The sequence below is a fragment of the Acomys minous genome (assembly GCF_964271855.1).
Source record: "Acomys minous genome assembly, chromosome: 6".
NCBI classification, from domain to species: Eukaryota; Metazoa; Chordata; class Mammalia; order Rodentia; family Muridae; genus Acomys; species Acomys minous.
The window spans coordinates 8,592,232-8,664,320 of record NC_140487.1 but is presented as its reverse complement, the minus strand read 5'-3'; the positions used below and the strand labels follow the sequence as shown (position 1 = coordinate 8,664,320).

The following is a 72,089-nucleotide window of genomic DNA, read 5'->3' as shown; positions in this document are numbered from 1 at the left end:
GGAGCAATGAATGTTGAAATGAGTATTAATATTTAATATTGATTTATAATTTTAATAATTCAATGGTTACCCCTTAGCCAGCTGTATGCCCAAGTAACCACACAAGAGATTAGAATCTATTTAAGTAACCTATATCAAAATGTTGTACAGTAATTACTCCATCCTAAACCTCCAACCTGTATTGCTCCCTCTCATTCTGATTTCGGACTTTATACTTGGTTTTTACTCATATCTTAGTCTGGATCATTCACCCTGGTGCTTTCCCATGTGCATCCATCCCTCGAGTCCTTGCTCTCTCTCTCTCCTCCCCTTGCTCACCAGGACATCCTGCTCTACTCTCTATTATTGGTCAGCATTGGCTGGTTGGTTCTTATTGGCAATACAAATGGTGACATGCTTCCACAAACTTGAGACAGGAGATACTTAGAATAAACATCGCAATGCAGTACCCAGACTGAAACCAGAGAGTGGGGTGGAGAAATCACCATTTGAATGAAAAAGGGTAAACCTTACACAGCCCACAAGAGCATTATGACAACAAATGAACATGGCTGAGCAAGTCCTTGTGGTAGGATGGAATGCCCTTTAAGCATATGCCTAAAAGTGGTATAGAAGAATTTTGAGGTAGATAGAGTCCCAATTTCTGAGAACCACCATACTGATTTTCTCAGTGATTGTAAAAGCTTTCACTCCCCCCAGCAGTGGCTGAGTGTTCCCCTTACTTTCCATCCTTGCTCCTAGTGTTATTGGTCTTAGCCATTCTGGCAGATATATAAGTAATATCAAATTAATTTTGATTTGCAATGCTAAATCATTTCTTTAAATGCTAAGCATTTCTTTAAATGATTCTCAGGCATTAGAGCTTCCTCTTTTGAGAATTGGTACCTCATTTTTTAAAATTGGGTTAATTTTATTGATAGCTACTTTTTGAGTTCTTTATATATTTTGGATATTGGCCCTTTTTCTGATGTGTAGTTGTTAAAAATCTTTTCCTGTTCTCTAGGTTGCTGCTTTTCTAGTTGATGCTGCCCTTTGCTCTGCAGAAGCTTCTAAATTTCCTGAGGTCCCATTTATTAATTCTTATTTTTGGTGTCTATAAGAATAATGTTCATGTCGGGTGGTGCTGGCGCAAGCCTTTAATCCCAGCACTCGGGAGGCAGAGGCAGGCAGATCGCTGTGAGTTCGAGGCCAGCCTGGCCTACAAAGGGAGTCCAGGACAGCCAGGAATGCACAAGAAAAACTGTTTTGAAAAAAAAAAAAGAGCTGGAGAGAGGTTCAGAGGTTAAGAGCACCAGCTGCTGGCCTTCTAGAGGTCCTGAGTTCAATTCCCAGCAATCACAAGGTGGCTCACAACCATCTGTATGTAATCTAGTGCCCTCTTCTGGCCTGCAGGTGTACATGCAAATGGAGCACTCATGCATAAAATAAATAAATAAAATCTTAAAAAAAAAAAAGACCTCCCTTCTCTGAGAAGGAGAGGAGGGGATGGGATGGGAGTAGATGAGGGCAAAGGGCTGGGGCTGGGATCAAGCTATGTAGTAGTTAAATAAATAAGTATGTAAGGAGGAAAATAAAAGCAATTTACTTCTATAGTCTGAATAGGAAATGCAGAAAAATACAATGAAGAAAATTAAAATTTTATATAACTCTCAACATTGGAAATAATCGCTAATATTTTTCCTGAAAATGAACACGTGCATGAAGAAATATTCACATCTATGAACACAATCAATACAGTCTGGGAAAATTAAGGTTGAATAAAAAAAGAAATAAAGAAATCACAAATTAGTTGACTTGAGAAAATTTTCAGACAACAGTAGTGACTGGGTTTCTTGGAAGTTTCTAACAATGTTAGCTGCTTCCTCCTTTTACTCTGCTTTTCTTCTTCTCCCCATGCCCTTCCCACCATCCTCTTCTTCCTCCTCTTCTGTCTGAGCTCTTGATTTTTTTCTGTTTTTCCAGGATGGCAATTTAAGAGGCCATTTGAGGGTTTAGCATTTTGCTATCTAGAGGTGGAATACCATAGTTCAGTAACTCTTGAGCTGTTTTAAGACAAGTTATCTCTGTAACACCTGTGGTTGTTTGTTTGTTTCTAGAATGAAGGGTATTTAGGCTCCTAACCGAAACTGTGAACTGTTTATGAGTCTATCCACTGTTATGAGCTTGCATGTCAACAATTTCTCTCATAGTCTTATGATTTGGGGTAAGTTTTCACTTATCTGAATCTAAATACATCTTCAGAAAACTCAGGGAGAAAACAGTAATGAAATTTTTGCTGAGACTGCTGTAGTTTTTCTTCTCTGCAGGGACTTGAACTTTCTAGTTGATGCCTTACAGCTCCAGTTGATTGCTCCTGGCAAATGCTCAGATAGCATCATTTGCTGCAAGTTAGTACATAAGTGGGAATAGAAATTTCAGACATCCCTTTATATGTTCCTATGTAAATATAAACTTCTACATTGTAGAATTCTAAATTTGCCTTTAGTTTCATGAATAACATATCTCTTTTAAATAGCATATGCCTATCCATTAAAAAAATCTAACCTCTAAAAGGAAAAAAAAACCAGAATAACTAATGAGACCTTAGATATTCTAAAAAGAGGATTGAAATGTCTATTATTATCAAAAATATTTTGTGACAAAGAATTTTATTATAAATTAATATACTCAATAATGATCAAATAATTACTATGTCAAGGATAAGTAATCACCCTGGTATGTATGCACATAAAATGTGAAACAAAAGATGATCTTCAATGATTAATAAACAAACCCATAGTATTTGAAATAGAAATCTACAGGGCCATAACCCCCAATGCATCACTAGGTCTATGTAAACCGTACTTCAGTAAGTCTCACTAAAATTGTATTTGCCAATTTGTAATGTGTTGAAAAAGATATTCTAATTATGCATTCATGGATATATTGGTGTGGATTTTTTGATATTTTACTTAAATAATCTGTACTTCACTCTTTTTCTGATTATAAAGTTTAATTATGAGTAATTAATGAAACATTCTCTTTGTTGAGGTATAAAACTGAACATAGTGTTTCCTGCCATAAATCTCTTGTCCATATGGTAAAGGTACAATATTGGCACTGAAGCCCGGTGTCCATCTGGACAGAAATATATTTACTACATGAGGCAAAACTTTCAAAATCAACCATCTGTTTCTATGCAGAATTTGCAAAAACTTGTAAATAAAGTAATATGAACACAAAACAACAGTGGTCACAAATATAATGGGTCATTTACTAGTTATAATTAAAGCCTTTTCAAAAATACATACTGAGTATTGCCAAATGTAATATTCTTATGACTTTGAAAGTATAAATGCTACTTATTGTCCTGACAGTAATTGTTAATGAGTAAACCCTCAAAATCATCATACAAAAGTGCATTTATATTTTTTAATTAGTCATCCCCAATTTATACCAACCCAGCTTTTTTGTTTATTTAAAGTATTCACAGTGTAATTTGTGTGTGTACTTTTCCCTGAATATTTGTAGATGCTGAGATAAGTTTATAAAGTTCATTGCTCATGAGAAATTCATATCATAGAATTAAATGATATATTCACAAGCAATAATGTTAATTAATGTACAGTCAAAATTTGAAATCACCTATTTGGCAAATTCTGTTATTTGTGTCACCTTAAAATAGTCACCATTTTGTCCCTTAATGTTCACTCTTTTTGCCCTGTGAGCATAATATAAATTAGCAGTCTGTAATGTGGAAACAGGATACTGGCCCTGAATCCAGCCATGCAGACATCTTGTGCCTGCAACTCCAGACTCCTTAATTATTTCATGTAGTTTTAAGCTACCTAGCTATTTTTTTAAAACCCAGCTTATTAGGACTTTCTCACAATTAATTTAATCTCCATGGCAATCCAGAAGCTGAGATTATTAGGCTTCCTTCAGAGATGGAAAATCATTATTTGTCATAGGATGTTTTATTATTTTTGAATTTACCTTAAAGTATTTGTTTCCCATAAAGCCTTTGTAAATGTTTTTATTTCTTCAGATGAGGGGGAAAGGAGATGAAAGCCTTACCCAAGCTTAAAGCATACATGGCTTGCGCTGAACCCAGAGAATTTCTATCTAAATATCCCTAGGCTTAGGTCTGGAAGCTTCTAGCATTCATACAATCTAATTTTTTGCAAGCCTGGATCTTGAAAGCTTCAGCTTCCAGCCTTCATCTGCTAACATAGGCCTAGAATGTCTTCAGCCTTCATGATTTACTGTCAAATAAGTTCACCATTTCTAGTTCTTTTTGAATTCTGGCTGGCTGGTTCAACTCAGTTGTTGTGGGTCAAAACCCCTCTCCAAGCCAACTGATTGAAACTGGCTGCTCACAGCCTCTTACTGAATTGCTCTGCTTGGAAAAGATGCCTTTGAACTCCATGAGCTGAACTGAATGAACTCGGTTGTACTCAATTGAACTGTACCAAACTGCACTGAAGGATACTGTACTCCAAACACACTGTACTGTATACAGAAGTTCTCTTGCATTTCTGTACTCTCCTCTCCTCACACTGTACTGTCCGTCTCCAAGAACTATCTCTCATTCTCACCCTGAGCTGCTCTTAACTAGCTTCTCTTTCCTGTCTGCTCCTGAGGACTGTCATATCCTATGTTTGACTCATTCTGTCAAATCTTTCTCTGATTCCTCTCTTTGTCTACCCTTCAATTAGATGTCACTATTTGGGATTAAAGGTATGCATTAAATTCTAGCCAGAAGGAATAAAGTTGTGTTATGTCTATATTCCAGCTAGAGTGAATGGTGTACAATCCAGCCAGACAAGTTAAAGATGCATACTAAGGGCTTGTCTGTGTTCCTGCTGGATCACACAGCCCTAGGTCTTTTTTATGTGATCCATTGCCAGAGCAACCACATTACTGGATTAAAATTCCTCTACAAGCCTTAGTGGATACTGAATGTTAAGCAAGGCAAATTTTGTGATTGCTAATCTAATAATGCCAACAAAGCTTTTTATCCATAGCTCTTGAGGGAAACAACTACCTCAAGCACCATTTAATGCATTATGCTTTGCCTTTTCTTCTGCCTAACATGTAGTCTTCACAAAGAGCAGTGTCTTGGCTTTGCATATCTTCCATAGTTGTTGAATTCAGTGTGCTCCGAGATTACATTGGAAGTCACCCAGGTCACCTTAGCACAGCTGGACATGAAGTTCCTTCCTGTCTCATCAGAGCATCTGCTGCCAATTCCTATTGTGAGAGAGGATGTGATTGAGTGCTGGACATTTTGTAGAACATGCAAGCACTGAAATGCATCAGACTTAGTGATGTGGACTTAATCTATAATTGACAAAGCAGGAAGAATTGACTCTACAGAGGTTATGAACTCAGTTGGAAAAGAACAACAATTTTAAAGTAAAGAATCACTCAAGAACACCAGGGAGAAAACTGGATATTAATCATGGGAGACTGAAGTTTCATTTCCTTGCCTAGACAAGTCACATCTATTCTCCTAGCTTGTCTGCACATGAACCACTGGGATTTTCAATTTATGAAATAAATAAATGAATTTATGTTTTGTAGTCAGATCCTTCAAATGTGAGTTATACAAAAAAAAAAAAAAAACAAAAAAAAAACAAAAAAAACAACTTTCCAATGCCTCTGCTGACAAATTTCCAAAAATTTTCAGATTTATAGTATGAACCATGTACTACTAGTTCACTACTGCCACCACAAAGAAAAAGAAACCCTACAATAAATAGATGTGTCTTGTTATGATGAACTGTTTCATGATACATTTTGTGGGGCAGAGTGTCAGAAAGAAGAAACACTTCTTGGTTTACATGTCTTTTAATGCACTATCAAGATATATGCTTTATGATAAAAGCTTTTAATATCCAGTCTGCTAATATTTTGGAATATAGAATAAGTAATTCTTTTTACAGGTTGTATACAAAGCATAAATTCCTGCATAAAACTTCATTTACTTTATCAGCTTCTGCCCTTTCTTCATCCTATTCTTTCCTTCTAGAGCCAAATGTAACAAATATCCTTTCTATTGTTCACTTTTAAAGTTTGATTTTTTTTAATTCCAAATATAAGTAACATTTTATAGTGTTTATTTTTCTTTCCCTGGCAGATTTCAGTCACAGTTGTGTCCTGCAGGATCATCCATGTTCTTGCAAAAGTTGAGGTGTTCTTCTTTAAAAAGTAATTTACTGTTTACTATGTGTTTTTATTCCTTTCTCTTATATCACTGACCACTGAAATAGTTGAATTCATTGCCTGTTTTGACTCCCATTCCCGTGCAACGGAAATGGCAATGGAGCCATCCCTTGGCAAACTGTCTTTTACTCTATCTGAAACTGACAAAGATGAAACACTGCTGCCTCACTTTACAGTTATATAATTAACTTCATAATGAACCTGGGCTGTGACTCCTGACTCCCAGCCTCACCTGTAGTACTGCCTTTTCCCCACATCCTCTTGTACCCTGTTATATTTTGTCCCTTGACACTACTAGTTCTGATGATTATGAAGTTGATCATGCAGCTTTAATATCTCTCTCCATTATGATTAGTGATGCTAATTAGTTTCCCTCTGCTTGTTTGCCATGTGTATGCCTTCTTTGGAGAAACTACTGCTTAAGTCCTTTGCCTTTTAAAGTAAGATAGTTTACCTCATTTCATAGAATTTTTACATATATACCTTGGATATAAACACCTTGTCAGACGCAAGGTTTGTAAATATTTCTCTAACTACTTAGGTTGTCTTTTCATTCTGCTTTCTCCCATTTTTATACAGACACATTTGAATTTATGTAATTCTATTAGTTTTTCATTTTCTGTTTTCCTGTATTTTAGTGATTTTCCAAGAAATAACTGTCTCAAACTAAAGTCTTCGAGCAGCCCACATTTTCTTTATGTCAAATGTTAGTAAAATCTTATATTCATAAAATTATATTGTTTCCTTGTGTTATACTGATTTTCATTAAAAGGTAACATTACTATTATATGAAGCTGATAGCATATTTAATTCATTTGCATTTTATGACCTTGCTAAAAATAGTCTGTATTTTTACAGCGAGTGTAGAGCAACTATACCAAACCATCATCTATACAAAAGTTATTTGATTAGTCACATCTAAATTTCCACTGTGATAGTAATCTTAGAGATTACTAAACCATATCCCTAATTATAAAGCAGAAGCACTTTTCTGTTACTGCTGATTGAGATCTTCCTGGGAAGATAGTGTGAAATCGTCTTCCTTTTTGCCTTATGGCTACCCTATGAGAGAGAATGTGTCTTTATAAAACAGTTGTATTGTTCTTGCTGAATGTTTGTACTTTTCAAAATCTTCATAAGATGAAAATTATTTCACTCTAGTGTATTATGAATACTAATTGCACAGTATGCAATGATGTCACTTGGACCCTCTCGTGTCTTTTATCCAAAGAAAGTAATGTCTGTGGTTCTGACATTAACTTGTTTTCATTATGCATTCATCTGTTGAAGGACAAGTAAAATGAAACTTGCAGGTAAATGGATGGATCTAGAAAAGTCTACATTGTGTAAGGTACCCCAAACCTAGAAAGGCAAATGCTGCATATTCTTTCCCATTTCAAGGTTGGTCCCCAACTCTAACCTGCAGGATCACAACTGTGATCATCCATGTTCTTGCAAAAGTTGAGGTATTCTTCTTTAAAAAGTAATTTACTGTTTACTATGTGTTTTTATTCCTTTCTCTTACATCACTGACCACTGAAATAGTTGAATTCTCAAAGTAAGAATTGGAATAACTGGGCCTTTTTCAGTCTTCTCAGTTATTCTAACTCTTACTGCAGAGCCACCTGTAATCCTTTTTTTATTTAAATTTATTCTTATGCACTAGGAAATCCTTATTCTTTTTATTTTGTTTTCCTCATTTTTTATTACTTTGAGAATTATGTGTCCTCTTTTAAAATTTCTAATCCGTGTAACATGGGTGACTACTTCAAAGCTGCAAACATGGAGTCCTCCATGAACTCACAGGAAGGTCTATAATATCTTTTCTTTCTTTCTTTTCTTTCTTTCTTCTTTGTACTGAAAATAGAGTCTTGTCTCAAACCGTACACCTAGACCTCAATTTCCCACTCCCTACACTCCTCCCATATGGCTGGCCTTATCCACTGCCCCTCAGTTTCTTTCAGAAAAGTACAGCCTTCAAGATGCAACCAAACAAGACAAAACAATATAATAAAGCCCTCCTATGAAGGTTTGAAAGGCAACACAACAGGAGGAAAAGAATCCCAAAAGCAAGCCAAACAGTCAGGGAAACACCTGCTCCCACTGTTGAGAATCCTAACAAAAACACCAATAGCCACAGTATATAAGGAAATGACCTGGTGGGACCAATGCAGGCCCCATGCTTACTTTGTCTGCTTCAGTCTCTACGAGCCCACATGAGCGCTGCTGTATTGATTCAGTGGGCCACGTCCTCCTGCTGTCCCTAATCCCTTCTGACTCCTACAATTTTTGCTCCCCATCTTCAGGGATTTCCCACCTCCAAGGGTAGGAACTGATGGAGACCTCCAGTTTAGACTGTCTTTGTGTATATCTGCTATGGGTCTCTGCACTCTCGTCTGCTGCCAGAGGAAGCCTCTCTGATAATGATTGGATAGGGCGCCAGCCTATGAGTATGGCAGAATAACATTAGGAATCCTTTCTTCCTTCTTTCTTTCTTCTTTCTTCCTTCCTTCTTTCTTTCTTTCTTTCTTCTTTCTTTCTTTCTTTCTCTCTTTCTCTCTTTCTTCTCTTTTCCCCCAGTCATATTTGCTTCTACCCTAGATTTTTGGGCAGTCTAGTTTCTGGTTCCTGGTCATTTAGGCGCTGTACCTCAAGTTAAAACAGACATTTGTTGGTCTGTGCCACCGTTTCCTTAGCAGATCTTTTTAAAAAATATTTTATTAATTTATTCATATTACATCTCAATTGTTAGCCCATCTCTTGTATCCTCCACTTCCTCCCTCTCTCCCGCTTTCCCCCTACTCCCCTCCCCTATATCTGTGACTGAGGGGGACTTTCTCCCCCTGTATATGCTCATAGGGTATCAAGTCTCTTCTTGGTAACCTGCTGTTCTTCCTCTGACTGCCACCAGGCCTCCCCATCCAGGGGACGAGGAAAGGTATAGATCTAAGACTTTGTGTTAGAGTTGGTCTCCAGGTTTCTTTTTCAGTAGCCTGCAGCATAAGTATGCAGTTTCTCTAGGCAGACTCCCCACTCTGAGCAGTTGCTTACTCTTTTTATTAAGTGCTGGGTGGGACCCCTCATGACACTTCCAAGTTCCTGTTCTCCTTGGCACCTTACCTTTGTTTACTTCCTGAGGTTCTTAAACACCTGTTAAAAAAAAAGTTTCAACTTGGAGACAATATTGCAATTCTGAGGAAGCAGCCACACAACACCTTGAATTCACTTAATTGTAAGTTGTTGAGTTTTTTGTAGATATATAGTCTCTCTATCAAATGTTTGAAAATTTCAGACAGTACATTTTCATATATTCATGCTCAGTAAGTGGTTCTGGTGATGAAACCAATTCCTCAAGCTTGCTATTCTTATTTTTCACTGAGACACTCCATATTGACACATTTAATTGTTTCTTATTTTATCATAAATTTTAGCAACAATGTTGCTAGATGTGATTCCTCTTGAGAGAATCTAGGTGCACCTCACTGCCCTTTTTTCAGCGGGAGAATCAATAATTACAAGTAGCCACAATAACTTCTGGACATTTTTCACACTTTTCTTTTTTCTTTTTCTGTAACATCTATTATAATTGTATTTTGGTACTAGATACACTTTCTCGAAAACTGAGATTTTCATTTTCTTCAATTATTTCTTTCTTTTATAGTTTTCCATGTTCTTGAAATTTATTGGTTGATTTCTTTCATATTTATGTTATATTCATTTAGTGAATATTGCAGTTATAGAATTTTTAATTAATTAATTAATTAATTAATTAATTAATTTGTTTTGTTTTTCGAGACAGGGTTTCTCTGTGTAGCCTTGGCTGTCCTGGACTTGCTTTGTAGACCAGGCTGGCCTCGAACTCACAGCGATCCGCCTGCCTCTGCCTCCCGAGTGCTAGGATTAAAGGCATGCGCCACCACGCCTGGCTCTTTAATTCTTTTTTAAAAGAAATTTTATTTATCAATAATTTCAATTAAATAGAATATTTTGCTTTTCTATAATTATAGATTTTCTGTTGTGTTAACTATGACAATGTCTTTTTCCCTACTTCTTTGAATATAATCCTTAAATCTAATTGAGCTTAATAATATATTCATGATCATGGTATTGACAACTTTATTCCTAAATATTCAGTAATTCCCATAATTTTTGCAGCTGAAAATCATAACACAAATGCAACTTTGTTAAGAAATTTATATTTTAAAATATTTACATACTATATCTCAATTGTTATCCCATCCCTTGAATCCTCCCATTCCTCCCTTCCTCCCATTTTCCCCTTACTCCCCTCCCTTATGTCTGTGACTGAGGGGGACCTCCTCCCCCTGTATATGCTCTTAGGGTATCAAGTCTCTTCTTGGTAGCCTGCTATTTTTGAAGCCTTTCTTCTCTCCTCCTTTTCCCTTTTTTCTTCCTACCTATCTTTGTTAAAAAAAAAAAAAAAACACACATGAGTTTAAGTTGTGACAACTGATCTCCAGAGATTTTTAAACACAATTTGCACCAATCAATATGTATGATAAAGCAGAAGGCACCAAGAACTGGCTTCATTCTCCACTAACCAATCAGGGTCAGCTTGTAAACTCATGTAAACATCAACCAAATGTCAAGCTTTCCTTTGCCTATGCGTTCATCCAGACTACCGTGGCTTCTGTTATATTCATAGGCACTAAGGTTACAGAAATTAAAAAAAAAAAAAAAGAGAGGACTACAGTGTTTTAAACAATGTTTCCACAATCCTGAATGACTGAATAAAAAATATATTGCCAATTTTCATTAGTCAAAATTTACCTTAGTGAAGCATAATAAAATAACAAGGTGGCTGTAATTACCTGGAAATCAACTGCCTTGAAAGGCTGTGAGTTAGTTGCTTCATTACAATATTTTGCACATTGAATAGTTTAGGATAAACTTGTCTAGTTGACATTATGTCTTGGTTGTTATGATAATAAATTAGTATTCCCGAGAAGGGTATGGTCAGTATAAATAGCTCATTGAAGAATAGGAGGGGGATTAAAAGACCTGAGTTCAGTGTTTCTGTTGTGCTTGGAGGATAGGCAGTGCAATTGGTCTTTGAGTGTCAATAGTCTCCTCATAGATCAGAGGCTCTGGCGTGGGCAGTATGGTAGTCATCATCAAATGACTATGTTATATTCTACATTTTAACACAATTTTTGGGCTGTGTTCTAAAATTTATGAAAAAATAAAACAAACAAATAAAAAGTTTCTATTTTAAAGTAGCTTGTCTGTAAATTCTATATAAACCCAGGACTTCAACTTTCGCCATGTACGGCCAAATTCTTGATTCCTCTGTTATGTCTATAGTAGAAAAAAAATTTTTTTTGTCCAAGTATGCAGCAGGTATGCGATGGTGTTTTCTTGGTGTATTGTATTGTCATGAAGATGAAACTCTGGTTTTCTCCTTCACTGATTATGGCACATGGCTTAGTCACTGGGTAGAGCTGCTGCAGGTATTAGCAGTTCTCCTGAAAGAAAATTGCTTCCTTAGTGAAAATGCTGACTCAGCCCTTGCTGCATGAGCCAGTAATGGATGTGAGTGCAGAAAGCCTGAGAAAATCCTTGTATTACCCAGCCTCCTGTCTATTCTTAAGTTCAGAAAGCAGTACACTTTTGATTTTGGCCTACTGCTGACATTTAAAAAACAAAAAAACAAAAAAACACGTCCTATTTACAAGTGAGAAAACACTCCACAAGCTAAGGTCTCTGGAAATATTTGAATTACAATTGCCGACACAAGCACATGACATGTAGGGCACTAGAATGAAATCCAGTAGTAATGAAAAATAGAAGCAGGTGTGAGGGTTGACGTAGGGCTGCCTCGTATTCAAATGTTAATTGCTTGCCCCCTCCCCCCTTCCCTCCCCTCCCACCCGCCTCTGAGATTCTTAACTGTTTTAGGAGCAGACTATCAAATACCCCAGATGTTGCTGTGGAGCCTTGCCTTCAAGTAATCCCTGCTGCACCAATAAAATGGCTATACCTGGGCCAGGACAGGAGTGAGGTAGGCGTAAACACGGTTTGTGGTGGGGAGGTCAGAGGATCACAGGAAGGGGAGAAAAAGGTGTGAGAGAAGAGAAGCAATAAAAGACCACAACGGGCTAGCAAAGAAAAACCATGTGGCTGGTAGGAATTTATTCTCTTTTAAATATTTTATTTATTATTTATTATAATTTATTCACATGGCGTTCTGATTGCTATCCCCTTGTTCTTATCTCCCTGTTCCCTTCCTCTCTGTCTTCTGCCGTTTCCCTCCCCTGTACCTCTGACAGCCTATCAGATCTCATCAGGACAGGCTCCTCCTCCTTCCTCTGTGTGCCAGCAAGGCTGAACTGCCAAGGGGCAGAGATCAAATGGTGGACAGCAAAGTGCATGTCACAGGTTCTGTGGCAGCCCCACTCTCACCCCTGTGGAGAATGAGCTGTCCATCTGCTGCATCTGAACGGGGGGTCTAGGTTCTCAGCATGCATTGTCCTTGGTTGGTGCATCATTTTGGGCAGTTCCCCTTGGGTCCAGGTCCACGGGCCTTGATGGTCTCCTTGTGTAGCTCCTGACCCATCCCTTTCCCTCTGTCTCCCCACTCTTCCGTACAATTCTCAGTTCTCTGCCCAGGCCCAGAGTCTGGCTTCAAGTCCCAGTATCTGTCCCTATGCCCTGCTGGGTTGGAGTCTCTCAGAAGACATCTATGTTGGGCTAATATCCATTTATAAGTGAGTATATACCATGAATGTCTTTCTGGGTCTGGGTTACCTTACTCAGGGTGACCTTTCCTACTTCCATCCATTTGCCTGAAAATTTCAAGATTTCCTTGTTTTTAATAGCTGAGTAGCATTGCATTGTGTACATGTACCATAATTTCTTTATCCATTCTTCAGCTGAGGGAAATCTATGTTGCTACATTCTTGCTATCGGAAAGAAGTAGCCTAAATGGAAAGTGTGCACAAGTATTTATATTATTTTTGATGGAAAGTAGCCCAGATAGGAATTATTAGAACAAAGGCATGGGATGTGGAACTGGGAGATAAGGAGCTAGTTTAGAGGGTTAAGAGCTGCCCAGCCCCAGGTGAAATAAGGCTTATAATAAATCCATCAGGTGTCTGTGTCTTTTACTGATTGATAGCGGGATACATTATTGCCACCATAATAATTATATGGTTTAATCATATACATTATTAACCCATTTTCCAAAACAAGCAGACTTTGAAGAGCTCATGGGTTATTTCACTGTGGTCTCATAATCTTTTCGCAAAATAGATTATAGGCAGCATATGTATATAAAAACATCGTGTCTTCATTCTCAAAAACGTGAGTTAAGATGACATTCCTTTGAGCAAGTCTGCAACTGAAAAAAAAAAACAAGATAGCTTTAAAAACAATGAAGGAAGGTGGAGAGATGGCTCAGGGGTTAAAAGCACTCGGGTGTACTTCCAGAAGACTCTGATAGCCTTTGGAAGCCCACAGTCCTTTGTAACTCCTGTTGGAGGGTATCCATTACCATCTTTTGGTCTCCACAGGCACTGTATGCACGTGGTGCACAGACATAAGTGTTCAGAACACACTGGCACACATAGGATGTAAAGAAAAACAATCTAAAAACAAGCAATTAGAATGTGGAGTGTTTGATAGAGTTAATCATGATTTTCTTTCTAGCATAAGAGTCCTTCAGAAAGCTGCTAGATGACAGCTTCAGAAAACAAAACAACAAACAACTGCTCAGGAGAACAAGTAGGCATGAGTTGTCACAAAAGGCTCAATGTTCTGTAAACCAGCTCAGCATCCTAAATCACTAATCCCTAGAAAACATCGTTGTGTTTTCTATCCATCACTCAGAGTTAGAGGAAAAACATAGGAAAGCAGCATTCTGAGCAGTTTATTACCAGATTTTCTACTGTAATTTATGTAAACTGTTTTTTAAAGATTTTGTCAACCACTCTTCAAGTAGTTTTCAATGAATTTAACTATGGTGGTGCATATCCAAGGTAGGCTGTGTTTTACTTCTCTCCAGTGTGAATAGCAGTATTTCCTCCTCTGTTTACTCCTGACCAATCTCTAGACTCATCCTTTAAAGTAAGTTGCATCTCATTTCTCTCTGTCTTCTCTTGTTTGAAATAAAGGGATAAAGAATGCAGTGCACTTTTTAAAATAATTTTTATTGAATTGGTTCTTTTACAGTTTCATACATGTATAAAGTAATACTCTGATTATTATAATTTTCATTTTATAATGTAGACTATGTTGATACTGCCAAAAGTCTTAAATTTAAATGAATCACCACATTAGAGAATAATCTCATGGCAACCTTGATTCCTTAACTGAAGGGTTTTATTTGCAATTAGTACATACTTCTACTCTGGAAAATGAACTGAATGAGCTATTGATAATGAAGCTGACTTTACTATCTGAGCCAAAAATCTTGTCTAAATTAAAACATAAAAATGAGAGATGATCAAAATAAAGTTATGAAATATGGTTTTTCTTTGATAATTGTATAATTTTTATTAAGCTCAGGACCTGATCCATTTCTCCCTCTTTCAGTTCAGATAGGCCCCACCTGTTGACCAGGACCTTCTGCTCTTCCCCAACTAGGCACTGGGCATCCATGACAGATGAGAGCAATTATCTCTTCCCACCTGCAAGAAGCAGGAAAGGTGCACATGATTAGCTACTATATTCATCAGAAATCAATTAGAAAGCTTGGTGCTGAGCCAAATAAATGTCCAGCACTTTCAGTGTTTCCGGTATCTTGTTTCATGAAAGTTCTCTATTCTCCTGAATTTGTATTGGCTTTTGCTGCTGTCGTGCATATTTGAGTGTACGGTTTGTGTTCTTTGTAAGGTACATCCCCATTTTAGCTTATTCTTGGCCTCATACCCTGCCTTGCATTATGGAGTTTGTCTTGGCACTATTGTTCACCTGCTTAATTTCTGATTTTGCTAAGCAGACCTAAATATTGCTGTCACATCTTAGTTTTATTATCATTACTTATTATCAGATTGTTTTCTATCTGAGCACAAATGTTATGATCATCTCTCTTGAAAGACATGAAAATAGCCACCCATAATGATCACAAAGAAAGACAAGCTGACTTTTTGATCTTTGGAGATTAGCCCAAAGAGTGTTGCATTTAATTTGTGAATATCTGCCTTTAAACAAGTGATTATCTAGACTTGATTTTTTAAAAAAAGTTTTCATGTGTAAGCTTTGGAAATTTTATTTAAATATTCAATGATTGACTTTGCCAATAATAAAATGGAAGTTAGGAAGCAATTCCATTTTGAATGGGTCATTTAAAAGACAGAAAACTTTTAAAGCATAAACCTAATGTTCAATATTATTTTCAGGATTCAGTGAAGGAATTGTGTCACAGTAATGAGTGATGATCATCATTTACTTACTGCAGACGAGGCAATAAATAGGCATTTTAAAATTACTGTCCTCCGAGAGACAGGGGCTCAGTTCCCGAGCAGAATGATCAGCTGCCACGCACGGGACACAGAGATCCATCCCAACACCAGACAACAAACACTTATCTCCTGAGTCATCCCAGTGGACAGTGTGACGAACCACCACACAGTCAGCGTAGACTAAATCTAGTGTTCCGTCTTCCCAGAAAGCATATTTGAACTCTATAAGGCATAAATGAATGCTATCCTCTGCGCATAACTGGAATGTTTCAATGCCCTTAATACTTGCAATGCCAACATGACATTGATATCATCTGGGAGGTATTAGAAATGAAAATGTGAATTCTACCAATGAATTGTTAATTGCATATCTGCATTTTAAAAGATGTTTTCATTGAAGTGTTGTATATGCCAACTAAAATCGCCATGCCCCATTTTTTCAGGTTTCTTTCCTATGCTGTTCAATCAAGCAAACATACATGATTTCTAAATATATTAAATTCAACATAGATTGCACCAGATCACCCTTGACCTTTGCGGTTTAATCTTAACCTATAATTCAGGGGCAACTTCACCAATATTCAGTGCTGGTACAAAGGAAAGCAGAGTGTAGGACAAAAAATAACATTGAAACTTTACAGAACAACAAAAAAATATTTTTATTGATTACAATTAACTTCTGGTGATCTATAATCTGTGCAAATTTATGGATCTGAGTCTTGGAGTCCTTCCTGCTCAAACTATTGCACAAGCCAAGGAAAATATAGGCAGTAAACTTTGAACCCCTACCCAGACCTAGCCGACAGACAGGACATTCTCCACCGTTTAGTGGTGAGTGAGGTCTAACTTTCATACAAACTCTGGGGCCCCATTTCTGACCACGTCCCCTTGATGGGGAGGCCTGGTGGCACTCAGAGGAAGGATAACAGGTCACCAAGAAGAGACTTGCTACCCTATGAGCATATAGAGGGGGAGCAGGTCCCCCCCAGTCACAGACATAGGGGAAGGGAGTAGGGGGGGGAGCGGGAGGGAGGGAGAAATGGGAGGTTAAGAGGGATGGGCTAACAATTGAGATGCAATATGAATAAATTAATAAAAAAATTTTTAAAAGGTAAGATAAAATCCTATTTAAGTTAACTTTAAGAAAATCATTAAATAGAATAAATCTTACCCCCTCACTGTCTTGGTATGCATCAGAAAGACTTGGTATTTTTGGTTGTTGTCATTGTTTTCAAACTCACTGCTATGGGCATTCTTCAAATACTTTAGTTAGGTATTTAGTATGACATTTATCTTGTTCAATTCTATTCATAAAATATTTTTTCAAGAGTTTTTAATGACCACGTGAAACATACTTGTTTGTGAAATTTTCATGAACTAGTAACCTAATGTAGAAAATACTTTTAATACTTATAAGAATTTTATTCATAATAATGCTAAAGTTCAAAGCACACTAAATGAATCATTGAAACAATTAGGAAAATCATTGAGAACTACAGTTTTGCTTAAAAGTGAATGAAACGAATGGAAACACTAAAGAATAATTAACCAAAGCAAACCTTCTACTCATTTTAAATTTGCAAAAACAAGCTATGCTGATTTGAATCTTTAGTTTATCATGGGACACGGCAAACACAGATTAGTTTTTGAATTGTAGAAATACAAGAAGATAGAATAAAAGTCAACAAAGGCTGCAAGATTCATATCAGGATGTGCCAAGATTCATTTTTCTCAGTAGCTCAAATGCATCCAGTGATAAAGACTTAAAAGTCAGAAGATGCAGCATAGAAAATTATGGAAGGCTTTAATTATTCTTTGGCTAGAAATTATCATAAGGTATCTGAAGATAAGAAAACTTAAATGTCTTCTATAATTGGTTTATATAGTATATTTGCTTGACTTTCTAGCTGCCTTGGCAGTAGAATTAGAGGTACAAATTGGAGGAGCTGTCAATCAGTACCCATCTCCAGGTGGTTCTGCACCACTGACTACAGTGGTGACTGCCTGGCTTCTGTGCTGCCTGCCTGAGACACTGTGGGTCAGTTTCACGCTTATACAAGACTTGACCATTGTTGGTGTACTCAGCATCGGAGACAACCTGAAGTATTAACATGAAAAAGCTGAAAATATAAAATCTCCTGTCCTCATTCCTATAGCATGTCTATTATCGCTAAATAGTTTTTGAAGTATAAGTTACATAAGATTTACACATATGTGCATTTGAAATGCTACAAAATATGGGACAAATAGTAAGACAGCTACCATTATTGTGGCAGTTTTATATCTAGAATATATTTCCTGTCTCTTTGTACCTCAGAATAATGCTATGTCTGTGATTTGGAAGTGAAATTCTAAAGGAATGTATAAGTTGACTAACATTTATACCAAATGCACAATGTTTACATGGTCAAAGTACAGTAAAGGTAGAGAAAAGATATTTTAGCCTAACAATAAACCTGGTCATAACCTGTGGAACATCATAAGAAATAACACAATAAGGTCATTTAACAAGTGTCTATCCACTATATTTACACTACACCAACACTGTTTTATAAGATAGTGATCTTTATTAGAATAAAAGAGAAATTGGCCTTTACTTTACAGTAATTAATAAAGAAGAAATCTTCACACTTTTTTATCTAGATGTAGAAATTCCCCCTCTAAAGATGACAATATCATTTTGCTGAAAATATATTTTCAACATTTAATGAGACATTATGCTACTTTAAAGAATGATATGTCTCTATACTTTAAAGAGAATCTTATAGAAACTCTGCTCTTTATGCAAATCAGAATGACATAAATTTTAAAGAAAAAGTAAAATTGACCTCACTCATATGCTATTAAAACATTCACCCTTTGAAGTTTGACTAGAAATGTTCCACATAGAATATATTGTAATTGAAAAAGCGAAGAAAATACAGTTTTATGAAAGCAGTTTCCATACAGTCCCCGTGAAAGAAAGAAAAAAAAAACACCCCCTTCTCTTTAAAGAATACTAAACACTAAAGGGACTGAAGATTAAAAGAAAATGCATGGTTATAAGAACAATTTAAGTTACTGAATATAAATAGAAAAAATGGACTAACATATTCTGAGCAAATACTTCTCTAAAACTGAATTTTTGTGACTTTTTTCTTGACATCTTACAGTGAAGACTTTGTGTGTCAAACATGAGAACTATTCAATTAGTCAAATTCTAGAACTAATAAGAAGAGGCTTATATTGATAGAAACCATTTCATTATTAGATTAACATAGAATTTTAAGTGAAATTATTTCCTGAACCTCATATGGAAGATATTGTCTCTTCTGTTTGACCAACTTGACCTATTAATTATAAAAGGTAATAGAAACTCTAGGTCCATATTCAATCAATGAATCACAACAATCAGTTCCTTAAATCAGTCTTCCTGTGAATCTGAGATTAGTAACATCAAGAAGAAAAACTATTTACTTTACAATTATGAGTCCCAAATCAATTTAAATTTTTCTAAAATCCATATTGAAAACTAAGACTGAACATATTTTTCAAAGTAATTTTTAATTTATTTAATATAGTCCTAACATAAAATATTATATTATTAACATAAAAATACTGAGACACATTATATACTATCTTCTTAATGTTTTCAATTTTATTGTTATAGCAATAAGAACCATTCATCAATTTTAGGTATATTTTGAAATGAAGTGTTTGATACCTTTCAGGGATTTAATTTCAACAGATTCTAATTTATTTATTATTATTATTATTATTATTATTATTATTATTATTATTATTATTATTTAAGACTTTTAAATTCTCAGTAAATTATTTTTAAATATACATTTAAATTATTAGACATATATACAATAGACTACCTACAGCAAGAAGAACCATGACAGAATCAGGAATTATATAAATGTTACATTCTTAGTGTTTTGGCTATTTGTATTTGACAGCTTTGAAGAAAACATCTTTCCTATTTCGGTCTGTCTAAATCAATCTTCATCGCACCTTATCATTATCAACTTGAAACATCTATCTAGACCTAAACACATCTTAACCCCTAAACAACTAAGCTTCATTGTAAAACTAAGCTACCTGGTACTCAACTCCATCAGAGACTTGAGAAGTAATAAACTTGATTATCTGAGTATGAAGGGAGTTCAGGTTAGTATCTTTCTAAATGAGAAGATGACAGAGATACTTTATTACCTGAATAGTCACACAAAACTGTATATTATGTTGGAGCATCTTCTTCAGCTTTATGGCCCAATATATCTGACAGACATATTTGTGAGGCAGGAACTATTGAGGACTTGATTACCCTGTCTTGGCAGAGTTTGGCCATCGACTTTGACTGCAGCCAAGCTTGCCCTTTTTAAGGCAGAATTCTGTCTGTGGTAGAAAGGAGGACATTTTTCCCTGTAGCTTGTTTGCCAGATTTGAAGCCATCTCCATGAGGAGGTTCTTTGATATTCCTCATCCTCTTTGAGGTAGCCTCAGTGTTGCCAGGAGTTAACCTGTCTCATTGTCAGTGAATCTTTAAAATATTAAAACATTTTAAGTGCCTTATTCTGCATGTGTCTGAGATTTTTGAAGACCTTATTTAATGATTCTACCTTATCTTTATATAGAATCATATCTATCTGCCGCACCTAAGGTATATATTCTTGTGATAAAAATAGACTAGTAATTGACATGATCATGATTTGATCAACTAACAATTAACTTGTATAACTTATTTCTCCTAATCAGCCAGCAATAACACTTTCAAAGTACTATTATTATTGGAAGTAAACCTTGTTTCATAATTGAGTTATATGGGTATATACTCATATTAGAGTAGAAATATATGTATGTATATAATATGTGTGAAGAAAAATATTACATTTGAATTCTATACCACAGTATCTAGAATTAAACTTATTTTGCATCTATATAAAAATTCTATACAAATGAATTAAAAATAAACTTGTGAGTGAAAATTGAGACATTAAATTGAGTAGATTTACTAATCTGGTTTTTGTTCTATCTTCCCTATATATTTCTATATTCCCCCTTCTTTCTTTTCAACCCCTATCACCAAACCTAAGAATGTAAGATAAAGGAAAAGAAAGACATTTCTGAGTCTAACCTTGTTTTCTCTCTAAATAAGACCAAAAATAACTTGTAACCAACTCCCATTGATAAAAATCCTCTATAGCCCAAGAAAGCAACAAAAAATCTACCTGATCCCCCTTAAAGGAAACAGGGCATCATTTTCTTAAGGTTTCCTCTGGCTGATTTTCAGTAATTAATACTTTTTTAGGCACCTAAATAATATTGGAGAAATGTTTAAACAAGCTAGGAACAGCATTTATGACCCAGTTTCCAAATGTTGAGAAATTCCAGGATTAATTAGAGTCCTGTGTGGCTGGACCAGTTGGGATTCGAAGCTTTTTTTGAAAGTCTTGTTCTTGTTCTGATGAGGAACAGCAATTCAAGCACTTGGTAGTAGAACATGAAAGATACAGGGTGTGAGTGTCCAGAATGTTGAGAAGAATGCATCCTGTCAGGCCTGATCCATTGTTAGTGTCCGGTTCTTTTGTTCTGAAAGCATATAATTTCTCACAAGCATTATACAGTCCTAAAATTATGTGAATATGGTGTGCATGGTACACAGAACAATTAAGTCTGGTTTTCTGCTCTTTGTATGAACAGGACAAAAAAGACATCTGTAAATCTTCATTCATGCTATATGAAGAGTGGCATCTAATAGTAATTCATAAGGGCTCTGTTGCCAACAAGAATCATTGACTATGCCTAGAAATTCATGTCTCAGCCAGTCTCAGAGCTATTCCCATATAGTGGGATTAGCAATGTAAGTTACCTGCCTGTACCTCAGTTTAAACTCTTCACATGCTGATTGTAGCCCCCTCCATCATTCCCTCCATATAATTCCCCCCCCCCCATCCAGTCTATCTCCTTCCCCTAGTCCTCAGAAAAGGGAGCCCTCCTTCCTTAACATCTGACCTTAGCCTATCAAGTCTCATCTGTACTACCGGTACCCTCTTCCTCTGTAGCCTGTCATTTCCCCCTGGCAGGACATGATCTAAGTTTGGTGGCCAGAGTGCATGTCCGATATAGGCCCGCAGGCCTGAAGTAGTCCCTACTCTCCACATACGGAACTCAAAAGGAGACTGTGCTACTACATCTGAGGAGAGGGTCTACATCCATATCATACATCGTCCTTGGTTGATGTCTCAGTCTCTGTGTTGTAGTGTAGTTATCTTGTATTATGTGGCTAATATCTGCTTAGGAGTGATTTTATACCATGTGTATCTTTTCTTTGTCTAGATTTCCTCACTGAGGATTATCTTTTCTAGTTTCATGCATTTGCCTGCAAATTTCAAGATTTCCTTGTTTTTAACAGCTGAATAATATTCCATTGTGTAAATGTACCACAGTTACTTTATCTATTCTTCAGTTGAGGGACATCTAGGTTGTTTCCAGTTTCTGGCTATTATGAATAAAGCTGCTATGAACATAGCTGAGCAAATGTCCTTGTTGTACAGTGGAGAATCTTTTAGGTATATTCTCAGGAGTGGTATGGCTGGGTCCTGAGGTAGAGTTATTTCCAATTTCCTGACAAAATGCCAGATTGATTTCCAAAGTGGTTGTACAAGCTTGCACTCCCAACAGCAATGGAGGTGTGTTCCCTTTCTCCACAATCTTGCCAGCATGTGCTGTAACCTTAGTTTAGGAATTTAGCCATTCAAATAGGTGTATGTTGGAATCTTAGAGTTGATTTGAGTTGTATTTCCCTGATAAATAGGGATTTTGGGAATTTCTTTAGGTGTTTCTCAGCCATTCAATATTCCTCTTTTGATAATTCTCTGTTTCTGTACTCCATTTTTAATTGGATTATTTGGTTTGGTGGTATTTAATTTATCTTAATAGCCACAAATCCATTGGCACACATATTGGTGATATAAGCTCTAGGCCTAGTTCTCTCAAATTCTGAATAACATGTTTTTTTAAAAATACAGAAAAATAAAGAACATGGATTTCTGAAATAAGCTGTGAAAGACAGTTCCTGGAAAGAAGCTGTTGGCTAAAGCTGATAGACTGAATAAAAGTTCAGTTAATGTGGAGAGATTGAGATGTTGCAGTTTCAGGTTGGAACTAATTGACAATTTATCTTGCATAGGTAATAGGCCCACCAAATTGTCACTCCTTGTCTAGTGCTGTGTCAGATATAACATCCGAATGATTAGCTAAAATCCTTTAGAAAGTGTTCACTTAGTAATACCCTAGCTCTCCACCAATAGAAGGCATATGGGTGCCATCAGGTAATACCCGAGGCCTATCTGCCTGCCTGGGACCACTCTATGCTTCATCTACGAACGAATTTTACAATTGTCTTGGTTTCTGACCTTGCCTGTTCTGCACCTGCAAAACATCATGACCCTGCCTGCACAGTGCAATGGGGAAGCTATGGTAACTAGCTTCCTTTTTCCAGGCCGTGGTCACTCATATTAGACTCTGTAATAAACTACCACTTATTCCGTTTGATGTGAGAGTGAGAAGCGTGTTGTCCCCATTTTCAGGGGTTATCCTTAAGTTCAAGTAGAAAGCAGTTAAGAGTTTTAGACAGATAGCAAAGAAAGTGATCTAAGAATGACCCAAACATCAATCTGCTTGTTCAAGCTGTTTAGTTGATTAATGTATATCGCTGATATTGCTATTCAGTGACCTATTGAATTTCTACAAAATATCCAAAATTAAGTTCTATGCTCTTCAGGCTAAATGAAATAAGAAAAACTACCTACCATATGTGATGTGAGTTATGCCTTTCAAATTTGATTATCTGGACTTTATATTGAGCATGCAGGGTACAGAGCTTATCTTTATCACACAGTAGTTTCATTCATCATTTTATTTCCTCTGAAAGCATCATTCAACTTACCACAAGCAGACATGGGACACTGTGATTCTAATAAGAGAAGTCTATCTACATTTAATGAGGAATGAGGGAACGTCCAAACGTTCCAGAATCTTCTAGGATTTCTGTGAGCTATTTCCACTGCTTTTCATATCCTTTACATCGAACACCTATGTGACTTCTGATTGTTTCTAACATGTCCAGACTGAAGTATACTTTTGATTAATCTGCATCCTTCAATTTCATGCCACAATTCTAACAGTGAATTGAGGCTAGGTCTCTATGCATCCCTGGTTTTTGTTTGTTTGTTTGGTTTGGTTTGGCTTGTTTTTTGGGGGGTTTGTTTGTTTGTTTGTTTTCGTTTTTTGTTTTATTTTTTTGTTGTTGGTGGTTTTGGTTTTGTTTCTGTGTTTTTTGCTTCTTCTTATCCCCTTTGCCCTGGCACATGCTGGAAAAACTTAACCTACCTATCCTGACTGGTGGATTCAACTTCCAACATTTTGCTCAGTAAAAGTACTTCACGATGCCTTCTTTTAACCCTGGCTTCTTAGATGCCTCACTCTCCTTTGATTCTGTAAAGTCAAAGTGCTTAATAACTCAAATGAATTAAAATTTAAAACTGCAGAAAAAAGTCAAGGTGTTTAGAAGCATGCACATGCTTTTGTTCATTCCAAGTAGGGACGTCCCTAAAGACAACTCACTAGTTGATGACATATCTGGGTGGTTATTGAACGAATGAGTAGTGTTCATTCCTTATCTAGGTTTTGCCTTGTAACATTTGTGTGTAGATATAAAAATTTAAAATAAGCAGCAGAAAGAAACATTTATTTCATATCAACTGAAACTGAATCTAAACTTGGTACTCATTGTGGTCCTGTTTTTAAGCTTCTCTCTGTCTGTCTGTCTGTCTTTTTCTGTCTCTGTCTCTCTGTCTCTGTCTCTCTCTCTGTATCTCTCTCTCTGTCTTTCTCTGTCTCTGTCTGTGTGTGTCTGTGTGTGCATGATTTTGCTCTTGCTCTGTCATCTTCTATACTTAGATGAACTTGATATCACATTTTGGGTGTCTGAGTAATTTTATTATATGCTAGATTGACATATACTTAGCTGTACTCTCTTTCATCACAATTTCTTTATAAGGAGTATATATCCTTTTCAAGATTCTGTTGGCCAGAAATTAAGCACCTCATTTGAGTAAGTGCACATTTATGCCCAGTCCAAATTCAGAGCAGTCGCTTTTGTCTTTTAAGATCATTAGTTTCCCACCAGGCCATTGTTTCCATAATGGTTACAGAAACATTCCAAAAAACACTAAAACGGTCTTTGTAATCATTGTACAGAGAGACTTTCTTAGAACTACTCATTTGTTTGAAAGTAACTAATGATCCTGGATTTTTTCCAGGCATCACACACATTTGGAATATTTATTTTTATTCAAGAAAACAGTAAAAAAAAATGTGTCTCTTATCCTAAAGTCAATCTGTCTTAGTTCACCTCATGGATGGGCTTATTGCACCCTCCACAGTAAAGACATGTCGATTACTGCTCTGCACAGTTGTAGCAGTCTCAATAGTTTCACTACGTAGCTTGAAATGGTCTTATGCCAAATTAAAAATGTAGGTCATTCAGAGGACTAGTGGAGCTACTTCAGCATGAAGGGATTTCAAGCTCAGCCATGGAGAGAAGCGCTTCATCTTATTCCACTGTAAGTGGCTTGCAATGGTGATCATTTTACCTGTCATTTTTATGAAAGCATGTGTAATTGCATTGTTAGAAACACATGCCTTGCATGTCCACCAAATTATGAAATGTTTAAAGCAGCAATTGTAAATGCCTGATAAACTACTTATAACTTTTTCTTTAAGTTCATGGATTAATTAGAATTATTCATTATCTCCAAGTGAATTCACTGAACAATAATTCTATTATCTCTGAGTATATACTATTTGAAAAGTACCAAATAGTGAAACAATTTAGGAAATCTATGAATGAAAATCTCATTTTTATTTAAATAAGGCGATACTTGTCAAAGTGTTTTACATGGTGTTCAGTCCCACTAATACCAATGGTGATAAAGTACTTCACTCTTCCTCTCCTTCACTTAATTTGTATCATTTTGATTGTGAATTTTTTAAAATTTCTAATTATGTACTGTGACATCAATAATATAATTTCATATTTCAAATATCCAGAAATTTAAAGATGTGTGGAAACTGAGAAACATTTCTGTACTTGTGTCAATGCCTCTATCCTCTGCTTCATTGTTAAATATCCTCTTTATTTTTAGGAACATAAAGACGTTCATGCATGTAGCAATCCATGTATGTAATGGGAACACTTAATTTTTTCATGGATACCGATTTTTTTAATACAAACTCAACATACTAATTTTATTATTTATTTTTCACATGTTCATTGACTTCCATAGTAACATTTGATTTTGAATATTTGAACTGAAGGCTTTAAATAAAGATTTTTTTTTTGTAATTTTATTTTGTTCTGTGATTCTATACAAGATTTCATTTAATACTAAATTATCTTTAGAACAATTGGAAAAGTAAATTAAAAAGATAAAATTCCAAAATTATTTAAATTGCAGTAGATCTGGAATCTCCACTCTATAGACATCTAGTTGAACTGAGTAAAAATTCTTGGATTTTGTCTTTTTCTAGAAACAATTTTTGGAGTACTGTGTGCACACCCTATGAGAAATCAAGTCATTAGTTTGAATATATATATATATTCTCCTCTTCTTTCTTTTTGTCCTACCTCCATATCTAAAAATGGAAAAGAGAGAAATACCTGAGTCCAACCTTGTATGTTTATTTCTGTTTCCTCCATTATCCTCAATGTCCTCCCTCCAGATCTAATTTATCTTTTTTTCCCCATAAAATATTCCTTCTATTTTAATGATTTTTATTCTTCTTTTGATATTGTGATCAACCACATTTAATTAGAGTTGTTTGTGGGAGGAGTGCAACTTACTTAAGCAAAGGCAATACTCTGGCCATACCATTGAAGAATATCTCTCTCCTAAACTAGCCAGATTGAAAGTATATTTTTTTTTCAGGATAGGTAGATCACTCTGTTGATGGGTACTATTATTATCTAACATGTACCATTATTACGTGGTTACATGTAAATATCAGAGGTTCTATATTTAAATGTTATTGATATGAAGACAGAGTAGGATTTGACATGTCCTTGAGTTGATCAACAAAAAATTAACTTGTATTACTTAATTTTCCTAAACAGCCTTCAATAGCACCTTCAAATTATTGGAAGTAAACCTTATATTATAATTGAGTTGTCTGGGTACACTACCTCCTGTCAAAGTAGCACTATATTTAATGTGTGTGAAGAATATTCTTGAATTTGAATTCTGTACCAGTGTATCAAAACTGAACTTATTTTGCATCAATATTAAAAATTCTATATCAGTTAATTAAAAATAACCTTGTTTGTGAGTAACAATTAAGGCTTTAAGCTGAGGAGTAGGTTCAATGATCTACGTCTTTTTGCCCTGTTGTGCCTATATAATTCTATATCCTCCTTTTTTTCTTTTCAACTCCATCACTAAAAAGGAAAACTAAAGGAAAAGAGAGAAGTCTTTGAGTCCAACCTTGTTTTCTATCTGAATAAGATCAATAATAACTTAAAACCAACTCCCAATAAAAATAAACATCCATATCCCATGAAAACGACCCAAAATCCTACACAATTACATTTAAGGGAAATGGAGCATAGTTTTCTTTTTAAGGCTTCTTCTGGGTGACTTGGAACAAATAATACCATTATAGGGGCCCAAATACAGCTGAGGAAAATGTTTAAACAAGCTAGGAATATCTTTTTTGGTCCAGTTTGTAAATGTTGAGAAACTCCAGGCTTAATAGAAGTTCTTTGTGGACAGTCTGAACCCATTGGTATGAGAAGCTTTCTTTGAAGCTGTCCTGGGAACTGTAGTGTTTTCAATATTATTTCATTGTCTACATGTACCAGAGTTTCTTAATCTACTCTTCAGTTGAGGGATTTATAGGTTGTTTCCAGATTGTGGCTATTATGAATCAAGCTGCTATGAACATAGTTGTGCCAAAGTCCTTGTATGGTGGAGCGTCTTTCGGCTGTACACCCAGGAGCAGAATAACATGGTCTCCAGGTAGCACTATTCCCAGTTTTCTGAGAAATCTCCAGATTGATTTCCAAAGTGGTTATACAAGTTTGCACTTCCATAAGCAATGGAGGAGTGTTCCCTTTTCTCCACATGTCACTAGCCTGTGTTATCACAAGTTTTTGATCTTCGGATAGGTGTAAGATGGAATCTCAAAGTTGTTTTGATTTGCATTTCCCTGATGACTACAGATGCTGAGCATTTCTTATATGTTTCTCAGTCATTTGATATTCCTCTGTTGAGAATTCTCTGTTTAGCTGTGTACTCCATTTTTAATTGGATTATTTGGTTTGGTGGTGTTTAATTTCTTGAGCTCTTTATATATTTTAGATATTAGCCCTTTGTCAGAGGTAGGGTTAGTGAAGATCTTTTTCAAGTCTATAGGATGTCATTCTGTTTTATGGACAGTGCCCTTTGCTTTACAGAGGCTTTTCAGTTTGAGTTGTTGCTGTTCTCTTCAGAAGTTGTTTCTTGTGCCAACAAGTTCAAACCTCTTCCCCACTTTTTCTTCTAACAGATTGTGTGTCTGGTTTTATGTTGAGGCGTTTAATCCACTTGGACTTGAGTTTTGTGCAGGGTGATAAATATGGGTCTATTTGCATCTTTCTACATGTAGACATTCAATTAGACTACTACCATTTGCGGAAGATGTTATCTTTTTCCATTGTATGGATTTGGATTCTTCATCAAAAATCAAGTGTCCATAGGTGTGTGGGTTCATTTCTGGGTCTTCTATTCAATTCCACTGACTATCCAGGCTATTTCTATGCCAGTACCATGTTGGTTTTTTTGTTTGTTTGTTTTTTACTGTTGCTCTGCAGTATAGCTTAAGGTCTGGGATGGAGATTCCTCTGGAGAGTCGTTTACTGTACAGGATTTTTTTCAGCTGTTCTGGGTTTTTGGTTTATCCATATGATGTTGAGAATTGATCTTTCAATGTAAAGAATTGTGTAGGTATTGTGATGGGATTTGCATTGAGTCTGTAGAGTGCTTTTGGTAAGATGGCCATTTTCATTATGTTGACGCTGCTGACCCATGAGCATGGAAGACTTTTCCATCTTCTGAAATCTCCTTCAGTTTCTTTCTTCAGAAACTTGAGGGTTTTTTTTTTCCCTACAAGTCTTTCACTTGCTTGGTTAGAGTTACACCAAGATATTTATATATTATTTGTGACTATTGAGAAGGGTGTAGGTTGCCCAATTTGTTTTCATCATAAGAATGTACACATAAGTTTAACAGATAGATATGATTCTATAGACAGATAAGGTAAAATAGATAAGGTCTCCAAAAAATCCAGAGACCTACAGAATATGACATTTAAAGATGCTTTTATGATTTTAAGGGTCCTTTGACAATATGACAGATTAACTCCTGGCAACACCAAGCCTACCTCAGAGAAGATGCTAACCAACAAAGAACCTACTTATGGAGATGGCTTTAAATGTGACAAACAAACTATTGGGCAAAAAGTCATTATTTCTTCTACAGACAGAATTCTGTCTAAAAGTGGGCAAGCTTGGATGCAGAGTCGACAGCCAAACTCTGCCAAGACAGGGTAAGTAAGTCCTCAATAGTTTCTGCCTCACAAATATGTCTGTCAGATATATTGGGCCAGAAGAATAAAGATGGTGCTCCAATATTTTAATGTTCTAATACCTTTAAGGTTATTTAAATTAAAGATAGTTATTTAAAAAATAGAAGGCTTATGTGCATTAATACACACATGTACACATACATTTCCTATAATCTCACATTAATGATTGGGTGAGAGTTTTGGGTGACTGTTCAAGTAGAAAACTGTCTCTGTCATCTTCTCATTTGGAAAGCTACTAACCTGTACTCCCAATATATTCAGGTAATCAATTTATTCATTCTCAAGTCTCTGATGGGGTTGAAGACCAGATAGTTTTTACAAATAAGTGTAGTTGTTTAAGGGTTAAGATGTTTTTGGTCTATATAAAGTTTTTAGGCCGATAGAGATGAGATATAATATACATTGATTTATATTCAGAATTGTAGACTCACCAAGATAAGAAAGATATTTTCTCCATGGTGGCCAAATACAAATAGTCAAAATTCTATGAATATAACATTTATATAATTCCTAATTATTTCATGGTCCTTCTTGCTATATGCAGTTTATTTTATATGTGTGTAATATTATAAATGTATATGTAAAATTAAAAAATAAAATAATAAAATAAAATGTTATTGAAGTGCTGGAGCAATAGCTTAATGTTTCAGAGGACTGGCTCCTTTCTCAAAGGACTGAGGCTGCCACCTCTCACAGGGTTTCTCACAAGTGTCTGTAACACCAGCTCAAAGGGATCTGATGCCTCCAGTGGCACCAGGAACACACAAAGTACACATAAGTCATACAGCATTAAATTCATAAAAATTTTAAATAAAAATTAAGTATTTGAAAATATTATTGAGTTTCTTTTAATGTTCTAATACCTTTAAGGTTATTTAAATTAAAGGTAATTATTTAAAAAATAGAAGGCTTGTGTGCATTAATACACACATGTGCACATACATTTCCTATAATCTCGCATTAATGATTGATTTTTATTTCCTGTATTTCATAATTTTGTTTAAATTCTGTTTGTTCCTTCAGTCAATTTTTAGAAGCGTGCTTAGGCTCTAACCCACGGCCACGAGCAGGTCAGGCAAGCACCCGAGCAGTGCGCTGTATTTTGAGCTCCTTTTCTCTCCAATTTTTTGTCCATTTTCTGCTTTAAAATCTAAGATTCTTGTAGTATCAGAACTTAGCAAATGACCTCTTACTTCAAGCATTTCCATTTTTCTCCCCATTTATATCTTCTCCCAGTGGCATCCTGTAAATTTTCCTTCTTGTGTCTAGGGCAAACATTTTGTCAGTTGTCAGTTTTCTGTGTAAATTATCTTTTCTATCGTTTGAACCCCCTTTCGTCCTAGGACTGCTGGACATCAGTCAGTAAGAGTGCTGGCTTTACAACATGAGAATCTGAGTTCAGTTCCTGGAACACACGTGATGAAAAGACATAACAAACACCTGACAATTGTCTGTCCTCTGCACTCTACATGTATAAAAAGGTCGTGCTTGGCACCCCCAACACATATCTTAAGTAAATGAATAAAATTTATTTAAAATTAGCTTACAATTAATTTGTTACAATATTACTTTCCTGGTTTTATTATTATGGTCCTTTGTCTTCCCCTTCTTTGTTTCTTATCTAGGTTTATTTAGCCATGTCTCCTCACTATGTTCCAGCAGTAAAGTCATTTTTAGGCTCTTATATAATGTAAAATAAACTGCTCTGAATAATGAGTTAGATGCATAAAAAATTGTTTGTCATATGATGTTTTAATCCAATGGTCTGTGTCTTTCTTTCATGACTGTTATTCAGCATTAATAACTTACAAAAAGAAAGAAAGAAAGAAAGAAAAGACAAGACAATGACAGTTAAATAAATTTCTCATACATTATTACTACATGGAATTGTTCAGAACTTATATCATGAAAAGATTTCATACACATTTTATTTTTATTTTTTTAATAAGGAGTATCAATGACCTTCAATTTTAGGTCTTCACCTTAGATATCTGCATAGGGAAATGACAGTAAAGCATTCTGTCAGTGGAGTTGGGAACTACTTACTGAATGGGACCCATTAGAAAAGACTCTGTGAAATCCTTTCCTTTGCTGTTATTTATATGAAACAGCTGAAATTGAATGTTCTTCAGTCAGATGTCCATCCTTTGGACTGCACTACAAAAGTACACCTGCTTTGCCACACAGGCACCAGATCTATGGGAAAAGTAACAATGTTGTATGCCTAAGGACATCAAAGATATTGCACTCAGAAAAGTGAGAGTATTTGGTTCCAGTATTCAGTTCTTGGATGAAACATTATTTAGTCCATGTTTCACTTTTGGCATTTTAACATCCATTTCTCTTATTTTGTAACATTGTCAGTCCTTAGTGACTTTCTTGAATATTTCTTCAAATGTTGTGGCTTTGTCAGGCTTGCGTTGTATATGCCTGACACAGTGACACTCTCTTGAACCATGGCTGCAGTGGGCAAGTGTTTGCATGCCTGAACTAGGGAAAACATCTCCTTTGACAGACACTGTGCAGCAAGTCACACTGTGGATATCTTTTCTTTCCAAATAATAGTTTTCAAAATAGGTTTTAGTTTTACGGACAAGAGTCCTACAAAGATGGGGTCTTGCCCCGCAAGAATCTACAGATTGTTCTAGAGCAAAGTGCAATTTCCTGTTAATTGTGATGCTAATCTTTTGAATAATTATAGCTCCTTTGTCCTTATCTACCTTTTCTGTCCGACCCACAACTCTAATTGCATTCATGCTCATTTTGATTCAAAAATATACATTGTTCACATCTTTGTAGTCTATTTTCTTATATTTCTCATGGCAAACATGAGTGAATGCATTGGCCAGTACCCATGACACAGCTGGGATGGAATTTTTCTGCCTTGAGACATTCTTTGCCAAACAATTAGCTTATTACATTTAAATTCAGTTCCACTCAATTTTAAGACATAAGAATATAACTGTTATTATAGTATTCTGAATTTCCTTAGCCTGGAATGCCAAGTTTCCCAATATTCTCAGAACACACTGTTTCCAAAGCTTACAGTTAAATTTGTAATAGCAATGACCCCACTTCTGGTTCTAATATTCTGTATTGGTTATTTTACTTGTCTATGTGAACAAATACCCGACAAGACACATCTTAAGAGAGAGGACATTTGTTTTTTGGTTCATGGTTTGAGAGATTCAATTCATCATGACAAAGAAGGCATGACTTCAGGACTAGCTCCTATAGGAGTAAGAACACAGGCCTTTTTGCTATATTGAGTTACCAGTTGGGAAGGTGAGGGAATGGAAACCAGAAATTGGCCTGGCTATGGGTCATGAAGCACTTATGTAATTTTCTCTAGTGAGGCTCCACTTACTTAAATTTCAATGTTCTACCCTAACAGTGCCACCCGCAGGAAATCAAGCATTCATACACTTGAACTTTGGAAGATATTTCATGTCTAAAGAGTTATTATTATGTTGGGTCTCATTTTCTTATTTTTATAATGAGGAAATCCTTTTTCTACCTTATAAAGACCAATGAAAAAACCTGGTTTATTAAAACAAAATGTTGAATAAGCTCTTAATTATAAATTAAATATAAATGTATGACTTTTATATGTATAATTTTATAGTTAAGTTAAAAGTTAAAAACTAATTTTAAAGGCAGAATGAATAAAGCTATAGTTAATGATGCCAGAAGGAAGATTTAACTGGTGTTTGCTGGTTTTTTTATGACAAATATAAGCCATTGAGTTTATTAGATTACTAAACTTCCCCCCTTAAAATATGACTAGAGATGTTTAATATTACTTTCAGACATGAAATTTACAAGGAGCTACTTTTTCATTATAAGGAAAATAAATAGTCATTGTTTTGAATCTTTTCATTTTTACCATTGCCTATTAGTTTTTACTCAACATTCCTTATTTTTATTACTAAACACAACTCATTTCATTATAAAATTAGTTTCTTTGATAAATGGAATATTGTTAAAATCTAAACATTATGAGTATATATAAAGTTTCTAAATATATAATACAAAACAAAATTCAAATTCAGTAAGAACACCACAAATACCATATAATTAAACTATAAATTTACCATGGATTATTGCTATTTGAATGACAATGTAGTCTCATCTTTTCATATGCGGTATTTTATATTCTTATAAAATGGGCCACTAGGTTTTGGAAAAGATATGAAGAATTAGTACTAATTCTTCAAATTTTATATAGAATTAGTCAAGCTTTACCATTACTTAGGGTATATGCTATGGAAGACACTATACCACAAATGAATGAGTGGTTTAAACCTAGAATATATATTCTCATGATAAAATTACACTAGTCTTTTACATGAGCATGATTTACATCAATATACAAAATTCAATACCATGGAATTAGAAGGTAACTTTATTTGTGAGTAATAATTAGGACCTTGAGATGAGGAATAGATTTAATAATCTACCTTTTGTTCTGTCCTTCCTCCATATTTCTATATCCCCCTTTCTTTCTTTTTAGCTCCTATCTCCTTACCTACACAAGAAAGATGAAGGAAAAGAGATATGTCCCTGAGTCAAACCTAGTTTCCTCTCTGTAAAAGATCAATAATACTTATAACCAAACTCTCAATTAAAATAAGCATCTGTAGACTAAGAGAGTAAACAGAAACCTATCTAACCACCTTAAAGAAAATGGGACATCGTTCTCTTAAGGTTTCTTCAGGCAGATTTGGAACAAATAATTCCTTTGAAAGACCTCCCCCCAATTAGGGAAAAATCATTAAATAAGCCAGGGATGGCAGTTGTGGTCCAGGGTTCAAAAGTTGTGAAATTCCAGGCTTAATACGAGTCCTGTATAAGACAGTCTGACCAAAAGCAATCAGAAGTTTTCTATAGTGCTGTCTTGGAAGCTGTCCTGTTCTGATGGGTAACAGCAACTGAGGCTGGGGCTGGAACATGGAGGGTGCAGGATGTCAGCATCCAGCTTGCTGAGAGGAATGAATCCTGTCAAGTCTGATCCAGGGTCATTGTCCAGTTCTTTTGTTCTGAAAAAATATATATATATTCTATGTCTAATAGATATGAGTCTATAGATACATGAGGTCAAATCGTTAAATGAGGTCTTCAAAAACCTCAGAGACCTACAGAATACAGCATTTAAAGATGTATTTTTATTATTCTAAAGATTCTTTGACAACAAAATATTTTAACTCCTGGCAACACCCAGCCTACCTCAAAGAAGATGAGCATCAAATAACCTCCTTATGGAGTTGACTTTAAATGTGGCAAACCACCCGCTGGGAAAAATGTCCTTGTTTCTGCCACAGACAGAATTCTGCCTAAAAATGGGCAAGTTTAGATGCAGGCAGAGTTGACAGCTAAACTCTGCCAAGACAGGGTAAGCAAATCCTCAATAGTAACTGCCTCACAAATATATCTGTCAGAGATATTGGGCCAGAAGGCTGAAGATGATGCTCCAAAATTATAGAGAGTGTTGGGTGACTGTGCAGGCAGTAAACTGTCTCAGTCATTTTGCTATTTTGGAAGCTGCAAACCTGCATTCCGGGTTCACTCAGGCATTTATGTTTTATCCTTGTTCAAGTCTCTAATGGGTTTGAAGACCAGATAGTTTAATCTTACAATTAACCTTAATAGGTTAGGGGTGAAGGTGTTTTTAGATCAAGGTAGATGATTTAATTTAATAGAGATGAGATGTGATAGATATTAATCTCCTTTCAGAATTTTAGACCTGACAAGATAGGAAAGATGCTTACTTTAACTTTGCCAAATAAAAATGGCCAAATCATTATGAATGTAACATTTATATAGTTCCTGATTGTCTCATGGTTCTTCCTGCTGTATGTAGTTTATTTTACCCATGTGTAATAATATAAATGTATATGTTAAAAAGAAACATGATAAAATGTTTTTAAAAAAGAATATGATTTAAGGACATTAGCTTTGAAAATTGGGGGAGGAATGCATCCAAAAATGAGGAAATACAGGATAGTAGAACACCTGAGGAGACAGAGTGTGGGTTCTCATCTGGACCCTTCGATGATCTGTGGCCACATTGACACATATGTTTAAGGTCCATGAGGCAGAATTTTGGAACATTGGCTCCTGGGAATGTGAGAGGATGAATCTATGTTGTTTAAAGCAGTACAGTTTGAGCTATTTTGCTTAGTTCTTCTAACTGTAAATATAATTGTTGTTCACGTTATGTAACACAATATGAAAGTCGTAAAATGTCAAAAGCTAATTGTTACATATATTTCCTCACATGTGATCCCAATCCACTCTGGGTAGTTTATCATAGTAACCATAGGAATCTAATTTATAAGCCTATTGTGATGGTCTATCTTAGTGAAGCCATTTCTCTTGTTTTTGACCTAAAGAGACTTACTCATTTTATATAGTTCAAATAATTAACTAATGCACAACAAAATCTTACATCCAGTTCAATCATTTTTATCTGAGTATAGTCAGTTTTGGTATTTCTATTTCCCTTTCTTTTACTCCTGACTTCATCTTTCCAAAGGAAAGCTCTGATCTTTATTTTCTTAGTCTAACTGCCTTTTATTTATGATCATTCATTGTTTTTCTCTACAATAACTACCTTTGTTTTTCTCTGTAACATTTCCTTTAGACACAATTTTCAATTCTTTTCACAATTTTTGAAGAAATAATTTCCTTCCCAGATAGCATTCTAGCTCAAATTCTTTTAGTATTCTGTCTCTATTTTAAATTCACAGCACAACACCTGTCATTTCATTTTATAGCTCAGGTTTGAACTTTGTCTAACTCACCTAGCAATATGTTTATTTTGTTTATATTCACTAGAAACAATAAAAATAAATACACTTACATAATAATGATTTAAGATTAGCATTTTTTTTATCCTGGCCCACCCTTTTTAACCAACCTTTTAAAAATGAAGATACTCAAGACAGTACCAGGTCCTCCTCTCTCATTCTTCTTTGCAGGTCTTACTGCTTTCTGAATTTCAGTGATACATTGTTTACACACCCGTGATCCTTCACAGCATCCTTCTCTAGGAAAAAAAACAGAATTCTTATTATTTAGAGACAATATCCATTTGCCAAGAGGAATTTTGATTGGAATCTCTGTCATTCAGCTTCACATCTTAGAGAATAGGCTAATTAATTGAAAAATTGTGCTCAATATAAGCAAAGTTAATTCATTTTACTCTTTCATCATGAATATTCTGCTTATATATTTCAAATAATTTGCTAACTCTCTTAGGTTAAGAAACAAAGGGGGACTGGAGAGATGGCTCAGAGCACCGACTGCTCTTCCAGAGGTCCTGAGTTCAATTTCCAGCAAACACATGGTGACTCACAACCATCTATAATGTGTGATTTGATGTCCTCTTCTGGCCTGCAGGTGTACATGTAGGCAGAGCACTGTATACATAATAAATAAAGATCTTTTTAAAAAATGTTATTAGTGTAGGAGAGCTTTTGAAATGCATTACCCTCTGTATAAATTGCTGAAATCAATTCACTTTTTAATATTAGAACTCCAAGGTCACAGAGTGCAGAAGGTTCCTTCTTTCTTCCTTCTGGGACTCAAAAGAAAGACCTGTTCTTTTCTAGACTTACAGAAAACTCTCTTTACCCTGTGTCCTAATGTGATTTCCCTGATGTCTTGTGGTAGAATCTCTTCACATGGGAATAACTGATTTCTGAATTATGGCTTACATTAATGAATTATTTCAGTGTAATTACATCTTTAATTGTTTTATTTCTAAATATTGTCAAATTGAAGTTGGATGGTTTTTGAAATGTAAGTTTGTTGGAGGAGGTAAGAGATAAAATTCATATTAAAGCACAGGCTCATAAACAGCTTTTCCATGAAATTTTAAGTAAGTAGCTGTTTAACTCAATGTGTTATCTCTGCTAGCCAGTCACAATATTATGAAGATCTTGACACTATTTGAAAATAAGGTAGTACACACTAATTGCAATTATTTTGTAGATGGACTCTCTTATATGATTAAAGGATTACCTCAAGGTATATTGTTACAAATATCTAAGTAAAACATTAAAAGTGGCATTCATGAATAAGTATTTCTTCAAAGAGAACCCCCAAACTTTAGCCTTCACAATTTCTATGTAGTGCATTATGAAAACTTAACTGAATTTTACTTTTCAGTCTCTAGAGTAGTTGTAATACTTTCTATCTAAATAATTCAATGACATGTTAAATAGTTTAATTAAAGAAAATAATATCATTTAGTGTTAATGAATGAAGGCTCTTGGACCTCCATGTTCAAACACTAGTTTCTTTAACATGACAGAATGTGATCAAAGCTAACATGTTAAATCTCTTATGATTTACTTTCATCATCTTTTAAATGGGTACAATCACAAGATTATTGTAAGAATTCAAAGATTTAAGAGATTAATCTATCTCATATTTGACACAAAATAACTATTGTGAACATAGGTGTTTTATTTCACTTTATGTGCTGACCAGCAACATGTAATCACAAACCAACAGTAAAAAAGAAAGCAACACATAAAGGACATAAGAGGAGGGACATAAGAAAGCATGTTTATAATACACACAGGCCTTGAATAACATGACAGATAATCTGGAACTCTATGTAAATGATAAGTCTCAAAGGCTCACGCCTAACAACCTATGTCAATATCAGTTGGGTGTCTCTAGCTCTCAGCCTCCAAATATGGTACCACCTGCTAAGGACCAAATCTCTATGCACATTAGCCTATTGAGAATATTTCATAATCAAACCATTACATGAACAAGTATTATCGCAGAAGGGCTATTTGTAACAGCTCTGAGATGGTAAACTTTATTTGTTCATTCAGCTACAATGCCCAGTTATTTAATAAAACATCAGACTAGTCTAAAGAAAGAATTTTTCACATGATTAATAACTAAAATCAACTGAATTTCCATAAAGCAGATTATCCTTAATACTGGAGGTGAACACCATCTAATCAGTACAAGACTGTGAAAGCTGAAAACTGCAGTTTCACAGCCAGAGAAAAGTTAACTCTGAAGACTCCAGTATCAAAGCCCTTGTCATCCTATTGGCTTACTGTGAAGATGTCAGGCTTAATATTTGCTCAAAACTGTATGAAATAATTTCTTAAACATAAAATACACACATATATAGATATATTCCTTGAGTATGCAATGAATATGTGTGTGTGTGTATGTGTGTGTGTGTGCTACATTAAAGCAGTAGATTTCAATGCCAAAGCACAATTCATACAATTCTCACAAAGATATTGTATAAAATTAATACACAAAAAGAAAAGAATATCTCCAATGCATTGTGCTTCATATAATTTCAGAAGCGTGAAAAGTGGAGTTAATTTATGAACCAGGGCAATGTTTGTATTTGAATTGAAATAACATAGCAGGGGTCCTCCTCGTTCACAGCACTTGATCTGTGTGACTTTTATAGTGATGAATTAACTTTTAAATGCTCATTGAATTGAGGCCTAACAATTTGCTCATTCTCCATCTTTATCTCTGTTGAGCATATCGGGATCCCATTAATCACGTTGTCGTAATAGTTTGAATTTCCCTGATGATAATAAATCTGTAGCACATAGAAAACCACCTTTGTTTCTGCAGAGCTGGAGACTTACGAGCAAATTGTGTTGAAAACTGGATATCAGACTCACAGCAAACCTGGGTAAATAATTCACAATACAGAATAATGAGTGGACTCCAGGAAGTTATTTGTTGGCATATGTTTACATTTCAAGGGAAAGTGAGGTCAAAGTTCTTAGAGGTAAGTTTACATAGGAATCTCAAGAGACTCAGAGTTTATCTGGCACTTGCAGAGATTCATTTGCATTCCAAAAGATTAGTGTGAAAAACCTGGATTCTCTTCAGCCTGTCTCTATCTACAGTGAAAGTTTTGTCTCTCAAAATGAGGAAGTGACACCTGCCATTCTTTCCCCTGCTCATAAGCAGACAAAAATCTACTTTCTCTATTTCTCATCTGTGAAAGAGACACTCAGGAAATGTTTTCATATGAATTTCATTGCATCACACTGTGGTGGAGCACATTTCTAACATTGTTATTATTATACAAATCATAACTAGTTTCTAACTTTCAAAATAAGCCATATATGTATTTTCAATGATTGTTAACAAAAACATAAAAACATAAGAAATCGTGGTATCTCCTAATACATGTATTATCCATTAGAATCCTAAGTGTGTGTGTGTGTGTGTGTGTGTGTGTGTGTGTGTGTGTGTGTGTGTGTGCACGTGCCTGCTTATGTATTTTAATGGGGTGCAATTCATTTCCAAGCCTTGGCTTGAGTTGTGGGCAAACATTTAACAATGGGAAAGAAGATTATAGGAAAAAAATAATAAAGAAGATAAAAAGATAAGTAAAATAAAAAACCAAGTGAAAGCATATACTGGTGAGGATGTGGAGAAATGGGACACTCCTGCATTGCTGGTGGGAGTGCAAACTTGTACAACCACTTTTGAAATCAGTCAGGAACTTTCTCAAGAAATTGGAAAGGTTCTACCTCAAGTCCCAGCCATACCACTCCTGGGTATATACCCAAAAGATGCCCCACCATACAACAAGGACATTTGCTCAACTATGTTCATAGCAGCTTTATTTGTAATAGGCAGAACCTGGAAATAACCTAGATGTCCCTAAACAGAAGAATAGATAGAGGAACTCTGGTACATTGGAATAATACTCAGCTTTTAAAAACAAGAAAAATCTTGAAATTTTAAACCAAATGTGTGGAACTAAAGACAATTATCCTGATTGGGATAATCCAGACACAGAAAGACATGCATCGTGTGTGTGTGTGTGTGTGTGTGTGTGTGTGTGTGTGTGTGTGTGTGTGTGTATATACAGATATTAGCCACTTAATTCAGGATATCCACATTACATCACAGAGACTGATGTGCAAACCAAGGAGCATATATGATATGGACCTAGATCCTTTGCTCTGATGTAGTAAATAGGCAGCATGGTCACCTTGTGGGTCCCACAATATGTCAAATAAGGACTACTTTTGACATGGACTCTGTCATGGACTCTAACAACACTGAACTCTTCTCCCCTGGCAGGGTGGCCCTGCTAGGCAGCAGAGGAAAAGTACACAGGTCATGCAGATGAGACTTGATAGGCAGAGATCAGATGTTAGAGGAGAAAGACTCCTCTTCCTGAGGATTCGGGGAGGGAGAGGGAGGAGTTGAAGGAAGGAGTGTAGGATAGGGAGGAGATAAAGGAGGGGGCTGCAGTCAGGATGTAAGTTCAAACTGTAGAACAAGCAGACATTGCCAATCCCACTACGCAGGAAGCTCTGAGCCTGGCTGAGATATGAACATCTATGCATAGACAAGGATGGGTGTTGGTCACAGAAATCTTGTTATTAGATGTCATTCTTCATATGCCAAGAATTAAGATTTGCAGATATCTTTCTTCTGTTCATAAAAAGAGCAGAGAAGAAGCCTTAATTGTTCTGTGCATCATGCACACCACATATATTTATAATTTTAGGACTTTATAATGCTTGTGAGAAATTATGTTTTCAAAACAAAAGAACCAGACACTGAAGCTGTAACTGACATGACAGGATTCATTCCTCTCAGCATGCTGGATGCTGACAACATGCATCCTTCATGCTCCAGCACAGAGTGCATTGGGTGGTGTTCTTCACCAGAACAGAACAGTTCCCAGGACAGCTTCAAAGAAAGCTTCTGATCCCAATTGGTTCAGCATTTCAAACTGTCGCACACAGGACTCCTATTAAGCCTGGAAGTTCTCAGCATTTAGAAGTTGGACCACAAATACTATTCCTGGCTTGTTTAACCATTTCCCCCAATTTTTTGGGGGGGCCTCTATAAAGGTATTATTTGCCCCAAATCAGCATGAAGAAACCTTAACAGAATGACACCCCATTTTCTCTAAGGGGGGTTAGGTAGGATTTTGATTGCTCTCTTGGGCTACAGATGCTTATCTTTATTGATAGTTGGTTATCAGTTATAATTCATCTTATTCAGAGAGAAAACAAGGTTGGACTCAAAGATGTACTCTTTTCCTTTCTCTTTCTTTCATAAATATGAGGATAGAGCTTAAAAAGAATTATAGCATAGGATACAGAATTATAGCATAGGATACGTAGTAGATGACTGGAGCTACTTCTCAGACAAATGCATTATTTGTTACTAACAAATGAGGTTATTTTATTTTATTTTTATTTTTTTTAATTTTTTATTTAATTTATTCTTGCTACATCTCAATGGTTATCCCATCCCTTGTATCCTCCCATTCTTCCCTCCCTCCCACTTTCCCCTTATTCCCCTCCCCTATGACTGTTCCTGAGGGGGATTATCTCCCCCTGTATATGCTCATAGGGTATCAAGCCTCTTCTTGGTAACCTGCTGTCCTTCCTCTGAGTGCCACCAGGTCTCCCCCTCCAGGGGACATGGTCAAAGGTGAGGCACCAGAGTATGTGAGAAAGTCATATCCCACCCTCCTCTCTACTGTGGAGAATGTTCTGACCATTGGCTAGATCCGAGTAGGGGCTTAAGGTTTACCGCCTGTATTGTCCTTGGCTGGTGCCTTAGTTTGAGCGGGACCCCTGGGCCCAAATCTGCCTATCATAATGTTCTACTTGTAGGTTTCTAGGACCCTCTGGATCCTTCTACTTTACCATTCTCCCATGCTTCTCTCATCTAGAGTCCCAATAGAATGTCCTCCCCTCTGTCCCAGTTTCCTGGTAAATGAAGGCTTTCGTGGGACATGCCCCTTGGGCTAATATGCAGATATAAGTGAGTATATACCGTTTGAGTCTTTCTGCTTCTGGGTTAACTCACTCATTAGGATCATTTCTAGCTCAATCCATTTGTCCACAAATTTCGGGAATTCCTTGTTTTTTAATAGCGGATTAGTATTCCCTAGTGTACATGTACCACAGAAAAAGTGGGCAAGAGCCGGGAACATATTGGCACAGGAGACAACTTCCTGAACAGAACACCAACAGCCCAGGCCTTAATGTCAACAATTAATAAACAGGACCTCATGAGGCTGAGAAGATTCTGTAAGGCAGGAGACACTGTCAAGAGAACAAAGCGACAGCCTACAGACTGGGAAAAGATCTTCAACAACACTATGTCTGACAAAGGTATAATATCCAAAATATATAAAGAACTCAAGAAATATAACATCACCAAACCAAATAACCCAATTGAGAAATGTGGCTTGGAGCTAAACAGAGAATTCTTAACAGAGGAATATCAAATGACTGAGAAACACTTAAAGAAATGCTCAACCTCCTTAGTCATCAGGGAAATGCAAATCAAAACAACTCTGAGATTCCATCTTATACCCATCAGAATGGCTAAGATCAAAAATTCAAGCGACACCACATGCTGGCGAGGATGTAGGGAGAGAGGAACACTCCTTCATTGCTGGTGGGAATGCAAACTAGTACAGCCACTTTGGAAATCTATCTGGTGCTATCTCAGAAAAATGGGAATAGGGCTTCTTCAAGACCCAGCTATTCCACTCCTTGGAATATACCCAGATGATTCTCCAGCACACAACAAGAACATTTGCTCAACCATGTTCATAGCAGCCTTATTCATAATAGCCAGAACATGGAAACAGCCTAAGTGTCCCTCAGTAGAAGAATGGATAAAGAAACTGTGGTACATACACACTATGGAATAAGGTTATTGTTAATTCATTAGTATAGAATTCTGTATATTTTCTACAAAATAAATTTAATTTAGATACATTGGTATAGAATTAAAATTTAAGATTATTCTCCACGTACATTATCTATATACATTTTACTTTAATATAAATTATTGAACCTATACAATGCAATTATAATACGAAGTTTACTTCCAATACCTTGCATGTGCTATTGTAGGCTATTTAGGATACTTAACTAACACAAGCTAACTCTTAGTTGATGAAATCATGGTCATGTCAATTACTAGTCTATTTTTATCACAAGAATATACATCCTAAGTTTAACATATAGATATGATCCTATAGATAGATAAGATAAAATAGTTAGATAAGGTCTGTCAAAGCCTCAGAGACTTATAGAATATAGCATTTAAAGATGCTTTTAATATTTGAAAGATTACTTAATAACAAGACAGATTAACTCTTGGCAACACTCAGACTACAGTAAGAAGATGATGAGCATCAAAGAACCTCCTTATGGAGATGGTTTGAATTGTGGCAAACCAGCCACTGGGCAAAATGTTCTCATTTCTGCCGTAGACAGAAGTCTGCCTAAAAATAGGCAAGCTTGGATGCCGGCAGAGTCCACAGCCAAACTTGGCCAGGACAGGGTAATCAAGTCCTCAATAGTTTCTGCCTCACAAATATATCTGTCCAATATTTGGGCCAGAAGACTGAAGATGATGTTGCAATTTTATAGAGAGCTTTGGGTGACTGTTCAGGCAGCAAACCATCTCTGTAATTTTTTCATTTGGGAAGCTGCTAACCTTCACTTCCAGTTCACTCAGGTAATTAAGTTTTAGTCCTTCTCAAGTCCCTGATGGGGAGAAAAACAAGATAGTTTATATTTACAATTAAGCTTAATTGTTTAAGGGTTAAGATGCTTTTAGGTCAGAATAGATGTTTTAAGTTGATAGAGATGAGATATGATAGATAATTATTTTCAATCAGAATTTTAGACTTACCAAGATAGGAAAGATGTGTTATGCAAGGTTACCAAATAAAATTAGCCAGAACACCCTGAATATAACATTTATATAATTCCTGATTGTTTCAAGGTTCTTCGTACTATAGGTAGTCTTTCTATGTGTAATAATATAAATGTGTATGCCAAAAAATAAAATAAAATCTTTATAAACAAAAAATGCATAAGGGATAGCGAAATAAAAGTAGATTCAAGTGAATCTTGAATTGAAATTGAAAAAGTCTAGGATTATTTTTTAATATGTCAGTACCAAAAGACAATGATTTTCTTGCTTACAAACATAAGAACATGATTTAAAATTTTAAAGACATTATTTCAAAATACTGTTTTTGTTATTAAATGAGCACTGATTTTCCAGACAAATACAGATTAGTAGATTTTTTTTCTGATTATATGAGAATTCTAAATGGCAGTGAATAGGGCTATATCTAATGCTAAACGACACAATTTTTTTCTTATATTTTCAGTCTTGAAGTTAAAAACTTATTGGGATGGATTTAATAAATTATGATCTCTTAAATCTCTTACTTATAGTAGAAATCTGTAAAAGACTTTAAAATATAACTGCTTTTGTTGTGCAAAATTCACTGTACTGTTACAACTCGGTATTTCTGAAGGCAAACATGTCCTGCTGCTATATAGGACAGAGGCTGCAAATAGACTGAAGTGATGGTAATTCCCCACAGAGGAAGAATTTCAATAGTAAACTTTAACAGCATGATTGAGAAAGAGTGAACCAGTCCATTAAATTTGTTTTATTACTGTAAAATCTTTTGCTCCAAACAAAAGTAGCTGGGACCATTCCCCACAGAGCTGTCTTTTATTTAAGTAATTCTTTTATCCTTACTGAGCAGAATCATGAACTTCACTTTGATTACATGGACTTACATAGAGTCAGAATCACCTGGGTCACTGACATCGTTCAAGTAATGTATCTGATTATCCTCATCCTGCTGTGAAATGCACATTATTTTCTTTTGAACCATGTTGGACAACAAATGACATAACTACATTTTGGAATTTTGAAACTTTCAAATTATACTAGTACACCTACCCCATATTTGACCACGTCCCCTGGATGGGGAAGCCTGGAGGCACTCAGAGGAAGGCTATTAGGCTACCAAGAAGAGTCTTGATACTCTATGAGCATATACAGGGGGAGGAGATCCCCTCAGTCACAGTCATAGGGGAGGAGAGTAAGGGGAAATGGGAGGGAGGAGGGATGGGAGGATACAAGGAATGGGATAACCATTGAGATGTAATATGAATAAATTAATAAAATATTTTTTAAATTTTTATTTATTCACTTTCCAACCTGTAGCCCCCTCCCTCCTCCTCTCCCAGGCAACCTCCCTCCCTCTCCCTCTTCCCTCTTCCCGCATTCCTCAGAAAAGGAAGCCCCCTTCCCATACACCCCAGCTCACCACGTAGCATCAGGACTGAGTGTATCCTCTACCCCCGTGGCCTGGCAAAGCAGTCTGGAAATGATGAAAAAGCTGCCCTTAGTCTATTTCATAGACAGTCCCTGCTGCCGTTGTTAGAATATCCACATGAAGTCCAGTCCGAGTTTGAATCTCGATTGCTGTTTCAGACTCAGTAAGCCTCTCTGGGAACTGTCTAGTTGGCTCTGATGGTATTCTTTTAGAGCGCCTGTTACCTACAAGGAGTTTTTTTCTCCTTCTCCCCACTTTACACAGGACTCCATCTGTATTGCTTTTTTTTTTCCTTGTGAGTCTCAGCATCTGTTTCAAAGCACTGCTCAGTGGAGCCTCTCAGAGGATAATTCTGCTAGGCTCCTGTCTATATGCATAGCAGAGTATTCTTAATAATGTCTGGGGTTGGTTCTCTCCCATGGAGTAGGTCTTCGATTGGGTCCTCCATTAGTTGGGCATACCCTCTATCTCTGCTCTATCTTTATCCCTGCACATCCTGTAGGCAGAGTAAATCTTGGGTCAAAGTTTTTGTAGTGGGTTGGTGTTTTCCTCCCTCTACTAGGAGTCTTATCTAGTTGGGGCAAGTTCTCTTCAGCATCTATTGCCCTTGCTAGTAAGAGTCTCTTCTAGAATCTGCTTCCTATCTGCCCAGTAGCCTACCCTGACTTAGGTCTCCAGCTTGTCACAGAGATGACCCTGCCTACAGTTTCTCTTTTTTCTACAGGCCATCTGCATTTACACCCCTTTTCTCTCAAGGTCTGATCACCCTCATATCTCTCCACACTTCCTCTCTTACCTCGTTCCCGCTCCTCAACCACTCCCTCTGTGTATCCTACTCTCCTTCTGAATGAGAATTAAGTGTCCTCCCTTCAGTCCTCCTTGTTACTTACTTCTTTGGGTCTGTGCATTGTAGAATGTATAGCTAAAATCCACTAAGTGAGAAAATACCTACCATGTGCCTCTCTCTGGGACAAGGTTATCCTTACTCAGGATGATCATTTCTAGTTCTATCCGTTTGCCTGCAATTTCATTAATGTTTCTGTTTCGTTTTGTTTTGTTTTTAACAGCTGACTAGTATTTCATCTCGAGTCTAAGAATAATCTACTTTTTAAAACTGGGATATGTATCATTTTTAATTAATTTGAACTTACAAGTAACTATAACTTCATATAAAGAATCTGAATTGTACCACAAAGAAGATTTGTCTTAATCTTTCTCCCTTTCAAATTTCATAAATTGTTTTCTTAATTCTCTCTATATATTTTTTCTGTTTCTGTTTTAAATCATTGGTCCATCTTTGGCTGGAGAAATGGATTCTGTGTGAACAGCACTCCATTCTTGTCCAGAGAACCAGACCTTGGTTCCCAGCATGCATGTCAGGCAGCTCACTACTGCCTACTTTAGGGAATCCAACGCCCTGTTCTGGCCTCCTAGTGCAGCTAATGCATACCATACACCTACATAAAAATAAATCCTCAAAATAAATCATGGTGCTAATTCTCAAAAAAAATGCTATTTCATTTTTTAATGGTGGCATTGTCTAATTTTAATTTATATGTACCATGTTGTAGAATATTGTTTTTTGATGACATTCATCTTAGTGCCCTCCCTCCCTCTAACATCTTCTCTGATAATGTATATATGATATATTATATTCAGATACATTTTCTGATATAGAAATATATATTATATATAATTTATATTATCTTCTCTGATAGTACATATCTATATAACATATATGTCTATGTATGAACAGATATATAAACAGAACTGTTCAACACTTTTTTTTCTGTTTGTGTGTTTATAGTTTCAAGCGCTGACCACCTTGCACTGAACTAACTTTTAAGGGGCTTATCCCTTGAAAAGGCTAACCCTCATCTGTCGTCATTGACCTGCCGTGTCCTCACAGGGTTGTGACCTCATGAGTCTTTTCCCCTTCTGCACCAGCATGGCTATTGCTATTGCTCAGATCCTGTTTGTGCAGCCATGCCTGTTTCTGAATAAGGCTTTCTGTGATAGTCTCCATTTTCTGTAAAAACAAACAAACAAACAAAAAAACCTTCTTTAATAAAGAGTAGTAGCTACATTCATCTGTGATGTAAAGATAAGATTAGAATGTAGTTAGAAATTGTGAATGTCTGGCAAAGTGGTGATAGTAGATCTTTTTCTAAGGTCCATGACTTTACTCACCCAGGAGGTTGGCTAGATTTCTAGTGCCAGGCATGGCTGCCCTCCTCTTGAGTGTGCCTTCAGTCCAATTAGAGTGCTGTAGTTTACCACAGCCACTTGAGTGCCACTCTCACACCCTTACATACATCTTGGCATGCTTGTCATTTTTATGGTTCAAGCATGTCTCAGCTGAGTACATTTATCAACTGTTTCCTTCCTTTGGCAGGGTGCATAGGATTTTATGGGACTGTATAAGCCAGACCTCAGGAAGGAGGCTGCCAGCTTAGACCCAGTGAGCCATAGGAGTCTTGTGTCCTATGTATGTGGTGCTGTCAGCAATCGGGCATATCTGAGAGGAAACCACGCACAACAGCTGAGGTCAGGATTGTTTTAGGAACCACTTGGACCTCCTTGACCAAACCTGCTAAATGAGAGTTTTACTACCTGTCACTTGGGGTTTGATAATTTATGGTTATTGTGGGGAGCTTTATGAGGCCCAGTGGTAGTATAACATCCTTTAAGCATATCATATACATTTAAGGTAGATTTTATCTGCATGTATCACCTTACGTGTGTTGCATATGATTTTAGTAAATAAGTATTAAATAGCAAGAGCCTTTCAGGACTTAAGAGACAAGTTTGCTATTACTTACTCCTCATCACTCCTACTTCTGGGTTGAGCTCCCGCCCCCCATGTGCAGTTGGAGCTCTCTTACACAGATTTCCTTTTTTTGTTCTGGCTGTTTCATTTCAAGTTTATTCTGCTATTCTCACATGCGCCCTACCCCATAATACATCTATACTTACCTGGTTTCTTTTTAAAATATATTTTATTAATTTATTCATATTACATCTTAATTGTTATCTCATCCCTTGTATCCTCCCATTCCTCCCTCCCTCCCATTTTCCCCTTACTCCCCTCCCCTATGACTGTGACTGAGGGGGACCTCCTCCCCCTGTATATGATCATAGGGTATCAAGTCTCTTCTTTGTAGCCTGCTATCCTTCCTCTGAGTGCCACCAGGTCTCCCCATCCAGGAGATGTGGTCAAATATGGGGCACCAGAGTTCATGTGAAAGTCAGACCCCACTCTCAACTCAACTGTAGAAAATGTCCTGTCCATTGGCTACATCTGGATAGGGGTTTGAGGTTTACAGCGCATATTGTCCTTGGCTGGTGCCATAGTTTGAGTAGGACCCCTGGGCCCAGATCTGCCCATCATAATATTCTTCTTGTATGTTTCTAGGACCCTCTGGATCCTTCTATTCCCCATTCTCCCATGCTTCTCTCACCTAGAGTCCCAATAGGATGTCCTCCCCTCTGTCTCACTTTCCTGGTTAGTGAAGACTTGGGCTAGTGTGCAGATATAAGTGAGTAGATACCATTTGACTCTTTCTGCTTCTGGGTTAACTCACTCATTATGATCATTTCTAGTTCAAGCCATTTGTCCACAAATTTCGGGAATTCCTTGTTTTTAATAGCTGAGTAGTATTCCATAGTGTAAATATACCACAGTTTCTTTATCCATTCTTCTACTGAGGGACACTTAGGCTGTTTCCATGATCTGGCTATTATGAATAAGGCTGTTATGAACATGGTTGAGCAAATGTTCTTGTTGTGTGCTGGAGCATCTTCTGGGTATATTCCAAGGAGTGGAATAGCTGGGTCATATGGTAGAATACTATTTAATTTTACTAGTTTGTTTGTTTGTATTTTCAATACAGGGTTGCTCTGTGTAGCCTTGGCTGTCGTAAACTCATTTTGTAGACTAGACTAGCCTCAAAGTCACAAGGATCTGCCTGCCTGTGCAGCCTCAAGTCCTGGGATTACGGAAATGCACCACTGCACCTGAATCTACTTAGTTTTTTTTTTTGAGGATTCCCTATATTGATCTTTTTTGGCGGGTCTATCAGTTTTTATTCTAATATCATTTACAATATTTATAATCATTTTCTCTTCCTAAATAGTTTCACTAGTCCCTTTACAGCTCAAATTTTGTAGCTATAGCCATGTGTGTCCTAATTTTACTATTATAATTACTTCTCTTTCATTGATTTTAATTATTTACTGTTTATCTCACAATATGATTTTTCTGCTCTCTTAAATGTTTCTTCAGTTATTAAAGTAAATTATTAAATGCTTCATTTCATTTTTTGAATTACCAATTCTGCTCTAAATATTTCCTTTTGGGAAGCAAAATATTTCTTTTATTAATTCAAGAATTTTTTCAATTTAAAACTTCCTTTGATAAAGTACACAACTATTTTTTCTAAATTAGTAGCTTTCTAGACTTTGAGTGTTTATATACAGGGCGAAACAGTTGTATATGAATTATTCACTTCTATAATTAACAAGGCAGAGTTACTTGACCCTTAACATGTTTGCAATTGGAAAAAAAGTATTAAAATTCAAACTGCATATTAAACTACACTTTCTTACTTTATAAAGTATACATGTTAGGAATGACATAAAATAACTTAATTTCTAAGGGAACTTTTTTTTTTCATTTTGTTCAGATTAACTCCTGAATTCATAGAATCACTTGGATTCATCCTCCTGTATGCTGGGTTTACAAGTGTGATTACACTTAGCTACCAAGAATTAGTAGAGATAATTCAACGTTGGTGGATAAGAGTATATTTAAAGTGTATATAGGTGTTAAAAATAGTACCACTGCTCTGGTTCCTTGGATTATATATACATTCTACAATCTATGTCATATTATATTTAGTTCAGTGTTACTTTTTTTTAACTTTTTTTAGTATAAAATTTATTGTCATTGCCTGATTATGATTAACACACATTTTTCTTATGAAAATCTACTGTTTAGTATTCATTCAAATTGGACTGGCCATGAGTTATCTGCTAGTTAACTATTTTTTTTTTTTTTTTACTGTTTAAAACATTTTCACATACACAACTAAATGTTAAGCATGGATTGTCTGATGTGGCTCCTGAGAAATGCTTTTCCACAATTGCTGTATTTATAGACTTTCCCACACTTATGTGATAGTTGATGTCAAAGGATTAAGACTTCCTGACAAAGGCTTTTCCACATTCCATATCTCCCCAAGGTATCCATCTGGTGTGAATATCTGGATGTGTACAGGTACTGAGATGATACAGCAGCCTTTTCAGAGACAGTACACTGGTGGAATTATCCCTCAGTATAAAACTAGAATGTTTATAAAGGGATAGATTGTAATGAATGTTTTTCCACATTATTTCTATTCTGACAAGTTCAGAAATGTATGAAATAATAACACATGCTCATTAAATGACTTTGAAGTGAATATTTTCCCACAATAACTACATTTATTAAGTTGTTCTATAGTGTGAAGTTTCTAGTGGACTACAGTTGAGTTTTGTGTATGGTTAAATAAACTTTCCACAACCATCACAGATAGTTGATTTCTTGTGTCAATATTTTCATGTCTAATAAAATACAACTTATTTGATGATTTTCTCATTTCCTAAGTATTCATCAGCTCATCAGTTTTTTCCAGTTCATTTCTGTTATATTTCAATGAGTTGAAATTAAGAGGCCAAGCTTTACCATTTATATTTTTTCTCATTGGGCTTCTTTCCCTAAAGCGTTGAGATTTTTGTTCATATAATGATAGAGATTTTTTCTTGTCACCTTTTTCAGTTGTCACTTCAAAATCTGGTCTTTGCTTTCCTGAAGCATCACTTATTCATCTAGTGGGCAAGCAGGCAGAGGAAAACTACAAATAGATTCCAGCCCTCGGTCAATCACAGTCCTTGTCTTTGTTCCACCTCAAGGATCACTTTCATCTTAATAACTGAACACTTCAACTGAAAAGAGATGTTTTTATACTTCTCCAGGATCAGATCCCTGCACTGGCTCTAAGATGACAATTCAGCATCTATTACACTCTTGGGAGGAAAGACAGAACACAATTCCTTGAAGTTCATTATGCTTTGCAGTTCTTGAGAAAAGATCTGCAGTTTTATTTTATTTTTTAAATAATCTTGCTCATTATTTTTTTCTGTATGACTGTCACTAGTGGGACTAAGGTGTAAATTTCTACAGGGTTGTACCATTGGGCAGTATTAACTCCCCTATGGAGACTGCAGAATAATGGCTATAAAGCCTCGGTGCTATGATAATCCATTAAAATTCTCTGAAACAAAATTATTGTTATTTGTGCATATTAATAATATGAAGTAACAGATTTCCTTAATGACATTTCCACCTTTGCTCATAGTATGATTATGATCATACTTGGATCATAATCACCTCCCAAGCTATTATTTCCCATTTTCTCTTGTTCTTCTACATCACTCACACTTTATTTTAATGCCATTTTATTATTTTTCTAGTCTTTACTTACAAGAATAAACATTTAATAATTGTCTAACTCATTCTGACATAGTTTACTGCTATATGTCAAGTTTTCCAATTCAATTTATCTGAAAACAAAATAATTTCTTTCTTTCTAATGGCTGAGTAAAACTTATTACATACATTTCACATTTCTGCTGATGGACTCCTGGGTTGAGTCTGTGATTTTGGTTGTTGTGAATAGTGCCACAATTCTTCTAAGTGAATGGCATTTTAGGTACATATATCCACAGAGGATATAGTTGGCTCACATCAGTAGGGTTGACTTTTCATAAATTTGTCAGCATGACTTTGTTTCCTTAATTATACTACTCTGCTTTATTAAGAAAAAATTAGCTACACATGTTTTTAAAATAGGAGATTATGTGATATATTTATGTACAATAAACATATTTATCCATTGGAAATCTTTTTATAGGACCTCTATTTAGTGTCTGGAACAACATATGATTCTGAACCATATACACACACTCATATGTATATGCTATATATGATTTTTTAAATATAAAGTATACAATAATGTGTAATTTGTAAATTAGGTGAAATAAGGAATTTATTTCTGCTAACAAATTGATAAGTTATAATAATATTCAGCTTAGATTTATTTTCCACTTTTTATTTTCAGACTACTGTTTGCTCTGGAATTCAACCTAGTGAGAGCAAGCTTATGTAAGAAAATGCTGTTATAGTGTAAAATAATTAACAATCACATTGACTTACTCATTTAAAACTTTACATGCTCACTATTTGTATGGTGCCATCATTTGAATTTCTCATGATGGGAAACGTCAAATAAGTAATGCTGTATTATTAATTGTAGCTACTGTGATGTACACTTGATCTTCAGAATTTATCTGTCTTACAACTGATGCACCTTCCACCAGAATCTTATTATTTCCAGCACCTCTAATGCTTCATTCTACTCCGTAGGTATAATCTTTTTCAGATTCCACTTGTCAATAAACTCAGAGCATTTTCCTTCTTTGCTTGAATTCTTTCATTCATGCTTTTAAAATCTATCTGTTTTATAAATGGTACTATCTCCTTGTTTTATGTATTGATACTACACTAGTGCATGTTATATTTTCTCTATATATTCATCATCAGTGACTGCTTGGGTAACTGCCATATCTTAGTGTTTATAAATGATCTTGCAATGAACATAGGAGTGGAGAAATATATTTGGACTACATTTGTTTATTTTTGAATCTACACATGTGCAAAAGCTGGAACTTTCAGTATTACTGTTTAGGTTTTGTTTATGAACTATCTCTGTACTGTTTTCCACAATTACTATCCATCTACAGCGTGTTATTTCATTTTCTTCACACCCTTCCCAGAGTTACTATCTCTTGTCTTTTTCAAAATGTCATGATTTTTGGTGAACTGCTAGTGTGATGTAATACACAGAAAAGACTATTATCTTTACATTATTCATCATTGTTTGCTTTGTAAATCCTGAAGTACAAAATCAATTTCGTTTCTTTAGTGATCAGTGAAACATCTAATCTGTCTAATAGATTATTCATGTAGTTTTTAAAACCTCATAAACAATGTATCAGTAGAATTTGCCTTTGAGGGAAATTGATAATGTGTCTGGATCAGATCACTAACTTTTCTGATTTTTAGTGTTGGGTCCCTGAAGTTTTCATTATCCCTCTTCAATCCTAGTAGAATGTGCACAGTTCTAACTATATTTTCACAGTTTCTCATTATTACCTCTGTTAGCTACAGAGTTTTGAACTTACTTTTGGTTCTGGGCCCAGGATATTACAGCTTCGGATGATCAACTAGCATGTCCCATTTTCTCCTTTCTAGAATCTTGAAACCTTGAATATCATAGTTTCATTACTTCAGACTCCTTGGAGAGAAACACACACACACACACACACACACACACACACACACACACACACACACACGGGGGGGATGAGAGAGACAGAGAGAGAGAGAGAGAGAGAGAGAGAGAGAGAGAGAGAGAGAGAAAGAGAGAGAGAGAGAGAGAGAAAAGAAATAAAATATTGGTGGCACTCATAGAAAGTGTAGCAGGCTACCAAGAAGAGACTTGATACCCTATGAGCATATACATGATGGGGAGGAGGTCCCCTCAGTCACAGTCATAGGTGAGGGGAGTAAGGGGGAAATGGGAGGGAGGGAGGAATGGGAGGATAGAAGGGATGGGATAACCATTGAGATGTACTATGAATAAATTAATTTTAAAAAATTCAAAAAAATATTATGTAGAGGAGAATGATTTAAAACATCCACATCTAAAAACAAAATTGACACAAAGATATTTTAAACTTTTTAAATGAAGTAAATTAAAGAAAATTTCATCATTATATTTCAAGTGTTTTCTAAAATCTCAATTTTTTTATGAAATGATTTACAGGTAGACAGAGGAAATGGAGTATATTATGTAAATGTGTGTTTGTACTTCATATGCTCTTACTTAAGATTTTAAATAATAATTCCATGAGAAAAGATTATATGATTTAATATTTCTATCTCTGGAAAATAATGAGTTAACATTTCTCTTGACTATGCTAATAGGCATAGATTCATTACTACAGGGATTATTCATTTCATGTGTTATTTTATAATGTAGCAGTATTTTTAGATTATCCCATTATACGTGTATATTATTTAGGTTAAATATCTAAAGGCAACATTAAATAAGGTATCTGGAACTGATGATTTTATGTACCTTTTTTTGAATGTGTGTTTTGTTATGTTATAATTATGCATCTGTCCATATAAATAATTTCTTTGCTATTATTATTATTATTCCCCTTATGTACAACTCTGACAAAATACTTAGTGATCAGGTGCCCTTTCTGTTCTGAAACACTTGTGAACTATTTGACAAATAATTATTTTAGGCTTTGGCAGGAGAGCCCATCTCTGTTTCCAGCAAGGCTGCTACTTACTTGTACAGGAACCTAGTGCCTTCTGAGTCACAATGATGCTGATGTCTCTCTGACACTGACATTTGATGCCACATTGCTTCATATGGTGCTCTGTGCACATTTGAAGATTTAATCCTGCCTGCCTTTTTTACAGTCCTGCCTGTCATTTTTTTGCATCCTTCTGCTCTCTTACAGTTCCCTTCCTATGAATTTTTTTATTGCTTTAGATTTCACATTTGTAAAAATATTTAGGGAGAACAGAGCACACAGGAAAAGCTAAAATAGATGGAGAACCATTCCTTACTGATAATGACTTTGTATTATTCTCAAATGTAACTCAAGTAAAGTATGTTTATAAAAGTAAAATTGAGTATTTGCCAGAATATATGAATAGGAATAACAAGTCAAAATCTCTTGTCAAACAAAATAAGTGTTTCCAAATAAATAAATGGTAATATATTTTAAATAATTTCAGTATACCATTAACAACTCTAATCCCACACTTGACTTATCCAGAAAAAATTTCAAAGTAGTCGTGAAACGGTGCATACTTTATCCTGTGCTCAGTAAAAATATATAAGACATGTGCCATCTAAAGTTTATCAACCTCACCTCATACAATTGATCGAATTCTCATTAACATGATTTTAGATTACAGAAGATGAAACTGGAAAAGAACTGACAAGGTTTTGATAACGGAAGTGCTCCTATGTTCTGAGTTTGTTTTGCCAGAACTGGTTTGGCTTTCTTTGATGCCTTTTAAATGTAAACAGAAAAGGAGCAGAACATATTTGGAAGACTGGAAGAAATATGTGGAAGTCATGCCATGTATGATCTCTTTCCATTATATTGCGCAAAAGGTAGTTGCTCTTTTTAGATGTGGCAAGGACAATATTAAAGACCCGATTCTTGTATGACAACCTTATATCATGATTTTCACTTGGTTAGTTATTGTTATACTCCAGAAGCCTGCAGGCAACAGTATTCCCTGGGTTTTTCAAGTTAATTGTGTATACCTTAAACATAATTGGATTCAGTGAACCTTGGGAGGCCCACTTCTATGATAGAGCTACTTCCTAATATATTTAATGATTAGGGTAGCTACATGTCAGGAACATCATTGGCATTCAGAGTTCCTTTCTCTTTTTGTGTTTATATGGATTCATATCTTAGACTTCATTATTTATAGAAAGCAGTTTGTATAAGGACATAGCAAGAAGTAATAATTTGAAAGATGGATTCATAAAATATATTCCTGGTACTCAAAAAAATGACTCAGTGGTTAAATTACCAGACTACTCTTCCAGAGGACGTGGGTTTTGATTCCTATCACTCACTTGGTGGCTCACAGCCATTTCTGTCTTCAGTTTCAGTGTATCTAATGTATTCTTCCAGCCTCATAGGGTCAAGAATGGATGTGGTATAATGACATACATATAGGCAAAATACACTATCCACATAAAATTAAAACAAAGTAGATTGAAATAAAATATTTTGGACACTGTTTCCTCAAGATGCCCCACTGAAAAATATTTATGAAAATGTTAATATTTTAGCATTATTTTCAAGAAATATCTACCTCTTGAAAAAAATAATAATATCTTCATTCACTTTGTGCCCTCAAATGAGAATATTCACTTTACTTTGACATAGTATTTCCAAATATGCATCATTACACCAAAATGTATTTACATTTTTTCAGAATTTTGTGTGTGTGTTTTTTTTTTATTTAAGTAACTTGTTCATATTACATCTCAATTCTTATCCCCTCACTTGTATCTTTCTATTTCCCCTCCCTCTCTCTTTCATTCTATTCCCCACTCCTAGGTCTGTGACAGAAGGGGACCACCACCCCACCATATGATTACAGCTTATCAGGTCTCATCTTGGTAGCCTGCTTACACTTCCTATGGGTGCCACCAGACCTCTCCACCAGGGAGAGTGGGCAAATATGTGGCACCAGAGTTCATGTCAGAGTCAGTCCCCACTCTCCACACAACTGTGAAGAATGTTCATTCCATTGGCTAGATCTGAATAGAGTTTCAAGGTTTACTGCAGGCATTGTCCTTGGTTGGTACGGTAACTTGTGCAGATGCCCATGGGTCCAGATCCACCAGGCTTAATGGTCTTCTTGTAGGTTTCTAGGACCATCTGGATCCTTCTATTTCCCCATTCTCCCATACTTCTCTCACCTGAAGTCACAATGGAAATTCCCAGCATTTATCCCAATCTCCTGCTAAGTAAAGACTTCAGAGGACATCTCTGTTGGCTAGTGTTCAATTAAAGTGAGTATATACCATGTATATCTCTCTGGGTTTGGGTTAACTCACTCAGGATGATCATTTCTAGTTATGTCCATCTGCTTGCAAATTTCAGGATTTCCTTGCTTTTAATAGCTAAGTATAATTCCATAGTGTAAATGTATCACGGTTTCTTTATCCATTCTTTGACTGAGAGACATATAGGTTGTTTCCAGATTCTGTCTATTACGAATAAGGCTGCTATGAACATGTTTGAGCATATGTCTTTGTTGTGTGGTGGAGCATATTTTGGGTATATTCCAAGGAGTGGAATATCCTAGTTTTGAGGTAGCCCCATTCCAGTTTTCAGAGAAAGTGCATGAGAAAGATTTGTTTGAAAAAAAATTAAAATGTCTGAAGAAGGAGATTGCAAATGACATCAGAAGATGGAAAGACCTCCCTTGTTCACGATCAGTAGAATTAACAGAGTAAAAATGGCCAACTTACCAAGCGCAATTTACTGATTTAATGCAATCCCTATCAATATACTTACACAATGTTTATAGACATTGAAAGATCAGTTCTCCACTTCTGGCTGATGAACAGAATTGAATTAAAGACCCAGAAATAAACCCACACACATATGGACACTTGATTTTTTGACAAAGAAGCCAAATCTCTTCAATGGAAAAAGATAGCATCTTCACCAAATGGTGCTGGTCTAACTGGATGTCTACATGTAGAGAAATACAAATAGATCCATATTTGTCACTATGCACAAAACTCAAGTCCAAGCTGATTAAAGACTTCAGCATAAAACCAGAGACACTAAATCTGTTAAAAGAAAGAGTGTGAAACAGCCTGAAACTCATTGGCATAGGAGACAACTTCCTGAACAGAGCTTCAGCAGACCAGACTCTAAGGTCAACAATTAATAAATGGGACCTCATGAGGCTGAGAAGCTTCTGAAAGCAGAGCTTCAGCAGACCAGACTCTAAGGTCAATTGTGGCTAGCGTTACCGTCTCGTCAGCAAGAACGACGCTGCACACACAAACAGGATCCTTCTGCAGTAAAGCTTTACTGCCTCTTGAGAGGAAGGGCATAAGCTTACAACACGAAAAACGGAGACAGAGAGAGCAAACAGCAGAAACCCCTCCCTTATATAGGAAACTGTCCTCCGCTTAGGATGTCAGTCCCTGATTGGCTGTTGCTCATCGGGCGAGATGATGCCACGGGAGAGGCAGAGCACAACGAGTGGAAAATCCCTTCGCATATGCGCAGATTAGTTGTTTGTCAGCGCCATCTTGTAATGGCGAATGTGGGCGCGGCTTCCCACATCTCCCCCTTTTCATTTTATTAAGAAGCAATAAGACACCCAATAGGGAGAGTGGAGACAGAGGTCAAATCCCCAAATAAAATATCAGGCCTGCATACACAACTCTCCCCTAAGCTCTTCACCCGGAGAGGTCATAGCCTGGCCCTGTGCCGTTTTTTCTGGGGGAAGGACACTGGGACACGCAACCTTCATGCAAGATGACATGCCTTCCTAGAATTAGCTCATATATGCCGCAGAGCCATTCTACTGCAATGCTTCGCTATGCAACTCTCCAGGGCTGCTGAAGCTTACTCACTCTACCTCGTGCAATGAGATGAGACTCTGAGGGTGCAAGAGCTGAGCAGCCAGCGACTTATTGCTTAAGCATGGTTAACCATATATCAGGGGAGGTCCCAGACTCTAAAGCAGCAAGTGCTTGGGTGATAACCACCTTGTCTCTTTTTGTTTGAGCCCTGAGTTTACAGACCAACCATAGGGTCAACACTAATCCACAGCAGATTACAGCTCCAAACAATCCAACCCCAACCCAATTCTTTAAAGAAGGAGAAGACTGAGGATATCCACGATGAGAATCCCTCAGTAAGTGACAGATCCAGCCGTGTGGAATTGACTTGAATGATAGCAGTCCGCAATTCTCTTAAGGTCTGTTCAAACTCCGCTGTCCAATTCTGTAAAATAAACTGAGAGAGACTCTTTGACAGATTAGCTGCTTTAGTGAAATTTTCATAACACATAATCCAGGGAATTTTTGTTCACAGCCCAGTTGGGCCAGTTAAAACCATTTGTCGGCGCCAGACCTTCCAGCCAACAACCAGACTTCTCGAGATCTTTACTCAGGATTAAGCTCAGTGGGGATGGCCCCGAAGAAGGGAAGGGCCAAGCTTAAGTACAACTCAAGGGCCAATCAGCTCATGCCAGGTGTCACCTCCTCATAGGTCAGCGTCAGAGCAGGACTGCTCGTCATCAGATCACCAGTTACCCTTGCACAGCCTTTTGCCACATAAGGACTTGTTTATCTTAGAGAGCGCTCGCCGTCGGGATGGCGGAAGGCGGAAGCCTGCGCCTTGTTAAGGCATGGCACATCGCAGCTCTCCACAGTCCCCCCTGTTTTATTTTGTAAGAACAGGACGAAACGGGTGAGAGTAGAGGTCTGATCTCCAGAGGGCACTGATGTATGACCACCCATAACCCAGGTTATTCACCTTGATCATGTGCGAAACCCGCCCTGAAGTTTGGCCACTGATGTACAACAGAACTCAGCTAGGGGCTCGGCCCCAGCCTAGCTCTGGACCCGACCGACACCTTTTTCTGGAGGTGGGATTTTGGGTGTCAGCCCACATGCAATCAGACGTGCTCTCCAGGAAGCCATTAACTGCAAACAATGTACCTCCTGTGCAGTGCTTTGCCTTGCACCCCGAACGTGACGAGGATCAGGACTTAAAGGCCGCCAGCCAAGCCTGAGGGGACTGTCCAGCCTCAATAGCATAGAAGGCTTGTGCAATTAGGGCACGGTCTCTGTTTCAGGATATGACCAAGCGCCGAAGGAACACAAGGCAGAGGAAGCTGATAATCAGAAGGGCCATAGCTAAAGCACCGATACTTGCCCACTCCTTAAGATGATGCATAGCTTGTTGAATCCAGGAGGCAAGGCCTTCAGCGGTGGATACATCCACGCATGTAACAATGGCGGCAGTGCGCAGATCTCTTCAAACTCTGCGGACCAGTTCCCCTGGAGATAAGCTGAAAGACTCTTAGACAAATTAGCAGCACGTGTAAAATTGTTATATGGCACAGATGTAATGCATAACCCTGACATTTCCATTCGCATCTGAGCCGAATCACCTGTTAGAAGTTTTAAAAAGATCAGATGTATTCCAGCTGAGAGTAGCATTACCAAATGCTCCTCCATTAATCATGGCCATTGGTGTTGGCATCCTCAAACACTGGGAAGGTGGCACGAGCCTGCTTCCAAATCTCTGGGCACAGAGAATGATAGTTCCCCTGTGGTGCTGATAAAGGTGAAGTGTCCGCATAAGGCGGCGGTGCCAGTTCCGAGGCACGCAAGATGGCGGATTATCTCGTTTGGGCGTGGCCTCTTCCGCCTTCTTCCTCCTCCTACCCTCCTTGTGCTGTTTCTGCTCGAGCGACTCCATTTTTAGCATGAGCCTCTCAAGTCTTTAGTTTTCAGCAGCCCTTTCTGAGCCGCCCTGATCAGACATGACGAAGAGTTTCCCACTTTTAAAGGGTCTCTGACCGTCGCCCGCTTTACCGCGGACTGAAAAACTTGTCTCAACAACCTGAGAACCCTCCCCCACTCTACCACGGACTGAAAAACTTGTCTAATTGTAGTTTGTGAAATCCGAGCATAAGCTCCCCAATGGTAATTTACCTGATTTGCAGTAAATTGACCTTGACCTGTTAGCAAATCAAAGGTCCAATCCCTCTGTTCAGGGGTAAGCGCAAGGGCATTGGCCCGAGCCTGTGTTTGAGCGGCCTCAAACCATAGGGCTCTCCATTCCATATATTGGCCCATATCTGGAAGTGCGGCCTTGGCCACCATCTGCCAATCAGAAGGAGTTAGGGCACTAGCGCCAATTCTTTCTAACATTACCAGGGTGAAATTTGCATTAGCCCCATATTTGCGAACAGATTCAGCCAAGTCCTTTATTAGATTGAACTCCACTGGTGCATGGACTCGACCCCCGTTCTCTGTTTCAAACACAGGAAAAAAATTATGTAATTTTTTATGAATCTTTTCCGGCCAGAAGGAAATTCCAGACTGCAGTTCGTAGGGTGGAGGAGCAGTGGGTGCCACCCTGCGAGATGAATTGAGGGAGGGTTTTTTATTACCCTCTCGTTCGTCTAGGTGGTATCTCTCTTCCTTATACCTGACTGCCTCTTCCTCTAATTCGGCTTCTTCCTCCGAATCAGGAGTCTCATTGTCAGAGGTATTAAAGCTTGTAGAGCTATCAATATTCAATGTCTCAAGATCCTTTAAAGGATAAAACCTTTGCGATATTTTTCTCGGCGGTGAACTAGGTCCTGAGGGGGGTTGCACTCCTTTTACAGGAGGGTCCTGAGCTTTTTTCTTTTTACGGGCATTCTTCTTCCCGCCCGCTTTTTCCTTTTTACGGGCATTCTTCTTCCCGCCCGCACCCAGCCTCTCACTACGTTCGGTTTCTGACATGCTATCCTGAACTTCTAGGGTGACCTGTCCTTCATCTACTGCCCTCTTAACAATTACGGCAGCAAATATTACAGCTAGAATCAGCCCAAGAATTTCAGAAATATGCATACCTCTCCGAACTTACCAACCCTGCAGTTCTGAATCCTCCCTGTAGTCAGGGGCTCTCTGAAGGTGCTGACGATGGTGTAGTCTTCCCGGGTTTCGGCACCATATGTGGCTAGCGTTACCGTCTCGTCAGCAAGAACGACGCTGCACACACAAACAGGATCCTTCTGCAGTAAAGCTTTACTGCCTCTTGAGAGGAAGGGCATAAGCTTACAACACGAAAAACGGAGACAGAGAGAGCAAACAGCAGAAACCCCTCCCTTATATAGGAAACTGTCCTCCGCTTAGGATGTCAGTCCCTGATTGGCTGTTGCTCATCGGGCGAGATGATGCCACGGGAGAGGCAGAGCACAACGAGTGGAAAATCCCTTCGCATATGCGCAGATTAGTTGTTTGTCAGCGCCATCTTGTAATGGCGAATGTGGGCGCGGCTTCCCACAGTCAATAATTAATAAATGGGACCTCATGAGGCTGAAAAGCTTCTGAAAGGCAGGAGACAATGTCAACAGAACAAAGTGACAACCTGCAGAATGGGAGAAAGTCTTCAACAACCCTACATCTGACAAAAGTCTAATTTTCAAAATGTATAAAGAACTCAATAAATTAAACACTATCAAACCAAATAACCCAATTAAGAAATGTGGGTTTATTTAAGAATTAAATAGAGAATTCTCAAAAGAAGAATATCGAATGGCTGAGAAACACTTAAAGAAATGCTCAATGTCCTTAGTCATTAAAGAAATGCAAATCAAAATGACCCTGAGAGTCTATCTTACACCCATCAAAATGGTAGGTATTTTGATAGGAATTGCATTGAATCTGCAAATTGCTTTTGGTAAGATGGCCATTTTTACCATATTAATTCTCCCAATCCACAAACAAGGGAGACCCTTCCATCTTCTGATGTCATCTTCAATCTTCTTCTTTAGATTTGAAGTGTGTTTCAAACAAGTCTTTTACTTGCTTGGTTAGAGTTATTCTTTGATACTTTATATTGCTTGTGGCTAACATGAAGGGTGTAGTTTCCCTAATTTGTTTCTCAATATGATTGTCATTTGTATACAGGAAGGCTACTGACTTTTTTGAGTTAATTTTGTATCCAGCCATTTTGCTGAAAGTGTTTTTCAGCTGTAGGAGTTCTCTGCTGGAATTTTGGGGATCACTTATGTACACTTTCATATCATCTGCAAGTAGAGATAATTTGACTTCCTCCTCTCCTGTTTAGATTCCTTTGATCTCCTTTTGTTGTCTTATTGCTCTAGCTAGAACTTCAAATACTGTACTGAAGAGATATGCAGAAAGTGGGCAGCCTTGCTCTGGTCCCTGAGTTTAGAGGAATTTCCTTGATTATCTTTGCATTTAATTTGACTTTGTCTATTGGCTTGCTGTATATAGCCTTTATTATATTTAGGTATGGGCCTTGTATCCCTGATCTCTCCAAAACTTTAAACACGAATGCATGTTGGAGTTTTTCAAATGATTTTTTTTGGCATCAAAGTAGATGATCATGTGTTTTTTTCTTGATTTCCATATATTGAACCATGCCTACATACCTGGAATGAAGCTTACTTGGTCATGGTGAATAATATCTTTGATGTGTTCTTGGATTCAGTTTGCAAGTATTTTATTGAGTATTTTTGCATCAATGTTTATAAGAGAAATTCATCTGGAATTCTCTTTCTTTGTTGGGTCTTTGTGAGGCTTCATAGAATGTTTGGTAATGTTCCATCCATTTCTCCAAGCTACTCCATCATGGAGTAGTGTGAAGAATATCTGTGTTAGGTCTTCTTTGAAGGGCTGATAGAATTCTGCGCCCTGTTTTGTTGTTGTTGTTGTTGTTGTTGTTGTTGTTGTTGTTGTTGTTGTTGTTGTTTGGGAGACTTTTAATGACTTCTGTTTCTAGGGCTCTCCAGGTCTTGTGGTCTGTAGCTCCAAGCCGGGTCCCTAGTCACTGTCCTTCAGATCAGATACCATGTGTGTTCAGTGCAGACATCTTTTCTGGCCTGTGTTGCCAACTTGCTTCTTGATTTTTTTGCTTTGAATACCATTTTCCAGCCCTTTCCTCTGAGGTAATGTCTGTCTTTCTTGCTGAGGTGTGTTTCTTGTATGCAGCAGAATGACGGGTCCTGTTTTTGCATATATTCTGTTAGTCCATGTCTCTTTATTGGGAAGTTGAGGCATTGTTGTTGAGAGAGATTAATGACCAGTGGTTATTTGTTCCTGTTTTGCTGTTTTGTTATATTGTTGGCTGTAGTGTGTGTGTGTGTGTGTGTGTGTGTGTGTGTGTGTGTGTGTGTGTGTGTATGTGTGTGTGTGTGTGTGTGTGTGTGTGTGTGTGTGTGTGTGTATGTGTGTCCTTTCTTTTGGTTTTGTGAATGTATGGTTATTTATTCCTTTATTTTCCTGGTTAAAGTTAGTCTACTCTGATTGGAGTTTTCCTTCTAGTATTTTCTGTAGGGCTGGATTTGTAGCTAGGTACTGCTTAAACTTAGTTTTTGTGTGTGTAATATCTTCTTTTCTCCATCCATGGTTACTGAAATATTTACTGGGTGTAGTACTTTACGTTGTCATCTGTGGTCTCTTAGTTTCTGTCTGACATCTTTCTGGACCTTTCAGCATTTCAGAGACTCTGTTGTGAAGTCAGGTGTAATTCTGATAGGTTTGCCTTTATATGTGACTTAGCCTTTTTCTTTTGCATGTTTTAATACTTTTTATTTCTTTATTTTTTGTGTTTTTATTATTATGTGGAGGGAGGATTTTCTTTTCTGGTCATACCTATTTGGAATTCTGTAGGCTTCTTATCTAATTACAGTCATTTCTTTAGTAAGGTTGGGGAAGTTTTCTTCTATGATTTTGTTGAAAGACTTTTCTGTGCCTTGGAGCTGGGAGTATTCCTTTTCTCCTATTCCTACTATTCTTAGATTTGGTCTTTTCATAGTCTCCGAGATATTTTGCATGTTCTTGGTCAGAAGTTTCTTATATTTAAGATTTTCTTTAATTGTTGTATTGATTTCTTCAATCATATCTTCTATCTCTGAGATTCTTTTTTCCATCTCTTGTATTCTGTAGGTCAACATGTGTCTTTAGATGCTGTCCTCTTCCCATGTTTTCCATTTCCAGGATTGTCACCAATTGTGTTTCCCTCATTGCTTCTATCTCCATTTTTGGGATTGGATCTTTTTATTCATTTCCTTCTTTTTTTTATTATATTTTCCTGTCTTTCATAATTTCTTTAAGTGGTTTGTTTAATTCTTTCTTCTCTTTCTTTGTTTATTCCTGATCTAGTTTGAGGGATTTATTTTCCTCCTTTAAGGACTGTATCATTTGCATAACTCAGATTTGAAATCTTTCTCTTGTGTGCTGAGTGTGATAGTATCTCCAGGGCTTGTTATGATGGCGGAACTAGTGGTTTGTGGTCCTGGGAATTGTTCCTTGTGTTCTTATGTGGACCTCTTTTCAGTTTGGTGTCTCTGATGTCAGCATGTTCAGCTGTCTCTGATGGTCAGAGAGTTTGGGGGTAGGTACAGACAATGGGGCTTTGGTCCCTTGGCCTACTCACATCTGCTAAGATCACTGTCCCTGTTGGTTATCTGTTTATTACTCAGGAAGGCCAAGCACCTGAGGAGCAGGGGAAAGACACCTGAGGAGAGAGCTGTTCCAGTTGTCATGCTTGCCTCCAAGCATTGAAGGACAATGCAAGACCCTGGTGCTTTTGTAGACCACCATTCCCTTTGACCCCTTGATATCAGAGGCTGTGTGCCTGCCAGGCATGGGGCAGCTAGATCTTGGAGTGACTACAAGGACCTGGAATCTTTCTGTGGATTGATTGGGTGACCTTAGGTCAGATCCTCTTCTGATCCAGGCTGTGGGGTCTCCTATGGCCTAGAATCCTGAGTAGTTATATTTTTTGTAGTCCCTTGCTCTCTATGGACTCTTGAGGTCAGAAATTGTGTAGCCTCCAGGTGTGCAGTGGCTATTCCTTGGAGCACATGCCCTTGCCTACCGGGAATTTTCTATGGATTAGCCTGGTGACCCAAGGCTGGATCCACCTATTCTCCTCACAGTCTGTATCCCTCTCACCTGGGACCAACAGTACTGGTGTTTTATAGTTCTCAGTTAGGTCCTTAGGTTGCTGCTGTCCTGCTGATCAAACAAGGTGTGTGTTTGGCACTGCCATCTTGGCTCTTCACTATATTAGGCTTTCAGAGATAAATTCTTAGGTATATTTTCATAGTCTGGATACAAAGTCACATTGCCACTTTTGTTAATTTACTCTATTTTGTGATACATACTCTCAAGTTTGTGTACACTATGATGTGGGTTATGTATTCCATTTTTAATGTTTCATTTTATAGTACTCATTTTTAAATCCCCAATAAGTGTCAAAAATAATCAACTGTTTCCCAAGAGCCAGTTCCAAGTTATCATATTCCCTTGAACTGTGAATTAACTTTTAGGATCATTATTAGATTTCTATCAGACAAAATTATGTGACATGCTTTCACAACTTTAATGTCACATTAAATACAAATACAAATTCTTTCTTAAACTTTGTGTGAGCCTAAATTTATAATTCTCCTTATTCCAAGTTCACAGAGGTCATGAGTTATACCTCAATTAAAGATATGTTCAAATCCAAGGTGTATTATGTAGTTAATTTATAAAATTTATGTCTTTCTCAAGTTCTAACGCATCATTTTAATCATGAGAAACATGTAATCCATTTTTAGCAATTGACTCAAAGTATTTAAAAAAATCTTTCTTGTTTGTCTCTGCGATCTTGGTATATTTTACTTAAAATGGTTTCAGTACTTTGTGTCTTTTGTTTATTAGGTCCAGGCCATTTTGTTACAGAACCTCTGTTTGTGCCTTCATATAAAAAGCCAAATTAATCCCAGAAAGATTTGTTGACACTTGATATAAAGCTAGCCAAACCAAGGGCATCATAAATATTGCTTAGGTAGAAAAGATTGCAGGAGTTATTTTTACAAGAATGTATAATTCATTCTGTTTCATTGTCTTCTTTTGTAGGTCTTTGTAAATACTATTACATTTGTTTAAATATTTTTAGATGAATCTACAGAACACTTTTCATAGTACCAAATAGTGACACTGACACAGGGAGTCTGAGAGTCCAGTTTCACTCAGCAATATTTGCATAAGTAACCTTGATGAAGCCACAGGAGCACAAACGCATTTTAAAAGAAGTGAAGACTTACTTTCTGGTCCGATTCTTGATACCTAAGCTCACTTATTAGTGCACAGAAAATGAAAAATCACTCTGTGTGAATGTCTAGCCATGCACATAGAAATACATGTAGAAAAATAGTGTTGCTGTCATTTCTCCTTACGTGAGTAAACAGTCAAGAAGGTGAGAAGACATTAAAATGTTCATGTAGCTTATCATTTTAGGATCAAGTTATTTTTTCTCTCACATAAAATGAGAACCTAAGGGGAATAAATGAAAAACTTAGAGGCTTTGAGTATATTTGCCGTATATGTTTTAATCCTTGCACAATCTCTGCATTTTACACCTGTTCATATATTCATATTGAGAGAGCTGTCTGCTTCCTTTTGTATTATCAGAGCATTATTATGTTTATATTTGCTCTTTTTTCAAGTATAATCACAATGATGAACTATTCTGCACACAAGTCTAAATTATTTACAGTCACTTTCAGTTTCCTTTGAACTTAGAAAATCATTTTCTTTCCTATTATACAATGAAGCAGTAGCTTCTATGAAGTATTTGTTAAAATTTTTATGCTCCCATAGAGATCAATCTTTTTTCAGGGAAACATGACATTATTTAAATATTTTGTGGTCATAAATAGTATAAAGTCATATGAAGTAATTATTTCTGTTCTGTCTCCATGTTTGATCTTTGTGGCTCATTGGCAGCGATGTAAAATTTTTCTGTGAACTTTTACTGCTTCTTCAATGTCTGACAGAAATTCTGTAACTGGTAGAGATTTCAAGATTTAAATGATTATTATAGTTTTCATGTATTTAAATAATATGCAAAATCCAGAAAGAGATGGTTTTAGCATTCATAATTTTGTAAGCACAAAAGTCAATATATTAATAAGTTATACCTTTAAAAATGACTGAGAGCTAAAAAAAGACACCATTTAAGTTAATAAATATTTCTGTCCATGTAAATATACATTTTCATAAAGACTTTTTAGCATATCCTGGCAGATTTTTGTTTTGCTTATTGTGTTCAATCAAATTCATTAATATACATCATTATATTTTTATTTTATTCTTTACTCAACTATCTGTGTTTTCACATCTAGTTATAGTTTGTAGAATCCTTTTTATTTTTGTTTCTGTATAAATATAGAGAAAATACCTTTGTCAGTCTCCCCTTCTCTCTCTCTCTCTCTCTCTCTCTCTCTCTCTCTCTCTCTCTCTGTAAAATTTAACACTTTGCATGTTTAGCGATGTTTATGTGTGTGTGAGGATGCATGTCGAAAGCAGAGAACACTATTGATTCCAATTCATCATTTACTGTTCAGCGTTTATTTTCATTCCGTGTCTGTCCAAGAAATTTTCTGTATATAAATATAAAAATGTAGAATCCAGTTAGAAAATATGTCTATTTAACAAGACAACAGTAGTGGGTTCCCCAACAGTGCCTATAAACTCTCAAGCCAATTTTTAGAACTGGTTTAAAGTAGTAGGCAGGAATTTACTCTAGGAATCCAGCCTCAACTCTAAGACCAAGATGGTTGGTCAGACACTTAATCTTCACATTATTGTAAGAAAGGGAAGACCTTTCCTGGCAGGTAGTATTGCAGCAGGCATAGTTCACAATTGGTAAGACTATTGGTAATTTGTACAAGTCAGTGACTGTCAAGGCACATTCTAACACCATGGAAGCTACCATTAGGAAAAAAAAAACTTCAATTGGATATCATTCCTGTAGTAACACCCATCCAATTTTGTGAGGGGCAGGCTGGGATACCGTGTGGTTTTTGTACAAATGTGTTTCTCTGTGTGGGGTTTTGTTTTGTTTTGTTTTTCCTCTCCTTTTGGTTGTTTTGTTTTTAATGAGGGGAGTTTTGAGAGTTTGGGAGAATATGAATGAAAGTGGCTTAATTTTCCTCTCTTTCATTGAATAAATGAAACACCATTTATGAAAAAAAGAACTTCCTTTTGTGGTGTCCACAGTTAGCACGAAGACAAAAAGATGAGCAAAGTGCACAGAATAAGTAAATATGAAAGGCTGAGCAATAAATAGACACCTATTTAACACTTTCCTCTCTCCCAAGGCACTAGGAACATTGTAGCAGGAAGTTGTTAGAAGTCAGAGGTAATGAGCAGTGCTTCAAAACATCCATACCAGGGCTGTCACCCTCTTGAATCACTAGTAATCTGCTCTGTCACTGCAGGGATATGCACTTCCTCTCCTGCCTGGGAGTGACAAGGCAGTCCAGCTAGGGGTACGTGACCTAGAAGAAGATAACAGATTCAGAGACAGCCCCCACTCTTATGGTTAGGGGACCCACATGATGGCCAAGCTGCACATTTGCTACACACATATAATGGTTCTAGGTTCAGTTTAAGTAAGACCTTTGGTTGGTGGTTCAGGCTCTGGAAGCATAGGTGAGCCTACTTATATTGTAGGTCTTCTTGTGGTATGCTTGACCTCTCTGACTCCCTAGACTCCAGTCTGCAAGAATAGCAGAGTTTAATTAATAGTGACAGTGATCTGCCCTCTCCCATGCAGTGGGTCTCAAGCTAGACCAGTGACCGGTTTGACAATCTCTCAATCTCTGTTCCATCTTTGCCCCTACATTTCTTGTAGACAAGACACATTTTAGTCAAAAGGTTTATATGTGAGTTGGTGTCCCACTCCCTTTGGCAGGAATCTCCCATGGCTACAGGAGGTGTGGACATTATACTCCATAACACCTAGTGTTTGGATTCTAGCTAGGGTCATCTGCCAGAGACTCCCAGGAGCCTCCCTGTCCCAGAGATGCCCGCCACCTATTTCTGTTCTCTCTTCAAGTTTTTTTTCTCTTTACACCCACCCCTTTTCTCTGCCTGCCTCATCCCCACTCCTGTTACCCACCCCACCCCATCTCCCACCTAGTTTTCCTCCTCCATCTACTTCAGATGTTATTGTATTTCCTCTTCTGAGTAAGATTCAAGTATCTTCTCTTGGGCTCTCCTTCCGTCTTTGGTTCTGTGGATTTTAGTATGATTATCCTATACTATATGGCTAATATCCACTTATATGTGAGTACATACTGTTTCCTGGGTTACCTCACTCAGCATGATCTTTTCTGGTTCCAGCCATTGGCCTGCCAATTTCATGATTTTTGTTTTGTTTTGTTTTTAATAGCTGAGTAGCATTCCATTGTGTAAATGTACCATCTTTTCTTCACTTGAGGGGTATCTAGGTTATTTCCTGTTTTTGATTATTATGATTAAGCTACAGTGAACACATTTGACTAAATGTCCTTGGGGTAAGGTGGAACATATTTTGGGTACATGCCCAGAAGTGGTATATATGGGTATTGAGGTAGATATATTTCCATTTCTCTGGGAAACTTCCAGAGTGGTTTCCACACTGATTGTTCAAGAGTGCACTCCCACCAGCAATGGATGAGTGTTGCCCTTGCTTCACATTGTTGTCAGTACGCACTGTCTCTTGAGGTTTTGGTCTTAGTCATCATGATGGGTGTAAGATGGAATCACAGGGTCATTTTGATTTGTATTTCTTTGATGTCTAAAGATGGTGGATATAACTAATTTTTAATAGGGTTACTTGGGTTGTTGGTGTTTAAATTCTTGTGCTCGCTATATATTTTGGACATTATCCCTCTGTCAGATGTGGTGTTGGTGAAGATCTTTTCCCAGTCTGTAGTCTGTCATTTTGTTCTATTGAGTGTCCTTTGCCTTACAGAAGCTTTTCCGTTGCATGAGGTCCCAATTATTAACTGCTGTTTTTAGAACCTAAACTGTTGATATTCTATTCAGGGAATTATCTCCTGTGCCAATGGTTTTTGCTTCTTTGTCAAAAATCAAGTGTTACATGAACATAATCATATCACTAAATACTAAACACACCTTTGGAAAAACATCAAACAGCTCTTCATATTTAAAGTCTTGGAGAGATAAGGGATACAGTCTCATACCTAAACACAATTAAGGCAATAAACAGCAAGCCAATAGCCAACAGCAAATAAAATAGAGAAAAACTTAAAGCAATTCCAGTAAAATCAAGGACAAGAGTGTCCTCTCTCTCCATATCTATTCAACATAGTACTTGAAGTTCTAACTAGAACAATGAAACATCTAAAGGAGATCCAGGGGATACAAGTTGGAAAGGAAGAAGTCAATGTATTTCTATTTGCTAATGATGTGAATATATATATCCCCCAAATTCTATCTCAAAATTCCTACTGCTGATTTTAAAACTTCAGTAAAGTGGCTGGATACAAAATGAGCTCAAAAAACAAAACAAAACAACAAAACAAAAAGTCAGTAACCCTTCTGTATATAAAAGACAAGAAATTAGAGAAACAACGCCCTTCTCAGTAGCCACACATAATATAAAGTATCTTGGTGAAACTCTCACCAGGCAAGTGAAGGAACTGTATGACATAAAACTTCAAGTCACCGAAGAAACAAATTGAAGAGCGTATCAAATGATGGAAACATAACCCATGCTCATTGATAGGTAGGATTTACACAATACTGTCATCTTACCAAAAGCAATCTACAGATTCAATGCAATTTCCATCAAAATATATTCACAATTTTTTACAGACCTTGAAAGAACAATTTTAAACTTCACAGGGAAAACCAAAATAACCCGAATAGCTAAAACAATCCTATACAATAAAAGATCTTCAGGAAATATCTCCACCCCTGATTTCAAGCTGCACTACAGAGCTACATTAATAAAAACTGCATGGTATTGGCATAAAAACAGCCTGGTTGATTAGTGGAATTGAATTAAAGACCCAGAAATAAACCAACACACCTATGAAAACTTGATGTTTGGGAAAGAAGCCAAAAACTATACAATGGAAAACAGCACCTTTTTGGTTTTTTAATATAAGATTCTTAACACCTTGGCAGTGTAAAATTCATTCAGAATTTATAATAATTTTATTCTGACTGAGCTGTTCATAAAACAGTAACTGATAAAATGAGAAATACATAAAGGTGTCATATTCCTGTCCAATGCATGAAAGACAATTGATTAATTTCAGGGTTTAGCACAACTCTTCCCTGCATAAAAGCTCCAAATATTTCAAGTGATTTGCTGTTCAGTAGATCAAAACTAAATGAATCTCTGTT

The 72,089-nt window shown here is 36.6% G+C and overlaps 1 protein-coding gene across 2 annotated transcripts; it reads right to left on the bottom strand.

The window, feature by feature from the left end:
• Positions 1–13,408: 13,408 nt before the first annotated feature.
• On the bottom strand, positions 13,409–63,402 carry LOC311599719 (uncharacterized protein). Of its 2 annotated transcripts, XM_084785716.1 has the most exons (6): positions 63,323–63,402; positions 53,740–53,852; positions 47,364–47,485; positions 36,220–36,348; positions 14,777–14,855; positions 13,409–13,567 (listed from the first exon to the last, which is right to left on the bottom strand). In XM_084785716.1, the coding sequence occupies exons 3-6, from the start codon at positions 47,480–47,482 to the stop codon at positions 13,523–13,525; spliced, it is 372 nt and encodes a 123-aa protein (XP_084641842.1). In that variant the 5' UTR covers positions 47,483–47,485; positions 53,740–53,852; positions 63,323–63,402; the 3' UTR covers positions 13,409–13,522. The 2 variants fall into 2 exon arrangements, 1 of the variants encoding a protein (XP_084641842.1); XR_014779979.1 differs by lacking the exon at positions 47,364–47,485.
• Between the last annotated feature and the right edge of the window lie 8,687 nt (positions 63,403–72,089).

Coding starts and splice junctions, on each gene's coding strand:
- LOC311599719 (XM_084785716.1), bottom strand. CDS start 47,482: ATGGAGACTATCACAGAAAGCCTTATTCAGAAACAGGCATGGCTGCAC. Junction 36,349..47,363: donor ACTCATGAGGTCACAACCCT/GTGAGGACACGG, acceptor TTTTTTTCCTAG/AGAAGGATGCTGTGAAGGAT. Junction 14,856..36,219: donor AGTATCTTCATTTTTAAAAG/GTTGGTTAAAAA, acceptor TGCTTCTTGCAG/GTGGGAAGAGATAATTGCTC.